This window comes from Dasypus novemcinctus, chromosome 16 (assembly GCF_030445035.2).
Source record: "Dasypus novemcinctus isolate mDasNov1 chromosome 16, mDasNov1.1.hap2, whole genome shotgun sequence".
Lineage (NCBI taxonomy): Eukaryota > Metazoa > Chordata > Mammalia > Cingulata > Dasypodidae > Dasypus > Dasypus novemcinctus.
The window spans coordinates 14,784,300-14,856,388 of NC_080688.1; the positions used below are offsets into that span (position 1 = coordinate 14,784,300).

At 41.8% G+C, this 72,089-nt stretch overlaps 1 protein-coding gene across 1 annotated transcript; it reads left to right on the forward strand.

Moving 5' to 3' along the window:
* Nucleotides 1–13,115: 13,115 nt before the first annotated feature.
* LOC101435655 (L-amino-acid oxidase-like) lies at nt 13,116–53,122 on the forward strand. The gene is made up of 5 exons (XM_071208387.1): nt 13,116–13,343; nt 18,445–18,645; nt 28,678–28,749; nt 50,520–50,653; nt 52,291–53,122. Exons 1-5 carry the CDS (start codon nt 13,116–13,118, stop codon nt 53,120–53,122), a joined length of 1,467 nt encoding a protein of 488 aa, XP_071064488.1.
* The last annotated feature ends 18,967 nt before the right edge of the window (nt 53,123–72,089 follow it).

Here is a 72,089-nt window from a genome sequence, read left to right on the forward strand (position 1 = left end):
TGTCAAGGACCTATTTATGGAATGTAAATATGAATTTCTGGAGGACAGGACTTTTACCCTGTTATTTTTTTCAGTCATTTAATAGACACTTATTATGTGTCTACTCTGTCATTTCTCCAGTGTCTCCAGGTTTGGAGAGTACTTTCTTGCCTCCTTCCTTCCTTCCTGCTTTCCTCATCCCTCCCTCCCTTCTTTTCCCTTCCTTTGTTCCTTCTTTCCCTCCTTCCTTCCCCCTTCCTTCGTTTCTTCCTTCCTTCCCTCTCCCTCCCTCCCTCTCTTCTTCCTTCTTTCCTTCCTTCCCTCCTTCCTTCCTCCTTCCCTCCCTCCCTTCTTTCCTTTCTCCTTTCCTTCTTTATTCTTTCTTTGTTTACTCCCTCCCTCTTTCCTTCCCTATTTGTTCCCTCCTTCCTTTCTTTCCACCTCCTCCTTTCCACTCCCTCCTTTCTTCCCTCCCTTCCTTCCCTCTCTTCACCCTTCCTTCCTTCCATTCTATTAGACTTCGCTCCTAAAGGCAATCAAGTTACCACAGAGCCTGGTTCTTTAGGATTTATTCAGTCAGTCCTTAACTGTGGCACGAAGGAATGAGAGAGGTTAGAGGGAGGGTTCGAGAAGGATGGAGTAGCCTCCTCAGTCCAAACATGAGGACTCCTCCAGTGTGTCCCCCACATTAATTCGTCCTTCAAGCTGCTCCAATGATGACATCGGAGAAAGAGCAGGTTGCTGACATGGAGAGACAGGGAAGAATTTGGGTCAGATCCCCACTCTTCCTCCCTCCCTTCTTCCCCTAGACCCACCTGGGTCCTTCTTTCTGAGGGTAGAAATGCCGCAGGCATTATCTCTAGGGAACTCCCTCTGCGGCCCCTTCTAGAGTCCAAGGGACCACATCTTGTCTCCCAAGAGAATATTGACCTCCTGGCCTGAGGCAACCTTGCAGGAAGGTATCTGGACAGGAGTGGCAGTTTTCCCCCTCCTCTCTGGCGATGAAGTCCTGGAGGCATTAATCCCACTCTTGAAGAAATAAGGGGAGCAAGAGAGGGACTGATTAGAAGACCAAGATCTGTGATGCAGAAACCCCCACACCCCATCATCATCCTTAAAAGCCTTAAAGGAAGGGGAAAATGCTAGATCATATTCATATCTCACAAACCAAAAACTCATATTCTTCTTATCTTAACATTAATATAGAACTTAATTGCTTTTGCAATAAAAATTACAAAGTTTTTGTTAACTACTGTCTATAAATCACATTAGTTGTATTTTCCTATATATCAGCACATTCTTAACACCCTGTAGAATATTCCTTTATTTATATTATTAATCACAATCCCCATTAACACCAAAATAATTGTTGTACATCCCTATATTGTCTTCCAGCTGTCCTCCAACTAACATTAACCTTCCTAGACTACTTGTTTCAGCCAGAATGACATCCATAAAGAAACAGTGCTTCTTATACTCATTATAATGTATTACAATCAAGTCCATCCATTATTCCATATTTACATTTGAGGGGTGGTGGAGTTGGGCCTCTAATCTCGCTTTGGGAGGGGATTAAAAAGGCACCCTGAAACAGGACCATGACATGACCTCCCTGATGTACATTGATTGCTAAACACTGAGGCAACCCTTCATGACTCTGGGTTTCAGGAAATGTAGCTGATGTGCCAGGAGCAGACACCTTGACTTCTCATTGCCAACCTTCACTTCCTATTTCCATCAAGCTCCATGCCTCTCCTAATTTCTTAGAGATGCTGCAATAAAATATTATGGCTTAAAGTGATCAGAAATGCATTGTCCCATCATTCTGTAGGCCAAAAGTCCAAAACCAAGGTCTCTCTGAAACCTGTAGATGAGTCTTTCCCACCCTTTGCTTAGCATCCAGTGTTTTGCCAGTACTCTGTGGTGGTCCACAGTTTCCAGCTGCAGCTTCTGTTGTTCCATGGCCTTCTCCCCTCAAGCTGACACTGTATCTAAATTTCCTCCCCTTATAAGCACACCAGTCATATGGGACTAGAGTTTACCTGAATCCAGTTTGGTCTCATCTAAGCTAAACACATGTTCAAAGACCCTTTATCCAAATAAGGTGACACGCCAAGACCTGGGGTTAGGAGTTGAATATCTTTTTAGGGGAAACAATTGTGTGTGTGTTGCCTTTTGATTGATTGATTGATAATCGCCATGACTATTTTTTTTAATATAGTTTTTTAAATTTTTTTAAAAGATGCTTACATTACATAAATGTTACACCAAAAATACAGGAGATTCCCACATGTCCCACTCCCATCCCAACATTCACAGCCTTCATTAGCATGGCACACTTGCCACAACTGTAAGCATGTACTGGAGCACCACCACTAAGCATAGAAAATGACCCTCACCATAGTCCCGTTCTGTAAGTGATGACCAGATGAGGGGACATGACTTAACCCATGACAATCTCCCTTCTCTCCAGGCCAGCCCATATGCCTGGACTCTGCTGCCCCCCATCACCCCTGGGTGGCAACCCCCAACACATCCCTTGATATGAGGGAGGAACATCAACCTCTACAAGGGACAAGACAGGGCCCAGAATAGGATTAGAGGGAAGAAAGCAAGACAGAGGTTTCCTGTCCCAGACAGTGGAAAAGAATGCTGAGTACAGAAATGTCCAGGGGTGTCGAAAGACAGAAAGTGCCAGCTCACACCCCAGTTGAGGACCAGATGGAGAACTGTCCCTCCTAGACAGACTGAAGGACATGATACAAGAGGGAAGTGGGATCCCTTTGAGGGGAACCATGTCTTAGTAGATATGGAGGGGAGAATAGGCTGGTGGCCATGAGTTAGGAGCAGTGGAGGCTGGATCATCCATCCCCTTGGGGGTATCATGTTAGGACTCAGCCTCACTGGTGTACATGATGCAGCCCCAAAACTTCATTGGTGCATTCTTTGGTCAAGCACTCGTCAAGCACCACTATGCTAGGTATCCTAGAGGGGAAGATGAGGAAATAAATGCCTTCAAAACAAACAGATCCCAGGTGAGGTGAACAGATCAGAGAAATGTATAATCAGTTAAAAATAGAGCCTTTGGAAGAAGGAGGGAAAAGGCTCTCAGTGTTACAGATTTGGGCCTGCAGGATATTGGGAATGAAACAAAGAGAAAGAGAATTAAACAAAGAAAAAGAAAGAGAGAGAAACCTGGGATAGGTGGTTCTGTGAGTAAAGAGTCATAAGAAAACTTTATTGTTTACAAGAGGCTTTTTATATACTGCAGTCTACGTGAGAACAAGCAGCAACATGCAGTTAACTATTAGCATTATTCATGATCTAAGGGTTTCAAAGAATCTTACCTCAAGGTACAAAGTATAAATGTTCTATCTACCTACAAATTGTATGTCCTCATCTTTTCTTTCAGCCTTTAACAGCTTCATCCTGTTTGCTCAAAACTCTTAATTGCCACATTACTTAGGGTGCTAGCGTAACCATGGACACAGCACGTGTCTCCTTGTGAGACCACTATGCCTTAGTTTCCAACATTTCCCCTTTTTTGTTTTAGTCGAGGTGACCATTCCTGTCTTAGGCTGCCCTCCTCTTGAGAGTCTTACCCATCATTAACTACCAGCCAAGCTCTTCAACTAGAGGAAGTTATTGAAGTGCTTTTGTTAGCACCAAATTATTAATGTGTCCCATGGCTGTTATGCTTTGCAATTTTCTTCTAAAGCACTGTCCAGCATAGGCAAAAATCATGAGCAACAGAACAAATATGATTAGCCCTATTCTGAAAGCTGGCGACAGAAAATGCTGTGATTTCCACCAATCAACTGGATTAAACTTTGTAATATGTGAAATCAAGTCTGAAAAAATATCCTTATCATTGGCTAAATGAATTTGATTATGAGGCCTTTCTAATATTTTTCTTTGTCATTCAATTATTTCCAGCGAGATATTACTTTTTTGGCCTAGCAAATGAGTCTTAATTTTTTCCATTCTATATCTGATGAATTATATACAAGTGGAGTTATACAGAAATTACTTTCATTCTAATTAACACACCTTGACCCCCTTAACAAATTAAACTATACAATTGATCTCCAATATGTAACACAGCTGATTCCAAATCATTAACTCAGTTATTTAACTACTCATCTATATGCTCTTGACTATGCCACAAATCACTAGCATTTTTATGCCAATCATATACATATAGTTGTGTTTGTACTGTTTCATGTAGAGCTACTGCAGCAGTAGCAGCAGCTGTAATGATTCCAGTTAGTCCCAAAATGTTTATAATACCAGTCCAATAAAGCAGCCAGTCTGTCTCAAGAATTCTTGTGCCATATGTAGCAATAACTGACTTTCAGGAGACAACTGCCAAGTCCACATCATTTTCACAGGTATCCAGATGCCTTTTCTTTTTCTGGCCCTCACTATTGTTACTCCATCTTGCAACACACTTTCTGACAGACATGTATACAACGTACACTTTTCATACAACAGTGACTCATTCTTAATAGTTATCTTACCAGTTATGAAAACAAATGGATCTCTAGCACAGGGCTTAAGATGATATCTTTAATTAAGAGTCAAATGCTATCCTGTCTTGTCTTTATTTCCCAACCATTCATAAGGATGGGCAATTCCAAGAAAAAGTTTCCACAAATTCTTTTGTAGGTTATGACTATGCGTGTCATTAGCCCAAGGGGTCAGTATCCATTTTCCATTGTAATATTAACAGTTCCTGCCACAAAAGCATAAGGAGAAAGCACACAGGCCCAAAGTCCTTAGGCAGACACAAGCTGCAAGTACACAGCTCCAGGATTTGTAAAGTTAATGCGATGTGTGGCAGCAATTGCCACAGGTCTCAGTGAAGTATTTCAACCTCTGGCTGTATCTCCACATTTCCCCCTTTTTGTTTTAGTAAAGTAATGAATACAACTCAGGTGGTTTTTTGTTGTATTACTCTCCAGAAGGTTTGTAGTATACACCTGAGGACTCATTCCTCTCAAGAGCAGGAGGAATCTGACATTACAGTCATTGGAGTAAGCACAAAAGAATTTATGGGGGCTGTATATGCACTGTTGGTGAGTAACAGGCAGCCAGAATTGCTGAGCCAGGCACCACAAGGTTTGGTACTCATGATGTTCACCTTTTCAGTGGAGCCACTTTGTCTTTTCTCAGGTTTCAGTGGTAGGGCCCTGGATCTTCAAAAAACCATCTTCATCAACAGGCCTAAAAGGGATATTGTTAGTGGAGTGGGCAGGGAGATGACAGACAGTCACCTGTTACTACTAGCAGATATCCCAGGTGTTTTTTCATAGATCTGAGAGTGATTTACAATAGTCCATCATTTCTTTCTTGCTTTTAGTATTTGCAATTCACCCCTGGATAGGGATGGCAGTCTTCTGAGTGACCAGTCACTATCAGGGTTAAATCTTTCACTTTTAGCAGGGCCTCCCATGCTGCACACAACTGTGTTTTTATATTTTGCTTTTGGCATCCTTCCAGAATTGTGATTAAAATCCAAGGGGACTTACCCCACTCCACTAAGATGGAGTTGAAGAATGTCAACCACCACACCATGGAGCCAAGAGGGCCTACAACTGAAAGCAGGAGAATTACATCCAGCATCCATGGGGAATCTAAGCCCCCTCTTGACATAGATGTGGAATGGACACAACCAATCCTAGGTCCACAGGATGGAGGAATAGAATATGGATTACAGTGGACTTACTGACATTCTATTCATGAACTATTGTGGTTAGTAATTGAAGAAAATGTGGCATTGGTGTGGAAAAAGTGGCGATGGTGGCAGCTGGGTGTGGGGAATGGGAGGGAGAGATGAGTTGTGGAGGGGTTTTTAGGACTTGGAGTTGTCCTGGGTGGTGCTGCAGAGACTATTACCGGACATTGTACGTCCTCCCATGGCCCGCTGGATGGAACGTGGGAGAGTGTGGGCTATGAAGTGGACCATTGACCATGAAGTGCAGCGATGCTCAGAGATGTATTCACCAAATGCAATGAATGTGTCATGATGATGGAGGAGAATGTTTCTATGAGGGGCGTAGTGGGGTCAGGGGGGTGGGGGGGTACATGGGGACCTCATATTTTTTGAATGTAATATTTTTAAAAATGAATTTAAAAATAAATAAATAAATGAAAAAGTTAAAAAAAAAATCCAATGGGAATTTGTTTAGAATTTTGGCTTTGCCACAAACTCCACCCAAAGCCAATATTGGTGCTTGCCACAGGCAATTCACAGGCTAAGTTAATGTCCACAATTTCCCTCCCTTATATTATCATTTAAAGCAGCTTGATGGAGTTTTTCCTACTTCCATGAAGGACCTTTCCCAATTAATTCATACAATGGTTTTAATATTTGAGTTTAATGAGGGGTGAAAGATTTCTGGTATTTTAACAATATTACAATGTCTATTAACATGAGAAAACATTGTACTTTATCAATTACAGCAGAGAGTATAGTTTTGTTTTACCTAACCAAACAACATTTAAGAATTTGATAGAGCAGCAGGGACTTTGCAGTCTCTCCCAATTGTTTGTCTAGTTCAGGCTCTTAGTTTATGATACTATTGGGAAGCGGACTTGGCCCAGAGGTTCGGGCGTCTGTTTATCACATGGGAGGTCCACAGTTCAAACCCCAGGGCCTCCTTGACCCATGTGGACCTGGCCCATAAACAGTGCTGATGCATGCAAGGAATGCCCTGCCATGCAGGGGTGTCCCATGTGTAGGGGAGCCCCACGCACACGGAGTGCACCCCATAAGGAGAGCTGCCCAGTGCAAAAGAAAGTGCAGCCTGCCCAGGAATGGTGCCATACTCACGGAGAGTTGACACAGGAAGATGATGCAACAAAAAGAAACACAAATTCCCATGCTGCTGACAACAACAGAATCAGAAGAAAAAAATGGGAACATGCAGCTAATGACACAGAGAACAGAAAACTGGAGTGGGGGGAGGGGAGAGAAATAAATAAAATAAATCTTTAAAAAAAAAGATAAGATACTATCGTCTCTGATGTTTCTTTTCATTCTGATAAAAAGGATTACTGGTTAACATAATGTCATCAGTAGCATTTTAGCCACAGATTTCTGCTACACAGCCAGCTTCTTTACCACCAGGCCAGGGCAGATGGTTGGGCTATGCGCACAGCCTTGGGGAGTCACTGCAAAAGTCCATTGTTGACTTTTCTACAGGTAGGAGAATGCAGGCTGGCTTGACTTGCCTAAGGAAATACTAAAGAAAGTCTTAGCATGTTTTAAACAAAGTGATAGTGACATAGTTGGATATTAATTTTTTACAACAAACTAGCAATATTTGGGACTACTGCATACTACAGTATTGTTACTTTAATTTATGATAAGAGGTTGTTTCTGTGACACACGCTTTTTTATAATAATTAACCATATTATACTTTTGTTTAGTATTATGTTGAAATATTGGTGAATGTATACACTCTTAAGCATTCATATGAATCTTTCACTCATACAACTTTTATTAACAGAGGGTTAAAAAAACTGTTAATTTTATAACCCTTTTAAGCACCTTCCATTCAACTTATAATATGTGAACTCAACTATTTTATTACTTTAATTTTTCTTTCAAGGTAAAAGAACAAATCTTTTGTAACCAGTTTGAAATAAAAAGCTACTTTTCAGGATTTGACTTTGAGAAAGCTGGTTTGAACATTATGTTCCTTTAAAAGAGATAAGGCCTTTTCTTCTTGGATCACTGAGCAAGTTAAAGCACAAGAAGCTATTTTGATAAAACAGACTTTCTTTGGGTACTGATTATTCAGGGTAAAAACTGTTCATAAGCTTTTACCAAAACAGACTAATGACTTGAGAGACTTTCAGAAAGAACAAAATTTTAACTTTGCGTTAATATACTATTTGATACTAAAGCTTTTAAAACCTAATAGACAGACCCATCAAATCTAACTCAACACTTTTCTTTTATTTTAAAAGAATTAAAATTTCTTTTCCATGACCCTTCCACACTTTCAGTATTCATTCAGGTTTTGTCCCACACTCTACTCCTTCCCAGTAATCAATCATTTTTTCTTAGGACAAAATCATCTCCTGTTTCCTTAACAATAAAAACACATTCCATACATCCCACATACATAAGTTACTAGGAAAAATTCTTACAGCATATAATTATCATCAACAGTAAACAAGCTTGTTCAAATAATTAACTTTTCTTCACTTTAAATACTTAGAAGCACGCAATACCAGAAACAGTCTTTTAGAAGCATGTTGGCAGGAGAGGCTGGCCACTGACAAGTTTTCCTGTTATAAAATTACCTTTTATTATTATTATTATCAATTCAGATTTTGTTTAATAATGGCTTTTTGAATTAGCCATTTAAATACCTTATTTTAACAATGTTTCATTAAACTTCTTATAATTATTTATAACTATATAGACTATAATTATATTAATATAAGAAAATTTTACCTTCAGAGAACACATTCCCTTCCTTAAAGTTACCACAATCCTTTCTACAACTTGCCACATGCATTTAAGTCCCATGAGTTTATGAAAATTAGCCATCCTATTTTAGGACAAAACACACCTTTTTGAAAAAATGTATTAAATATCAGTCAACATTCCCACAAATTTTTAACCTTCTTTAATATTCATTTAAGTTTTATATCCTTCATTTCACCCTGTGAAGAAAAATAAACTATTCATTTTAATCTAGGCAAGAACTATTTTTTATGAAAAGACTTCTAGTAATTTTGTTAATCAAGACTTACAGTTTTTATCATTGTAGAGATCTTATTAACATTTAAACTTATGTATTAATATAAGCACTTATTTAATATTTGGCCATTTGAATAGAGCTCTTTTTAAAATTTTTTATTTCTTAATTTATATCACTTTCTGGAGGTATCAAAATATACACTGACATTGAAAAAACAGACAAACACAAAACAATTACAACACACCAATAGAAACATACACTTTACAATTCACTCCTAATTCTTACTTTCTTATTTTTTTGGTATAGCTGTTTTTAAATTCTCCATCATTTCACATCTTAGATTTGACTGTTTTTAAGACTTCTTCTGGAACCCATGTTGCCTGTAACATGTAAGCTTGTTCTTGGAAACATTTTTATTAATTATCAGCAATCAGTTAAGATAACTCGAGCAGCATAAATGTAGTTAAGCTCATATTTAGCAGTTTAGACAGACCGTTACACATATTTTTTTGAATTACTAATCTTTAAGACGACACTGAGACTTGAAGTTCAGGAGTAAACTATTGATTTAAAACTGAAAGTTCCTTTTAACACCTTGATAAAAAAAATTTTGTACTAATTTTATTAATTTAGTTAAATAGGCCTAATCAGAAGTAGCATGGAAACAAAACAGAACACCAGCGTTGCCATGTTGTTCTCCTTTTCCAGTGGTTTAGTTCTGCTAACCCCTACTAGCCCACAGCTACATTATCATGTAGACAGCAGGGGGTTTGCAGAGTTGCTGCCAGAAAAGTTTCCTTAATTAGTTAACACTTTAACAGAGTTTTCTTACAAGCCTGATTTCACTAACAAGGAATTTATTTAGGATTTTTGCCTGTTTTAAATCTTTCAATAGTTTAAAAGTTATTGGCTCGGGATGAAACTCGACACCCCCTTGTGCATTATTTGCATCTGCTGGTATCGCATGTATTGTTACCCGGAAAGCAGATAATAATTGCATAGCAATAAACATTGCATCAAGAGTGTTTGTGGGGTTGGATTAGGAACAACAATCTTATTAACATAAGGCAAAGCATCAGCAACATCTGAAAAAATTTCTAATTTAGGTTTAGTAACACAAAGTAATTCAGTAGGTGCACAGGTTTGTACTGGATACATAGAAGATATTCCATTAGGACACTTCATAGAGTTTTTGTTAAGGAAAGGGTTAGTATCAGAATGAGAGAAAAAACCTGATGGTTCCCCATTCCCCTCAAGCTCCTGTTCTTCTTCCAATTTACTTTCTTTTATTTCAAATTTACTTATGGGCTCTAGAAAATATAGTAATTTCATCTTTCTCTCCTTCTTCAGACTGTAAAGGATCTAAAGCTGCTGCTATCTAGTGGCATAAGGCCCATACTGAAATGGAATGAATTCCCTTTCTTGATGTGCTTTTCATAAGCTTTTCATTGCGCATCTCCACTGTTTCAAGTTTAAAACATTATGCCCCTGCGACTGAAACCAGCAACAATACTTTTGTATTAAAGCAAACAATTCTAGTAACTTAGAATTTTTTACAGGCACCCCTGTAGCTTTCAACAAAGTTTTTAACACTTGTGAATATTCTTCCACACGTCCTGTTTGATTACCCATTACCCTGATGATTCTTGGAAATGTTACTTGCCAAGAAGACTCGAGTCAAACTTGTTTGGACATCATTCACGATGCTCGTAGGAGTCCTTTCCTTGCTTCCTGATACTGTTTTGGAAGACATTTCTTCAGGACCCATATTGGGCACCAGATGTTGGAGATTTGGGCCCGAAGCATATTGGAATTTGTTGTAGAATATGAGAGAGATTCAATTATTTGTGTATAGAGAGGCCAGGACTCAGGAATGATTTTGAAAAGGAAAAATGATTTATTGACAGCCAGCTGGACTCGGAAGTTTTCTGTTTCAATCCCGAGCCCCGAACAAAATTTTTGAGTCCCTTTTGTACAGAAAGGAAAGGCCAAATGGTCCTTTTGTTTCAGTTCTCAATAGGCATGAATTAGCATATATCTTCCACATCCTAGGTAAGCTTTTAGCATGGACTTCATACATTCTAGATAAGCTTTTAGCACATTTGGTTTGCATTTTCCCTGAATATTTAAAGTTTATAGACTTTGCATTGTTAAACTGTTTCCTGGGCCTGGAGTCTTTGCCATGGTCACCAAGGGCAGGACTGCAGCCTCTTACCATCACACCCACAAGTTAGGACAGACAGTTTAGGTTAAGTTATCTCTGAAGAGATAAAGAGCCTCCCACACATAGCACACATCAGAATGAACCAAAGAGAAAGGGAGAATGAAACAAAGAGAAAGAGAGAGAGAGTTGGGATCAGGGGGTTCTGTGAATAAAGACTCATCAGACAACATTATTGTTTACAAGGAGGCTCTGTATATACCTCAGTCTATGTGAGAAGAAGCAGCAACATGCAGTTAACTATTAGCATTATTCATGATCGAAGGAATTAAAAGAATCTTATCTCAAGGTATAAAGTGTAAATGTTCTATCTACCTACAAAGTGTATGTCCACATCTTTTCTTTCAGCCTTTAACATCTTCATCCTGTTTGCTCGAAACTCTTCATTGCCACATTCCTTAGGTTTCTAGTGTAGCCATGGACTCAGCACGTCTCTCCTTGTGAGACCACTATGCTTTAGTTCCTACATCCCAGGAGCACAGGGAGGGGGGTTAAAGCAAGGGGCTGCAATAACACAACTTGGACTCGGAGCCATTGTGATGGATGTAGCCAAGGGATACAAGGGACTCATAGACAGCTGCAAAGGCAGGGCCAGGAGGGGGAAGAGAGCACCTCCTGGCCAGGTTGGGGGAGGGAGTTTGGGAAGAAAGAGCAAGAGGCTGGAGAGAAAGTCCCTCAGACTGGTTGATCAGACTGGTTCCCTGGATGTGGATACACAGAGGGAAGGAAGGTCTCCAAAAGCACTGCAAAGTGTCTAACAAAGAAACTGCAGATGCAAAGGGCCCACTCAGCCCAGGTAGAGGGGCAGATATCTGGGCTCCTCAGCGGCTCCCCCACACACACACCTCAGGACAGGATGCAGTGCCCTTCAAGGCGGGTGGTTGAGTAACTCAGGGGAGCACAGTTGGCCAGTGGGACAGCGGGGCACTCAGAACTGTGGGTCTGGTGTCCATTTGGCTTTGCAAATAGTAATTGCCTGTGCTGTGGAGCCCCACGGCCATGACAGTCTTTCTGGATCTCATTTTTTCACCGTGAAGTAAAGGGACCATACCGGGCTTTCCTTCACCTCAAATAAAATAGGCTCTACTTTTCCCACCAGCCAGAGAGGAATCCTTTGCCCTAATGTGCTGAATCTGGTGCACCTCTTTCATGCATAGCTCTTCCTATTTCGGAGAAGACAGCGCAAAGTGCCTGCACCAAAATGAGCACGTATTTCCTAAGGCAAGTGGGAGTGAGGTCATAGCCAGCCTCCCTAGTTTTCCCACAGTGGGGAAAGAGTCAGAGGAAAATGAGGTCATGGATATTAGCTTGGAAAGGAACAGCAACAAGAAACCAAGGAAAATGAAAAAGCAGCCTTTCCTAGGGCCCACAGGGAAGGTTGTAAGGTCCTAGGAAGTACAGCATGTCCTTCCTTGAAGTCAAGTCAGGAGAAAACAAGCAAATGTCCAGAGGCAGATGGAAATACAGTCTTTCCATCTGGAATATTCTTTTCATTTCTGTCTTTGTAATTAAAGTTTTATTGGAATACTCATTCGTTTACCTGTCATCTGTGGCTGCTTTTTTGTTTCGTTTTGGTTTTTGGTTTTTGTTGTTTTGTTTCTCTTCTTCATTTTCTTTTAAAGGTTACATTCAAAACATATGAGGTTCCCACCTCACCCCACTCCTCTCACATCAACAACCTCTTTAACCTCAGCGAGGCGAGGCTTTCTGGGAAACGAGGCACAGGAACACTCACCAACCCATATCGTGGAAAACATAAGAGCCAGTGGTGCTCGGGGGCTTGGAAAGGATCTTCCTTCCATATCTCAGATCCTGTTGTATTATTAAATAAGGCCATCACACGCCCCATCTTCGCTCCTGTCCTTCCACAGCTCCAGATGAGTCAGAGTCTTCTCACTGCAATTACCAGTGGTACAGTCTGTCTACTTGGAGAGGGGAGAGGGAAAGATGGGCAGCCCCCCACTGCGCGGAGGTCCTCGTCCCCTAAGGGGAATATGCAAAGGGACAACAGAAGCTAGCAGAGAGAGGCATGGGGCAAGCAGGGCCAGCCCTGTGCCTGAAGCGCCACGGGGGAAGGAGGAAGGCGAATGGCAGTGATGCACTATTGCATCACAGGTGCAGGGATATAACCTGCGCTCCCAGCAAGTGTTCCTCTGTGGTCCCGGCCCATCTCCTGACTGCTGCCTCCACGGCCATGCACTCAGGGTGGCTGTCGCTTCTGCTTCTGTCCACGGTGACCCCAGGTGACCGGGCCTTCAGCAGTCAGCTTCTGAAATGTTTCGAGGACCCCCAGTATGAAGAGATGGTGCAGCTGGCCAAGGACGGGCTGGGGCAGACAGCAGAGAGGAAAAGCATCGTGGTGATTGGAGCGGGCATGGCCGGGCTCACTGTCGCCAAGACCCTGCAAGACGCGGGCCACCAGGTACACTAGGGGTGCAGGAGGCCTCTGGGGTGGGGTGGGGGGGAGAAGCAGGTGGGATGTCCCCCGAAGCTAGAGCAAGCGATGGGTTTAGGGGTCTAGGCAAGGGCAGGGCGAGGGGCACTGGTTGGTCTGACTACTGGGTTCTGAACTGAGTTCTAACTAGGAGAGGCAAGCAAGGGCTGTGGCAGCTGGGTGACCCTCCCAGAACCAAGTAGAGGGTTTGGGAGGGATGTGTTTGGGTTTGGTGAGGCCAGGCAAGGTCTGTCCTTCTAGGTGACTGTCCTGGAGGCCTCGGGGCATGTAGGTGGCAGAATTGAGACACACAGAGTGCCTGGAACCCAGTGGTACGTGGACCTTGGTCCCATGAGGATTCCTAGCAACCACAAGTAAGTGTCGGGAGACTGGCGGGGCAGCTGGGAAGGACAGGGCGGGGTCAGCACAGGGGCCAAGAGGCATAGGGCAGGCACAATGCTTCCACCGGAGTGCCGGTGACTGCAAAGCAGGACCACCCACCTCAGCTTCAGAATCGGTCTTAAATCATTACCGGGCCCCAGGTCACTTGCAGAGCCTCTGGGGGCACCCGGTTTTGCTTGTTTTTTTAAATGAAACTATTTTTTATTGTCTTTTTTTAAAATGATATATAGATCACACAAAATGTTACATTAAAAAATATAAGAAAGAATTTGATGATGTCGGAGGAGTGGAGGGTGTGGGGAGTAGGGTATATGGGATCCTCATATTTCTTTTTCTTTTTTTAATTTATTTTTTAAATTTCTCTTTTTAAAAAGATACATAGATCACAAAAATGTTACATTAAAATTATTTTTAATGTAACATGAGTATGATCTATGTATCTTTAAAAAAAATGTTTTTAAGCTATTAAAAACAAAAAAAAATTTATGAGGTTCCCATATACTCACACTCCACACTCCACTCATCCCACATCAACAAACTTTTTTTATTATTATGAAATTCTCTTTTTTTAAGGTACAGAAATCACAAAAAATGTTACATTAGAGGTTCCCATATACCCCAGAACCCAAACTCTCACTCCTCTGACCTCAACATATTTTGTAAATTCTTTTTTTATTAAATTGTCTTTTTTTAAAAAGATACATAGATCACAAAAAAAGTTACACTAAAAAATATAAGAGGTTCCCATACACCCCACTCCCCACCCCTCACTCCTCCCACATCCACAACTTCTTTCATCATTGTGGCACATTCACTGCATTTGGTGGATACATTTTGGAGCACTGCTGCACCACATGGATAAGAGTTTGCATCATAGTTTCACTCTCTCCCATTTCCTTCAGTAGGTTATGGCAGGATATATAATGTCCATCATGTGACCCTTCAGTATCATTTAGGACAACTCCAAGTCCCAAAAATGTCCCCACATCTCATCTCTTCTTCCCTCTTCTGCCCTCAGCAACTACCATGGCCACATTCTCAAGATCAATGCTACAGTTTCTTCCATTACTTGTCACAAAAGTTCTATAGTAGAATAAGAGTAAATACACTAATCCATATTTTATTCCTCCATCCTGTGTACACTGTGATGTTGATGTCCACTCCACCTCTATATCCAGAGGGTGCTTAGATCCCACATGGTTGATGGCTACAATTCTCCTGCTTGGAATTGTAGGTACTCTGTTTCCTGGTGTGGTGGTTGACCATCTTCAGCTCCCTGTTAGCTGACCTCTGTAAGTCCAACAAACTGGAGAGTAGGAGTTGCAACTCTGCTGAGGCTCAGGGCCCAGTGGGCACATGGCCAGTCCAGAGGTTCAAGTTTCCTGGGTATACTCCATCCCCCTCACCAATCACAGTTTCAGTAGAAGTGACACAAAAGACATATGTAGAAAGATCACCTCTGAGTCCAACTCTATGACACTCAGGAACACAAATTCCAAAGTAGGGCCCATTGACAAGGCACTGAACTCCAGAGCCAACTGCCATGACCACAGAAACTGTGTTTTTCCGTAGCCCTCAGAAGCACCAGTAACTGGAGTTGTATCTACTTTGGCTGTCTCTGGGATCCCGCTGAGGCATGCGTAAGCATGACCCCTCTGATGGCTTCCTGACTCTTTTTGAAGACTCTTAGCCATATAATCTCATTTGTCTTTACCAATCCCCCCTTTCATTCAAGGTTTTTTCTAGCTGCATCACCCATTAGTGATTGGTACTAATCCCTCAGCACTAAGGAGGCTTATTCCTGGGAGTCATGTCCCATGGTGAGGGGGAAGGTTATGCATTTACATGCTGAGTTTGGATTAGAGAGTGGCCATATGTGAGTGACATGGAGACTCCCAGGAGGTAAGTCTTAGGCACCCTGCAACTCTAGGCCTAGTTCATCTTTCAGGTACACAGGCCATAAGCATAGTCATCAGTATCGAGGGCTCATTGTTGGACCATCCACCTTCACTGGTCTTTGCTGTTGCACTTGGGGGATTGTTGTTGTTCCATTGGGGAATGTGACAGAGCTCCCCTGTCTAGGAACTCAGCACTCCCGTAGTTGTTATTTGTAACTGTAACTAGTATGAAAATATCCTACATATATCTGAATATATTTATGAACCCAATATATATGCCCCAGAGAACTCCCTCCCAGCCACATGTCCCCCATCAATAACGCCCCATGCCAGTGTTCCTCCCCTGCCGTTGTTGAACCTCTCTATGGTCTAAAACTTCAAAAATGAAGCCTAATATATTGCCAAATTCAATTAAAAGGAAAACGAAATCGTAGTGGTAGGTTTAAAGATTAGAAATAGGATACATACTAATTTAGAAAAATTAAAATAAAGTAAAAATAAATGAAAAGTATCATAAAACATTGTTTTTGACATTTTGCCTTTCATCAATGTAATAGTTGTTTCCCTGTAGGTACAGTGGTAAGACAATTTCTTTTGTTTCTTCCTTAGTGTCTACCTCCTTTTATTTTTCCTAATTTTTAATTTTGTCTTCAAAAAGGGTTTAGATCACAGTAATTCAGATATACAACATAGGGGACTCCCATATATCCAACATCCAACTCTTTTCCCCCTTCCCCAGCAATGATCTTTCTACATGTTCATGTTATATTTGCTGCAGTTGATGTAAAGATATTGAAACAGAGCTACCAATCATGGTTCCATTTGGGTTTACATTATGGCTTATATTTTAGACTCTATACTTTTCTAAATTTTCAGTTATGTTATGATTTACATTGTGGTTTACATTTTAGCCTATAGACTTTCATACAACTTTGGTGAAATTTAACATGTCCTATATCCATCATTGCATGATCTTGTGGAACACATCCATTGCCCTCCCAGTTTCCTGCTTCCATCTATTTTATTCCTCTCTCCCCTCCCCTCAGAGCCCATAGTGACAACCATTCTTCACTGTTTGAAGGCCCAGATTGACAGATACTTGCAACAATGCTGAGGGCTTGACATATTACACTCTCCCCCACTGGGAGCCACCAATTCACTTGGGAGACACAATTTCCTTTATTTCCAGAACTTCAGGCCTCCCCAGGATATTGGTATACCTTCCCACTCATTGTATGGGTCTCCACCCAATTATATAACAATGATATAACACACTATTACAAGATGAGCACTCACACACTCCCTAGAAGCCTGCCCCTCTGCCAGATGCTCCCCTTAAGCACCTTAAGCAAGTAACCCTTCTTTATTATATTTTCTAAAGAGTTTTCTCACCATTGTAGTTTCAACCACATACCTAACAATCTCCCTTGTTCAACTGTTCCCCCCAGTCCTCCCACCAATTCTTTGGACCATCTGACCCACCCTCCCAAACCGAGCCCCCTCAAGCCTGGAAAGCCCCACTCAAAAGAATCCTATGCCCCCATCCTATCCCTTCACTGAACTACTTACCTCCACTTTATCATAGATTCACCCTTGTAGGCATCAGCTCACAAACTTCCTCTCCCCCACCCCCCACCCCCAATTTCCTGTAAGCCTATCATCCAGTCTCTAGCTCTCTGAGACAGCTTGGTTTGCTTATTTCATATCAGAGAGGTAATGTCGTATCTGTCCTTCAATGCCTGGATTGCTTCACTCAACCTAAGGTCCTCAAGATTCAACCATGTCATTCCATGTGTCTGTACTGCATTCCTTCTTATAGCTGAGTAGTATTCCATTGTATGTATGTACCACATTTTGTTTATCCATTCATCTGTTCAACCTTTTTCATCATTGTAGCGCTATCATTGCATTTGGTGAACAGTTTTTGGAGCACTGCCACACCACATGGACTACAGTTTACTTGTAGTTTACACTCCCTAGCACCAGTTTTGTTGTGTTTTTTAAAAATATTTTTTGTTTTTAAAAGATACATAGATCACACAAAATGTTACATTAAAAAATATAAGATACCAAACTTCACCCCCCACTCTCCCACATCAACAATCTCTTTCATCATTGTGACACATTCATTGCATTTGGTGAATACATTTAGGAGCACTACTTCACCTCATGGATTATACTTTACATCATAGGTTACCCTCTCCCCCAGTCCATTCAGTGGGTTATGGCAGGATATTTAAGTGAGAGCAGAAGTGATTCTTCTCTGCCTCTCTAGAAGGGCACAGTTGCCGAAGTTAACTGGGATTGAAGAGGCAGAGGGCAATGTTTGCGATGGCAGGAGTAGCAAGGTGCCCTCCTGGGCAGGAAGGTCTGTGTGCCCCCTGGGTAGGCTGGGGCTCCAGGAGGGACACCTGGGCATTGGCTTGGGGTGGGCTTCCTCTACAGGAGACCCTGCCCTTCAGAGCAGAGCCGGTCAAGCACAGGACCTGTTAGAGACCAGAGGAAGATGCCTGTGGTGTCCAAGTGGCACAGCCAACAGACGGCCAGAGCTGGAGTCCCAGGAACTGTAGCCAGCAAGGAGGGGCCGGGAGGTGTGGAGAGACCAGAGAGCACTGAGGGGGGGGGGCCAGGGGCCCTGCTCCTCAGGAGCAACGCACCTGTGCATCGAGGCCTGGGGGGCCCCAGGGAATCCTTGAGGGCAAGGAAGGGGCAGGCGGCACGCTCCGCCAGCAGGAAGGAGGCCAGCAGCTTCCCAGTCCTGGCTCAGCCCTCTCTGACTCATCCCACAGGCTGTCCGTGAGTTCATCAGGAAGCTGGGGCTGAAACTCAGTAAGTTCATCATGCACAATCCGCGGACCTGGGTGCTGGTCAATGGGGTGCGGCGGCAGGTGAGGGAGGTGGAGGCCCGTCCCCACCTACTGGACTACCGCCTCAAGGCGGATGAGGAGGGCAAGACGGCGCAGCAGCTGCTCATCAAGTCTCTTCGGAAGGTGAGTGGAGGCGGGCACAGGCAGCCCTCATGCGTGGCAGGCCTCTGACCCTTCCCCGTGAACCCCGGGAACTCCTGGGTCGCCGCCTCCTCTAATTTCTCTCTCATTTGCCCAGACCCTAGGCCCAGCCATAGGGGCATCTACTGCTCTAATCTTTGTCCTCGTTCCCTCTTTCACACCCCAACTCAAACCTGTGCTCAGTAGGCTCCGACACCCCAGCATCTCCACATCCCAGCACCGACACTGAACTTGTGCAGGAAGCAAAAGTGCTTCCGTTAATCTAAGACCCCTCTCGATATAGAGATAGAGTGGACATCACCATCCCAGGGTGTACAGGATGGCAGAATAGAGTATGGATTAGAGTGGACTTACTGATATTCTACTATGGAACTATTGTGATTAGTAATGGAAGAAACTGTAGCATTGATGTGGAGCAAGTGGCCACGGTATCTGCTGAGAGTAGGGAGAGGGAAGAAGAGATATGATGTGAAGGCATTTTCAGGACTTGGAGTTGTCCTGGGTGGTACTGCAGGGACAGTTGCTGGACATTGTATGTCCTGCCATGGCCCACTGGGTGGACTGGGGGACAGTGTAAACTACAATGTAAACAACTATCCATGTGGTGCAGCAGTGCTCCAAAATGTATTCACAAAATGCAATGAATGTCCCATGATGATGAAAGAGGTTGTTAATGTGGTAGAAGTGGGGTGAGGGGGCTGGGGGGTATATGGGGACCTCTTATATTTTTTTAATGTAACATTTAAAAAAAATTTTTAATAAAATAAAATAGAAAATAAAAGAGCTTCCTTTAAAACTTTCTTCCCAATCGAGGTGTTAGGTAGGTGTGCTAGTGTTGTGGAATTTAAGAGAAGTTCAATTAATTGAGTATAGAGAGGCCAGGACTCAGGAATGATTTTGAGAAGGAAAAAATGGTTTATTGACGGCCGGCCGGACTCGGGAGCTTTCAGTTTGAATCCCGAGCCCGGAACAAGATTTTCAAACGTCTTTTATACAGAGAGGAAAGGCCAAATGGTCCCTTTGTTTCAGTTCTCAATAGGCTTCAATTAGCATATATCTCTTCCACAGCTTAGGTAAGCTTTTAGCAAGGACTCCAGACATTCTAGATAAGCCTTGGTTTTTGCATTTCCCCTAAATACTTAAAGTTTACAGCTCTTGCATTGTTAAACATTTCCTGGGACTGGAGCCTGTTTGCCATTTTCCCTAAGGGTAGGACTGCAGCCTCTTATCTTTCCACACTCACAAGTCAAACAGCTTAGTTATTTCTGAAGAGACACAAGTCAAACAGCTTAGTTATTTCTGAAGAGACAAAGAGCCTTCCACCCATAGCCCACATCATTCCCCCCTTTCTGCCAAAGATTAACTTGCTAAGCTTTGGCATAATTATTGTTGGAGCTATGAGGTGGATGGCTGTTTGTTGTTTTGATTGATTATTTATCAGTCTTTAGTACAGCATCCAGGACTGTTTTTAGAAGTTTAGAGCTTTTCATTCTGGACAGCAGAATCTTGGGCAGGGGCCTCCTGCAGTTATTCTGCTGCCACTGGCACTCACATGGATTTCCAGTCAGGTTCCAGATCCATCTATTACTTTTATTTTACTCTTAAAGAGTTTACACCTTTAATTTAAAAGGGGTGCTGAAGGGAGACGATCTCTTTTCTGTAACTGCTTCCTGCTGGCCATGGGCTGTAGTCATTGCCTAATAAGGTGTAAAAACTCTTTAATTTATTCTAACTGGAGGAAGATGGATCTGGCATTCTGTACGAAGTTGAAGTTTTCATATGGTTAATAAGATGTTTACTCTGAAAGAAACAAACTTAATTAAAAATTTGGAATACCCGTTTTTAAAAGAGGACACATTGGATTACAGAGATAGACAAGATTAGATGCCTATAAAGATGGCATTCCTTAAAAGCTGGTGGGAACAGCATATATATTCTTTTTTAAGTTATCCATCTTTAGAGAGAAATTGCAACAGACACTTAGCTTTGTCTGAAGACACATTCCAAGCTGTTCAATGATTGACACTCATTCGCTCTGTCAGATGCTCCTGGTGAACTGGCACTCCTTGGGCAACTGGCTTCACTCAGGATTAGATCACTAATTTGGAAATACTCTTAGTTTTCACCTGTGGTAGTGATCAGAACTACTGAATAAAGATTTTTACACCTTGGTTTTCATTGTACAATTTCTAGCAATTTTGACTCACCATCAGCAAGCAAGCCTCACTTTTGCTACACAGCAGAGTACAGCAGAATATAGAAGTTGACTGAGACTGGCTGAGACTGCCACCTTATTCTATAGACATGTTATTAACTGTTTAGAAAATGATTTTACCAGGAATTTAACATGTCTAATATACTTCTGCACTTGATCCAAAATAGAAAAGATAACATTACAATTATTAGGCATATATTTAGTACAGGATAAAAGTGCAGCACTTAATATTAACTAATGTATTACTTAATGCATAAGGATTCAGAGTTGCAATTATTAGTTTTGAGTTTCAGGTTTGTAATACTTTACATGTTATCTCTCCATGAGAGCAGGCCATAATGCCAATTGTGTTTAAGTTTTACTTACAGTCTCCTGGTATCATGGCTCCACTTAGCATGTTCTTCAACGCAGTGAGCAAGTTGCAGCATCCTTCCAGTATTCCAGAGATTTTCCAGTATTCTACTTAGCCTGGTGCATAGTGCTCTCTGGCACCATGGAACAGTGCCAGTCTGGAGGCGATATCCATTGTACACTTGGCTGTACCGAGTCATTATTGGCTGCAGGAGCTTGAAACTGCAATATAGTATCCATCAACTTCAGGAGCAGAACCAGAGACTGATATAGCACATATTTTTAATTGAGGGGTCAGTGACCAGCCTAGCCAATAACTCACATGGAGAGGCCACCTGTAATGTATACAAGGCCTGGTTCGAATGCACAAGAGTTTGACAATGTTAAAGTTTATTCCTTGTTTTATATATATTTTAAACAACTTAATGCAATACATATATCAAATGACTATTTACTTACACAATTTTACTATGAAGATAACAGTAGGTACTTTACTTTAGTAATAGAGGAAAAATATTATTTTTCATTGTTAGAATGAAAACAGAATATTTCCAATAGAATCAAGACAACTTTTTATTACCATTTACTTAAATGTGTATTTTGCAGTGGCCTTCAGACAGGTTTATTATCATGAAGTTATTTCTGCTACCAATACCAATCTAAGTTTCTTTAGTTAACAATGACTTCTACAACTAGCATTATTTAAACATTTTCAGTTTGGAAGATGTTTTACAAACTCTTTATAATTGACTATAACCGCATTGACTAGACACCTCATGTTTAAATAAACTTACTAAATTACAATTACCAATGAAAGAAATTTACTCTTTATTTAAGAGAGCATATCTACAATCTTTTTCCTTTAGCCTAATTTCACCAATGTGAACTTACAATTTTCATTACTCTAAAGATTTTGTACATATAATGTTAATTTAGTTTATAAATTAACTATGGGAGATTACACTCAGGTTAAATAAAATTGAAACCATAATAGTTTATGCAAGGAATGTTCTCTTTTTCCCTTACAGGAAGCTAAAAACTTCTTTTCTTTAAGTTATCAAAATTATTAAATTAAAAGCACACTGACTACCAGGTTTTAAAACACATTACACAATTACTTAATTTTTTTAAAATCATAACCCAGGAAAGATCTCTCCATAGTTTTTATGGACTTTCCTTTACTTACTGAAATTTGTTAATAGAGCCACTAATTACCTTTATTTCATTGGAAAGAAATCTTCTGGAAGAAATTAAGGCTCACCAGATTGTGGAGAAGAAAATAATTTATTCTCAATCTTGCAAGAAGGGGTGCAGAGCCAGATATGGCTGGTGCCACGAACAAAGAAAAATGACACAATTTATACCCCTAAGCCTAGCATGCAAGCTCTTCCTGTTTTTCCATAGATTGGATACTTCAGAAGTTACAGCTTATCTGAGATTTAACTTTCCCACGCAAAAGTTTGATTTAACTGCTTCTTCTATCACATTCCAACCATTTTAGTTTTTACCTGCTCCCCCCTTTTTCAAATAAGGAATAGAATTTAGTGCTGAAATGGCACCGACTTAGTTAGCTCCTTCTTGGGCATCCTTCCACTGCCCATAGGACTGGCCTAAACTGGTCTCCTCCACTGCTGTCCAACCCGGGAGTGGGAGACTGAGGCAGAAGGCTGCCAGGTTACATCAACATTTTTCTTATGTGAAAATTAACCTAATCTTTGTGTGGTTTTTTTTTTTTTTTTTTGCAATTTATGGCTGACAAAGGTTGAAACTGGGAAATTACCAGGCAAACTGATTCTCAATTCCCTAGCCTAGTAAGATAGGTTTAATCTGCCACACCTAGTCCTGCCTTAAAAGCTCTTGCAAAGAGGAGGCCCTTTCCCAATTGTTTCCATAATCAGATTTCTATGACTTTTTCATCCTGCTTAGTTCAATTTGGGCTTTAAGAATATTTATAAATATAACTGCATATTTAATTTTTAACAATTTGAATAGACCTCTTTTAAGAATTTTTATTTGTTAATTTGATATTATCCTGATGTATGAAGACATACATTGAGCTTTTTTTTAAAAAATGGGCAGACACAAAGAGTTAGACACAAACACAACTCATTGCTATTACTTGTAATTTGCATTATTTTATATACTGTTTAGCTTAATTAATTAGGGGTCCAGAAATACATATTACTTATATAACTGCATATTTAACCTCAACAATTTGAGCAAATAGGCAGACATGAATAGTTTGACACAACAACATGACTTTAGTTACTTTAAACTTTTCAAAGACTTTTGAAACTCTTCTTAATTTGCACTATGACCATGCAGTTTACCACAAGAATTTTCTTTCTTACTTAATGGATTGTAATAACCAAAATGTTCTCAATGCCTTAGCACCATTTTGTTTTAGAACTTTATATTTTACTTTGAAATTAGCAGAATTTTGGATAAGCAACAAGATTAACTTTATATATATTTACTGAGGCTATTTGAAGCCTCAGGGAGACAGACTGCTTTCTCTCATGAATTGCCACTCTTAGGGACACTGACCGTCAAGGCAGGAGACTTCTCCCCCTCCACCCCCCTTTTTGATTTTGGAGATAATAAAACTCCAGTGGCCATTTAACCTTATTCTTTCAGGCAGCAATTTATTTAGTTTACACTTGAATTCATGAGAGAAAGGGTTACTAATACCAGGAGAGGAGACAGTGATGTCCCAGCTCTTCTCAATTATGAAATAACCATAGGCAAAGGCAAAGGGTGAGGTTAGGCTTGAAGTAACCATAAACAAAGGAAAGGTTAGTGTAGAATTTACACTTAAATAATAGTTTCAGGCTAAATTCACCCAGCTATAATCTCAGTTATTGTCTTTCCACTGTTTTATAATATAAATGCATTTATAAATGATTTTAACTCTTAGTTACAGTTTTTATTAATTTTTTTAAAAACCTATTAATTTTATAACACCTTTAAATACCTTTCATTCAACTTATAACATATTAAATGAAGTTAACCATTACTTTAATTTTCCTTTAAAGTAAAAGAATAAATCTCTTGCAGTTAGTTTGAAATAAAAGGCTACTTTTCAGGATTTGATTTCTAGAACATAAAATGTTCTTTTAAAAGAGGTAAGACTCTTCTTCAAACATTGAGGATATGATGAGGTTAAAGCACAAGAAGCTATTGATAAAAGATTTTCTTTATATATTGATCTTACTCAATTTAATCATAAAAATTTCCCTTCCACAAACCTTCTACACTTTCAGTATTCATTCAGGTTCTGTCCCACACTCTACTCTTTCCAATAATCAATCATTTTATCTTAGGACAAAATCATCTTCTGTTTCCTTAACAATAAAAACACACTCCATATATCCCACATACTAAATTACCAGGCAAACTTCTTACAACATATAATTCCCATTAATACTAAACAAGTTTGTTAAAACAATGAACTTTTCTTCACTTTAAATACTTAGTAGCATGTAATAACAGAAACAGTTTTTTTGGAAGTAAGTTGGCAGGGGAGATTGGCTGCCGAATAAGTTTGTTATAAAATTGCCTTTTATTATTATTATCAATTCAGTTTTGTTAAATAATGACTTTCTGCAATTAGCCACTTAAATACCTTAAACAATGCTTTGTAAAACCTTTATATTTATACCCTTAAGACAAATTTTACCTTCACAGAACACATTCTCTTACTTAAGGTTACTACAATACCTTCTAAGAACCTGAGCAGAATGCAAACGTATTTTGGCTTTGACACCCTAAGGAGGGAACTTTACTGCATTTATTCTGATTCTGCTTTTCACCCCCTTCACTTCCCCCCCTTCCAGGCAGTCGGGTGCACAACAAACAGGAATGCAGCTTATGAATAGAAGGGTGGACTCACTGGAAAGGGGCAAGCCGCTCCCCCCTTTCCAGCTTTCAGCCAAAATGGGCAGACAGAACCTACTCAAATTTGGCAACTCTCCCAGGGACCCAGCCACCCTGACTGGGACATCCCCAACAAACTTGGGTGTGTGGCGCGGACACAGATGGCCTCCAAGCCCCAGCAAAGGGCCAGACCAGAGACAAGACAGCAGAGCATGCACAAACATCTAGACTCCGCAAACATCCAGACTCCTCAGCTTTTGCCCCAGAATCATTTCACCCCCTTGCCAATGGCAAGGGAGGGCTCCAGCTCAGCTGTAATTCCACTCTACATAAGGACACAACTCCAACACTAGCCTTGAGCTGACACAGACAGAAGCACAAAGGTCACTAATCTGACCCACAAGTTTATATATTTATTTTCACCATGGCTGCCCCCACAGCCATCACAAACCTCAGAACACTTAACATTTGGTATAAAGTGAATTCATTCACAAATTAGCACCATAACAAAAGATTTCAGCTAGACTTTTCCACTGTTTAAACTTTACACCCAGACCAAGCTCCACCAGAAAAGCCGATCCATTTTCCTGTAACCAAGTTTTGTTTTCCTTAATCTAGACCAATTTCCAGGACATTAGGACTTGAACCTATAAATAGCCCTTCCTATTAAAATCGAGACTCCACTCCTTTAGTGGATATAAGACCAGTACCAGATTCTAACATGCAGTTAGACAAACCCAAAACACCAGGGCTTTTCCCCGGTTTTCCTCCTTTTCCCAAGCCTAGAGAGAACGGCTTCCCCCCAGCCTTCTGGGGCTACTAGGGTTCTCTCGGGAGGTGATCAGCCTCCCCTTCCTAGCAATTAAAGCTAGGGCCTTCCAGACTGTGCTCACCCGGGGAGTCTCACCTTCTTCCATGTTCGGAGTTCTTTTTCGTTCCCAGAATCTTTCTCTTCAGACCTTCCATTGCCCCTCGATTTTGTCGGGAAGATTCTGGTGGAGCCCACATCTTTTCTGGATTAAATTTAATCCAGGGGCGCCCAGATTTGGGGTTCACCCGAGTCCTCCCGGCTTCCTCGGGGATTTGGAAGGGGCAGCAAAATGCTACCGTCTCTGGCCTTCATTTTTATCCCTCCGTGGTTGCCAAAAATGTTGTGGAATTTAAGAGAAGTTCAATTAATTGAGTATAGAGAGGCCAGGACTCAGGAATGATTTTGAGAAGGAAAAAATGGTTTATTGACGGCCGGCCGGACTCGGGAGCTTTCAGTTTGAATCCCGAGCCCGGAACAAGATTTTCAAACATCTTTTATACAGAGAGGAAAGGCCAAATGGTCCCTTTGTTTCAGTTCTCAATAGGCTTCAATTAGCATATATCTCATCCACATCTTAGGTAAGCTTTTAGCAAGGACTCCAGACATTCTAGATAAGCCTTGGTTTTTGCATTTCCCCTAACTACTTAAAGTTTACAGCTCTTGCATTGTTAAACAGTTCCTGGGACTGGAGCCTGTTTGCCATTTTCCCTAAGGGCAGGACTGCAGCCTCTTATCTTTCCACACTCACAAGTCAAACAGCTTAGTTATTTCTGAAGAGAAACAAGTCAAACAGCTTAGTTATTTCTGAAGAGACAAAGAGTCTTCCACCCATAGCCCACATCACTAGAACCCAGACTCTTCAAGCACTGCCCCAGCTGCTTCTGCCTGTGGCCTCATTTGTCAGGGCTGCTACAGGCTGGGGTGATTCAAAAGCACAGAAACACATTGTCAGTTCTTGAAGCCAGAATCCAAAATCAGTGTGTCCCCAGGGTCGTGCTGGTGCTGAAGTCTGCAGGAATCTGCCAGGGGCTTGAGGTCTAACTCTACCTTGCCTTCCATCATATGGCTATCTTCTCTCTGTCCGTGCCTAAATTTCTTCTTCTTATAAGGACACCAGTCACATTGGTTTAAGGCCCACACTAACCTGGGTATTACCTCATCTTAACTAAAGAGCCTCTTCATATATCTAGGAGAGGGACGTGGACTCTTCTTTTGGGGGGACACAGTTGAACTTACAGTAGGCCATTGATCCTGCCTGGTTTCTGTAGAATGACCACAGGTTGGTGGTGGGGATGAAACGAGTGAGCATGGGAATGTCAAAGTCCTGGAAATGTGGTGAGGGCCGGGGTGATAAGAATCATCAAGTCAGATGAGTGCTAGAGAGGAGGAGCAATGCCAGACTCTGCCTGTGGTAGCTGCTCACCTTTCTCTGTTGAGCTGGGATTCCCTCCGCTTTGAAAACCCCTTGAACTCCCTGCAGAGGAGCCAGGCTCTTTCACAGGAATGCACTCCTGCGAGGCCTTGCCCACAGCCTGGGTTTGCCAAGACGGTGCAGAGGCTCTGCAGGGACACGCCCAGACCTTGGACAGCTCAACTGGAGCCTTACTCAGCAGCTCAGGGGCGCCAACATTTTCATTTCCTAGGTTGTGCAAAGCACCTGCCATGAAATGAGTTCGACTTAAGCAAGGGAAATTTATGAGCTTACGGTTCGGGGTCAGGAAAATATCCACATCAAGGCCTCATCAAGGCGATGCTTTCTTCCTGGAGCTTGGCTGCTGGCGATCCTTGGCTTCTCTGAAATGCGGCAGGGCGCATGGTGGCACCTGCTGGTTTCTCCCTTCTCCCTGGGTTTCCTCGCTGCTTTGGCTTTCTCTCTGTGTTTATCCTCTTGTAAAGGCCTTCAGAAACAAGATGAAGACTTGTCCTGAATAAGGCGGGTCACACATTAACTAGACAGCCTCATCAAAAGAGAAAGTGGTCACAGGAGTTGCTGAGGCCAGGGAGAGGGAAGAAGAGATGTGATATGCAGGCGTTTTCGGGGCTTGGAGTTGTCAGAAATGATATTTCAGGGACAGGTGCTGGACATTATCTATCCTGCCATAACTCACTGAATGGAGAGGGGGAGGGTGTCAAACTACAATGTGAGCTATAATCCATGTGGTGCAGCAGTGCCGCAAAATGTATTCACCAAATGAATTGAATGTGCCACAGTGATAAAAGAAGTTGTTGATGTGGGAGGAGTGCGGGTGGGAGGTGGGGTATGTGGGAACCTAATATTTTTTAATGTAACATTTTTTTGTGATTTATGTATCTTCAAAAACATACTGTTAAAAAATTAAATGCTCAAGAAAAAAAGACCCATCCTGAATGAGAGTGGTGGGTCACGCCTTAACTGAACAGCCTCATCAAAAGCCCTGCTTCCAACGGCTTTACAACCACAACCGGGTGCCCCAGCCATTCCTGTACCATTCACCATGACCTGGTTAAGACTAAAGAAGTGTGCCCCACACAGCAAGAGGGTGGTAGACTTTCCTCCTCCAGAACTCCAGTATAATGGCCTGGCCCTCACCTCCACAATCCTCATCGTCTGTCCAGAACCAGAGGTTCGGTTTTCACCACCTGAACTCATCTAGCAAGTCTCACGTGCCTGCACAATTAGAAGGGAGTGGATGGGGATGGGCCAAGGGGCATGCACAGAGCCTTCAGATCTGATGGGCACCAGTCCCCAGCATCTCTCCTTCTCTCTTTTCCCCACGCCCAGGTGGAGGAAGAGCTGAAGCAAGGTACCACCTGCAGCCAGCTGCTGGCGAAATATGACTCCTTCCCCACCAAGGTCAGTCCCCCTGGAACCTCCCTTCCTGCAGCCCACACCCCATCAAGCAGGGCTCAGTCCCCTCCCCAGGCTCAAGGCAGAAGTTAGGGATGTTCAGCATTGAGGTAGTCCCAGATCTTAGAGGGAACCTGTGCCCAGAAATCACCCTCCCATTGGTCAGGGATCCCCAAGAGTGAAAGCCACATCCTTCCTCTCTGCCCTTTACCTGTGGCAGTCACAATGGCCCCTGCAATTTCCTAAGTACACCAAGCCGACCCTTCCTTCAGGACATCTTCCCTCTGCCTGGAGTCACTCACATGTCCCCTTTGAGTTGAGCTTTCCCTCTCCACTCTGGCAGTCCATTATTGACTGCCCTTCCCTGCTTTGTCTCCCTCCACAACACTGTTCACACTTTTCACCATGCGTACTTTACTTAACTTGTGTGTGAGCTGTATCGCACGATAGAAGGTGAGTTCTATGAGGGCAGGAACAGGCTTTCTTCTTTATTATAGAAGTGGTGCATTTAGAGAAAAATCGTGTAGAGCATACAGGGTTCCCATATACCACGCCATGATTAACACCTTATACGGGTGTGTTACATCTGTTACAATTGATCAAAGCACATTTTTATACTTGTACTATTAACTGTAGTCCCATGGTATAACTTAGGGTTCACTGTGTTGTGCATTCCTTGGATTTTTAAAAAAATTTGATTCTAGTAACCTATATAAACCCAACATTCCCCCTTTTAACTACACACAAATATATAATCCAGTATTACTGATTACATTCACAATGTTGTGCTACCACCACCATCCATTACCAAAACGTTTTGATCATCCCAAATTAAAAATTCTGTACATTTTAGCCTTAACTCCTTATTCCCTACCCTCTCGCTATCAGTGCCCTTGTGTTACCAGATTCTATCTAGGTTCTTGGCTATGCTGCAGAAGTGAATTTCAAAAGCATGCCGGGTGAGTAGGCCAGTAATTTATTCAGGTAGGGAGGGAAGAGAAATGGGAGAAAATAACAGAAAACAACAGAGCAGGGTCCCAGGTAGAGAGAAAAGGGGTGAAAGGGATGAAGAGGGCTGATTTAAAAACCACAATTCCCCATTATAGATTATAAAACGTCCCCAGGTTTACTTGTGTGGCCATATAGTGGAGGAAAAATGGCAAAAATGACACAAAGAGGGCAGGATGGATCTGTAGACAAAAAGAGCAAGGCAAGCACCTCCACTTTGTGCCTGGCTTTTAAACTGTTAATTATTTTGTCCCTTTGCTAATGGCAGGGGAGGGGGTTCCAGCTGTTTGCTGTTTGGATGGATTACCCCACCCACCAATACCTTAGTGAAGACACAATGATAAAGTATCTAGGGAACATCCGGGGTTTTCCTTGTTGTCAGAGGGAGACTTTGTTCTGGGTGGCAAAATCCGGGGGTGGGGTTCCTACAGCAGCCATCGTGGGAGTTTCTGATGTCCACGTGGACTCTCTGTCAGGATCCAGATCCGTCTATTCCCTATCTTACTAGCCTGCTTCATTGCCCCCTCAGCGAGTTCTACACCTTTAATCTTAAAGCGGTGCTGAAGGAAGATGATCTTTCTTCTGTAGCTGCTTCCTGCCAGTTACGGGCTCACAGACCCTGCCTGAGAAGGCATAGAACTCCCTTGCTACTCTATCTCAACTGGGAGAAGATGGATCTGGCATCCTGTATGAAGCTGGATGAAGTCCCCATATGGTTAACAAGATGTTGATCCTGGAAGAAATAAATTTAATTAGAATTTTAAGAATACACGGATCCACTAAGAGGACACTGGACCATAAGAATAGAAAAGGCCAGGTGTTTATAAAGGCTACATTTTCTTGACATTGGTGGGTTTTATTTTGCTGGTTTTGATTACGATCTAGGACTGTTTTAGAGTAATTTAAGTAGAGATGACATTTTTCCTTAAGGAAAGGACATACCCTTCCCTGTGCTGCAGTTAGAATGTCAAGTTCCCTGTGATTTTGCATTACCATAGCAGCAAGAGAGTCTGCCTGCTGTTTCGGAGCGTTTAAGGCACAGTTGGTTTTATCCATGCTGTTAGTTGTAGGGAGCAATTGAAATAGACAAGGAGTTTTAGTATAGACTGCCAACCCCAATTTTCAATACTGCTGGTTATGCTGAAAGCAGCTAAGAGGGGGATGAGAAGGGACACTGCCTTTTTTAAAAGAAAAAAGGACAAGGGGTTTTTAAGGCAATGGGTTAGAGATTTAGATGATACGTAGCTTCATTTCTTGAAGAGATATTTTAGGCCATCCAATGCCTGGCACTCGTATGACCTGTCAGTTGCTTCTGCTGAGTTGATCCCTCCTTGGACAGCTGGCTTCACTCGGGATAAATACACCCAGATGGCAATTCCTTATGCCCCCGGGCTGCTTCTCAAATGCCCCGCTTTTCTTCAGGGGTGCAACACGAGACTAGGTAACATGCACGTCTCCCCGTGTTAGCTCAAAATTTAGGGTTAACTTTTGGAATTCCTCAGTAAACTTTTCTGGGTCTTCTGAAAATTGCCCCGAATGTTCCTTACACTGAGTTAAATCTGTCATGGAGAAGGGAACATGGACTCTAATTGTTCTTGCTTCTCCATTTGCTCCTTTCCTTACTGGGTAGAGGCCGTCTTTGTGTTTCCTATTAGGGTGGAAAGATGCTCCACTTCTTGTGACTCCTGCTTGGGTAGCATAGGCACAGGAGGCATGGAAGCAGAGGCTGGAGGGAGGCGGGACCGAGGAGGGGATCATCTAAGATACCACCCACCCCTTCAGGGAGTGGTTTCATTTCTTGAGCATAACATGACTTGCAAGATCCACTGAACCTTGTATCCTGATATAGAGCCAAAAAGAGCTGAACATATGAAAGCTCTGACTGATTTCTTTCCTTCTTACAGAGGAAGTATATTTGCAAAATGCTGTCATAATTTACAGTACCATTTACAGGCCAATTTTGGCCACCTTCAAGGCTATACTGTGGTTATGCAGTGTTGCAGAAGAAGATCAGTTTCTGCTTCTTCAACCCTTCAGTTGGTAGGGTTGTCCAGTTCATGAGAATACATCCAAATGGGGAGCCTGCTGGTATGTTAGAGGTTGCACTCATTATTCTAGGAATAATGAGAAGCACTTTTTAGTCGACCTTTCTGGCATCCCAGGATTCTAGTCTGACTAAATTCACCAGTCCACATAATTTGGAGCTGAAGCCCTGTCTCAGCATCCTGAGAATATTTATTTTCAGGGCGTAAGTGGGCCACAAGCATCCTTGTGGGCAGGTCTTGGGGGTATCTGATTCTGGATATCAGATAAATGAGCCCAAGCTGACTGGGAGGCCTGAGCAGTGACCCCAAATCAAAGCACCTGAGATGTTTGTCCCAGGGGATATTTGGCTGCTCTCTGAATGGATGGGCCCAAGGAATGGGGGCCATTCAGTTTCCTGCTCTGGTTCTCGGCACCCCTACTTTCCAGGGTCCGAGACCAACCCAAATAGAAGTTACTGAGTCAAATCTCAGGAAATGTTTGGCTGCTCTCTGATTGCCACCACCCCAGGAAATCAGAGAGCCCCTGCCGCAGGGATACCCGGGGCAGGCTGGACTTGGGAGACAGGCTGAAGTGATTTCTAACCTGAAGCTGCCAAGCCGAATTGTGCTTCTTCCACCTATCCTTTCAGAATTATTAAGTGCAGCCTTAGTTCTTATTTTACTGTGATACTTTTCCAGTTAAACCAGTTATTAAAAGACCATTAAGTAATTAGTGCTTAATTGTACAAAGTTAATAGGCTCTGGGGTCCTGAGGCAATAGCTTCCCTGCTAAACAAAGGCACTTTCCACGAGAACTTTATTTTCCCGGTTTTTAAAACAGACCAAAGCATCCTAACAAACCTGCAAAGAGAGATTCAGTAAAAAATTAAAATATGGGTAAAGGTTAGAAATTGCAAGGGTGTTCTGGCAACGTGGCCACCCTGAGGAGAACGCCCATGGCATTCGTTTAGACTCTGCCCATGGTCTTTGGGCTTCCTTCCTCCAGGTGGGTGTGGTCAGTAGGAAAGCCGCTTGCAGAGGCCTGGGCCCAGTGGAGGGGTAAGCCCTCAGGCCTCCACTATTGCCCTTTGCCCTCTTGAAAGGGCTGCGGGGAAGGAAGGCAGAGGTCTCCAGCGTTGAGGGCAAAGTCTTGCTTGAAAGACCAGCCTCATAGTGAACTCCCCTGCTGTGCCCCAGCCTCCCGAGTGGGGTTAGATCTAACAAGATGGGGTGGGTGGTGCAGACACAAAGAATTTCCAGACCTCAGCCCCTTCCCTCCCAGTATCACAACCTTTGGAGATTCAGACGCAAACCCGTTTAAAATAGAGAAGCAAAGGAAGGCATTAAGCAGGCTGTAGCCCATAGTTTCACTTACCAATAAACACCTCGACCTGGCTAGCCAAATATGTTACCAGATTCTATCTGGATTCTCAGGTGTGCTGCAGAAATTAATTTTGAAAGCATGCCAGGTGAGTAAGGCCAGTAATTTGTTCAGGTAGGGAGGGAAGAGAAATGGGAGAAAATAACAGAGCAGGGGACCCAGGGAGAGGAAAAAGGGGTGAAAGGGATGAAGAGGGCTGATTTACAAGCTACAATTCCCCATTATAGATTATAAATCCCTAGGTTACTTGCGTGGCCATGAGGCAGAAGAAAAATGACAAAAACAACACAAAGATGGCAGGATGGATGCCTAGGCGAAAAGAGCAAGGCAAGAGCCCGTGCTTGCACCTAGCTTTTAAACTGTTAATTATTTTGTCCATTTTGCAAATGGCAGGGGAGGGGGTTCCAGTTGTTTGCTATTTGGATTGGTTACCCCACCCGTAATTCCTTAGTGAGGACCCAATGATAAAGTTTCTAGGGAACATTTGGGCTTTTCGTTGTTCTCAGGAGGGAGTCTTTGTTCTGGATAGCAGAATCCGTAGGTGGGGTTCCTCCAGCAGCCACCTTGTGGGTTTCTGATGTCCACGTGGACTCTCTGTCAGGTTCCAGATCAGTCTATTCCCTATCTTTTTAGCCTGCTTCACTTGTAATGTGTATTCTAGATTCTGGTTCTTTGCTTGCTTATTCTAATTCTGTCATACTAGTGTGACCTTACATATTTGTCCTTTTGTGTCTGACTTCTTTCACTCAACCTGATGTCTTCAGGGTTCTTTCATGTTGTCATATGTATCAGAATGTTACACCTTTTTATGGCTGGATAATATTCCATTGTGGGCATTTACCACATTTTGTTTATCCATTCATTGATTGATTGGCTCTTGGATTGCATCCATCTTTCAACAGATGTGAATAACACAAATGTACATGTTTGTTTGAAACACTGCTTTCAATTATTTTGGGTATATACCTAAAGTGGAATTGCCAGGTCATATGGTAAATACATACTTAACTCTCTGAGAAACTGCCAAACTGTCTTCCCACCAGCATTGAATGACTCTTCCTGCATCTTCATAACTTCTTTAATACTCGTATTTTTCTGTTTAACAGTAGCTTCTAGATGATATAAAATGGTATAATATTGTAGTTTTGATTTGCATTTCTCTAATGGTTAATAATGTTCAGGATCTTCTCGTGTGCTTTATGGCCATTTGTATATCATCTTTGGAAAAATGTCTATTCAACTATTTACCCATTTTCAATTGGGTTGCTTTTCTTTGTTGATAATTTAAAGGATTTTTTTATATATTCTAAATATTAAACACATGAGATATGTGATTTCCAAACATTTTCTCCCATTGTATAAGTTGTCATTGTACTTTCATTATAAAGTCCACTGAGATGCAAAACTGTTAAATTTTGATGCGGTCCCATTTATCTATTTTTTTTCTTTTGTTATTTGGACTTTAGATGTAAAGTCTATGAAACCGTTGACTAACACAAGGTCCTGAAGATGCTTCCCTATGTTTTCTTCTAGGAGTTTTATAGTCCTCATTCTTATATTTAGGTATTTGGTCAATTTTAAGTTGACTTTTATATATGCATGTGGTAGTGTTGTTGAATTTGAGAGAGGTTTAATTATTTGCATATAGAGAGGCCAGGAATCAGGAATGATTTTGAGAAGGAAAAATGGTTTATTGATGGCTGGCCGGATCGGGAGTTTTTTGTTTTAATCCAGAGCCTGGAACAAAATTTTTGAGTTCTTTTTATACAGAGGAAAGGCTAAAAGGTCTTTTGTTTCTGTTTTTAATAGGCTTGAATTAGCATATATATCTTCTACATCTTAGGTAGGCTTTTAGCATGGACTTCAGGCATTCTAGATAAGCTTTTAGCATATTTGTTTTGCATTTCCCCTGAATACTTCAAGTTTATAGACGTTGCATTGTTAAACTGTTTCCTGGGACTGGAGTCCTTGCCATGGTTACTAAGGGCAGGACTGCAGCCTTTTATCCCTGCACACTCTCAAGTTACAGATAGTTTAGGTTATTTTTGAAGAGACAAAGAGCCTTCCACCCATAGCCCACATTATTTCCCACTTTTGCCAAAGTTTAACTTGTTAAGCTTTGGCATAATTATTGTTGGAGCTATGATGTGGATGGCTGTTTGTTGCTTTGATTGATTATTAATCTTTACTGTAGCCCTCAGGACTGTTTTTAGAAGTTTAGAAGTTTTTATTTTGGACAGCAGAATTTTGGCGCGGGGGCCCCCTGCAGTTATTCTGGGCCTACAGGTGTCATGTGGATTTTTAGGCAGGTTTTAGATCTATGTATTAATTTGTTTTATCTTTAAATAAGAGTTTACACTTTTAAATTAAAAGGGATGCTGAAGGGAGATGATTTTTTTTTTTTTTTGTAACTGCTTTCTGCTGGATAAGGGCTGTAATTATTGCTTAATAAGGTGTAAAATTCTTATTTTATTTTAACTGGAGGAAGATGGATTCGGCATTTTGTAGGAAGTTGGATGAAGTTTTTATATGGTTAATAAGATGTTTACTCTGAAAGAAATGAACTTAATTAAAAATTTGGAATACCTGTTTTTAAAACAGGACATTGGATTACAGAGGTAGACAAGGTTAGGTGCTTATAAAGATGGCACTCTTTTTTAAAAGCTGGTGGGAATAGCATATGTATATATTTTTTTAAGTTATTTATTTTTAGAGAGAAATTGCAGCAGACACTTACCTTTGTCTGAAGATACATTTTAATCTGTTTAATGATTGGCATTTATTTACTTCGTTAGATGCTCTTGGTGAGCTAGCACTTCTTGGGCAGCTGGCTTTATTTAGGATTAGAATACTAAGTTGGAAATTCTTTTAGTTTTTAGCTGTGGGAGTGATTAGAACTACAGAAAAAGGTTTTTTACACTTTGGTTTTAATTGTACAATTTTTAGCAATTTTGACTTGTTTAATAGGTGACTTACTATTAGCAAGGAAGCTTTACTTTTGCTACACAGTAGAGACAGTAGAATATAGTAAGTTGACTGAGCTTGGCTGAGACTGCTACCTCACTTTACAGACATGTTTATTAACTGTTTAGAAAATGAATTTACTAGGAATTTAACATGTTTAATATATTCTGGCACTTGATTTAAAATAGAAAAGATAACGTTATAATTACTAAGCATATATTTAGTACAGGATAACAGTACAGCACTTAATATTAATTAATGTATTACTTAATGCATAAAGATTTAGAGTTGCAATTATTAGTTTTAAGTTTCAGGTTTGTAATACTTTCCATGTTATTTTTTCATGAGAGCAGGCTATAATGACAATTGTGTTTAAGTTTTATTTACAGTATTTTGGTATTATGGCTTTACTTATCATGTTTTTTACACAGTGAGCAAGTGGCAGCATTGTTGATTCTAGAGAGATTTTTTAGTATTTTACTAGTTTGGTGCATAGTGCTTTTTGGCACTATGGAATAGTGCCAGTTTGGAGGTGATGTCTATTGTATACTTGGTTGTACCGAGTTATTATTGGCTGCTGCAGGAGCTTGAAACTGCAACGTAGTTTCCATTGACTTTAGGAGCAGAACTAGAGGCTGATACAGCAAATATTTTAATTGAGGGGTTAGTGACTAACTTAGGCAATAACTCACATGGAGAGGCAAAATGCAATGTATACAAGGCCTGGTTTGAATGCACAAAAGTGTTTGATAATGTTAAAGTTTATTTCTTGTTTTTATATACATTTTTTAAACAATTTAATGCCACACATTATATATTAAATGACTGTTTACTTACACAATTTTACTATGAAGATAATGGTAGGTATTTTACTTTAGTAACAGGGAAAAAATTATTTTTTATTGTTAAAATGAAAACAGAATATTTCTAATAGAATTAAGACAACTTTTTATTACTATTTACTTACATATGTACTTTGTGGTGGCCTTTAGACAGATTTTATTATTACGCCAAAGTTATTTTTTTGCAACTAATACTAATTTAAGTTTTAGTTAACAATGACTTTTAGAACTAGAACTATTTGAACATTTTTAGTTTGGAAGATGTTTTATAAACTCTTTATAATTGATTATAACTACATTGACTAGCTACTTTATGTTTAAATAAATTTATTTAATTTCAATTACTAACTAAAGAAATTTACTCTATTTAAGAGAGCATATTTACAATTTTTTCTTTGGCTTAATTTTACTAATGTGAACTTATAATTTTTATTACTTTAAAGATTTTGTACATATAGTGTTAATTTAGTTTCTAAATTAGCTATGGGAGATTATACTCAAGTTAAATAAAATTGAAACGATTATAGTTTATTTCAGGAATGTTTTTCTTTTTTCTTACAGGAAGCTAAAAACTTTTTTCCTTTCTTTAAGTTATGAAAAAGAATAATTTAAAGCATACTGATTATCAGGTTTTAAAACACATTACACAATTACTTAATTTGTTTAATTATAACCTAGGAAAGATTTTTCTGTAGTTTTTATGGACTTTTCTTTACTTACTGAAATTTGTTAATAGAGCCACTAATTACTTTTATTTTGTTGGGAAGAAATTTTTTGGAAGAAAATAAGGCTCACCAGATTGTGGAGAAGAAGAAAATAATTTATTCTTAATTGTGCAATAAGAGGCGCAGAGCCAGATATGGCTGGCGCCTCGAACAAAGAAAAATGACACAATTTACACTCTTAGGCCTAGCATTCAAGCTCTTCCTCTGTTTTTTTTTTTTTAATAGATTGGATACGTTAGAAGTTATAGCTTATTTGAGAAGATTTAACATTCTCTTGCAAAAGTTTGTGATTTAACTGCTTCCTTTATTACATTTCAATCATTTTAGCTTTTACTTGCTCTCTTTTGTTAAATAAGGAATAGAATTTAGTGCTGAAATGGCACTGACCTAGCTACTTTTTGGTCATTCTTTTATTGCCCATAGGATTGGCTTAAGCTGGTTTTTTCTACTGCTGTTCAACTCGGGAGTGGGAGACTGAGGCAGCAGGCTGCCAGGTTACACTAATTAACTTTTTTTTTCTTTATGTGAAAATTAATTTTTGTTTTTTACATTTTATGGTTGACAAAAGGTTTACACTGGGAAATTACAGGGCAAACTGATTTTTAATTTCCTAGCCTAGTAGATAGGTTTAATTTGCTACACCTAGTTTTGCCTTTAAAGCTCTTGCAAAGAGGAGGCCCTTTTTTAATTGTTTTTATGATTAGATTTTTATATGATTTTTTCATCTTGCTTAGTTTAATTTGGGCTTTAAGAATATTTATTTACATATATAACTGCGTATTTAATTTTCAAATTATTAAAAATTAAATATGTTTTTAATAATTTGAATTGAGCTTCTTTAAGAATTTTTATTTGTTAATTTGATATTAATCTGATGTATGAAGATACGCACTGAGCAAATGGGCAGATACAAAGAGACAAATAACTTGTTGATGTTACTTATAATTTGCATTATTTTATATACTATTTAGCTTAATTTGGGGTTTAGAAATATATATTACTTCTATAACAGCATATTTAACAATTTGAGCAAATAGGCAGACATGAATATTTTGACACAAAAATGTAACTTTAGTTACTTTAAAAAACAAGTGTGACTGCAAAACATTTTAAAGACTTTTGAAACTTTTTTTAATTTGCACTATGACTGCAGTTTTATACAAGATTTTTTTTTATTTAATGGATTGTAACTTGTGCGCAAGTCCAGTTTATTGAGGAAGTACAGTGGGTTATATAGGAGATGCGGGGGGGGAAGGGGGAAGCGACTAGGCAGGAGCCTGCTATCTGAGCTTCTAGGACAGCTGTTTGAGGGGATAGGCCAACATTTGCCCCTTCTAATTTATTGATTTGAAGGAACGAAAGAATGAGGGCTTTGGATTCTTTGGTTTTGGCGGTGGTGTTGGCGCCGGCTGGGGAGGGGAACGGGGTTGGCTGTTAAGGTGGGAAACGCGCGGGCCGGGGGTGCAATGGGATGTGTCGCAGGGTTTTTAGGTGTTGGGTTGTTCTTGATTTCTTCTTGGGGCGGGCTGAGCAGGGCTCGTTGGGGGGGCCGTCTTCGGTAGCGAGCTGATGGTACTGGACGCGCACGAAGGACGTGAGGATTGCGTTGGTTTGGTCCTTGGCGAGCTGGATGATCTTTTTGACAGCCCAGGGCCCTACGGTAAGAGCTAGGAAAATCATTATTAGTGGGCCTAGGAAGGGGAGGAGGTATGGGAGAAGGGTGTGGAATACTCCGGAAGCATAGTTTGCTGCTTCACGCTCTTTTTGGCGCTGCTCTAGTCCTTCTCGGACCTTTCTTAGGCTGTCCTCAGCGAGGCCAGTAGAGTTGGCATATATACAGCACTCTTCTCCAAGGGCGGCACAGAGGCCTCCCTCTTTGAGGAGGAGAAGGCCAAGGCCCCGGTGGTTTTGGAGAACTACTTCAGAAAGGGAATTGAGAGAGTTTTTAAGATGAGAGATGGCGGTTTGGAGGTGGGAGATATCACTGTCGACAGCTTGCCTGAGGGAGGAAAGGGAAGAGGATTGTGTGGAAAGAGCGGCGATCCCCGTGCCTGCTCCGGCGAGACTTAGAAGGGTAGCAACTGTGAGGATGGTGAGGGGTTCTCTTCTCTGGAGGTGAGCAGGGAATTTTTGACTCTGAAGGGCGGAGAAGAATCCTTCATCGCTGTGGAAAAGGACTCGAGGGGCTAGAAGAATGAGCAGACAGGTTTCATTGGTAGCGTTGAGGGTGGCGACATTGAGGCAGGGGGTTAGTCCGGTGGAGGTATAAAGCCATTGGGAGGTGTTATGGGGGATTAAGAATTTGGTGGAAGCACTGGGAGAAGAGTAGTTGGAGCAAGCATCTAGGAGGGGATGGGAACCTTGGCGAGAATGAACACAGCGCCCTGTGGAGGAAACAGATTGAAAGGTTAAGGGGATAGAAGAGGTGTTCCAAATGCATTCAGCAGGATTATGTTCAGAGGATTCGCTGAAGGCGAGGTTGGTGGCGACAGGCTCGTATAGAGGAAGAGAGGGGGAGAGACAGAGCCAACAATTCGCAGTGAGGTTGGGGTGGGAGATATTCAGAGAGGTGTATGAGGCTTTGATTAGGTTGATGAGAGGGCTGGAGTACCGAGTAGGCGATAAGCGAGGCTTGGAGTAGTGGGAGCCAAGAGGGGTAGCTGTGAGGGAGGTGCTGGACGAGGGAGAGGGCGAGGCGGAGTGGGGCGGAGAGGGAGGCCGTGCCTGTGGAGGATTGGGAACTTGATTTGGGCCCACTGGGGTGGAAAGGGTGGGAATTGAACATTTTTGTACAATGAAGAAGGCACCGTAGTGGCAGCCGCTCATGTAAAGTCGGGCTCCCCAGGTGCGACCGTCTAGCCAGGCTTCATCTTCAGGGTTTTTGACAGTGAGCGTAATGCTGCTCCAGTAGGGTTTGCTGTTCTTCTCACGCTTAAAGGAAAGGGAGAGGTAGGGGTCCCTATTGGGAGCTCCCGGCCACCCGTAGGCCATGGTTTCGCACCCCCAGGAGGGGCAGTAATAGTGTGCAGGGTCATAGCAGCCTTTGGCCGAGGAAGGGCAAATGTAGAAGCCTGAGACTGCTTTATTATAGGGGCCGTTAAGGCCTGTAAGTGAGCTGTACCAGCACCAGTGAGTCGTGTGTGTGATGTCTCAAAGGGAGCCACCACCGGTGACAGGAAGATTGGCGAGGTTGCATATGTGCACTGTGAAGGAAGGCGCACTTGCAGTGATATTTTCAGTGAGGAGCTCTTCCTGCTGCCAGAGGTACAACGTCCAGTTGAAGGGTTGGTGCGAGGGGTTGGAGAAGGTAGGCGGGAGAAGAGGAATGAGGAGGAGAAGGACTGGATACAGGCGAGCTTCAGCCTTCTGCTCTATTGCCATTGCTTTCTTCTTGTACAGGTGGAGTAGGTTCGTCCGCTGGGGGTGGGCTCTCTGGTGTTTGATCAATGACCGGCCGGACGAGGGGTCCTGGGATCCAAAGAGGCTGTGGCTCGGAATCTGGAAAGACACAAGCAAAACCTCTCCCTTGGGCAAGGAGGGGGGCTGGCCCCTGCCAAGTGTTAGTTTTGGGGTCTTTCCAGCGAACTAGAGGGGCTTGGGTGGGGCGGTATGAGGGGCCCCAGTGCTTATGGACGGGAGATAGCCCCTTCTCATCAAAAGAGAGGAGATTAAGATGGATAAGGCAGGAAGTGATGACGTCTCCTGGTGTCTTTAAGGGATTTTCCTGTCTTTCTTTGTGGATCAAGAGCTTGAGTTGCTGGTTGACATGCTCGACGATGCCTTGTCCTTGCGGGTTGTGTGGGATGCCGAAGTGATGGGTGATCTTGTAGAGCTGCAGGAAGGCCACGAAGGCAGCACTTCGGTAGGCAGGGCCATTGTCTGTTTTGAGGTCCCAGGGCACTCCCATGAAGAGAATGGCTTGGCGCAGAGCTCGGATGGCGTGCTTTGCTGTTTCTCCAGGCAAGGGCACGGCGTAGCACATGTGCGAGAATGTGTCAACAGCGACGTGCACGAATTTGAGCCGTCTGAAGGAATTGACATGCGTGACATCCATTTGCCATCTGGAGTTGGGGCGGAGGCCGCGGGGGTTGACTCCTTGCGGCTGAAGAGGCCCGAGGGGCAGGAGAGGAGCACAGGTGCGGCAGGAGCGTACTAGATGCTTACAAGTCTCTATAGGCAGGTCTGGAAAGAGCCGGTGAATGGAGTGCGCAGAGAAGTGGAACTGCGCATGCAGAAGTTTGGCTTGGTTGATAGTATCTCCAGGGTTGGGAGGCTGAGGCGCCGTGTGGCTGGCGAGAGCGGCAGCGGTGGAAGGTTTTACGGCTTAGTCGGCCGCTTCATTTCCGGCGGTCAGTGGGCCTGGGAGGCCAGAGTGGCTTCTGATGTGTGAGATGAACCAAGGATGACATCTAGATTCTAGTTGACACTGAAGGAACTCAAGCGCCTTGTCGATGGGCGAGTCTGTTGGGAAAAAGGTGGCGAGAGGCAGGGCGCGACATACTTGTAGGGTGTACAAACTGTCTGTGAAGATGTTCAAGGGTTGGTCCGCATACGCGTGTAATGCAACAGCAACAGCGAGCAATTCTCTTACTTGGAGAATGCATTGGCGAACAGAAGAGTCTGTGGCTTCCCAGATGAGGGAGTGTAAATGATGGCAGCGTAGCTGGTCTTGGAGGCGTCAGTGAAGATGGTGACAGCATGAGGAATAGGCTTCCGTGCAGGAAGCGGATGGAAGCAAGGGGAGAAGGGCAGTTGAGTGATGTCCTGCAGGAGCCGGTGATGCGGGTAATGGTTGTCAAAGGAACCTCTGAACACTTCTGCGAGGACTTGCATGTCTGCATCATGCTGGAGCAAGTTGGTGGTGGCCCTGGCTTTGAAGGGCCAGATTATTCGAGCGGGTTGGACGCCATAGGTATGCATACTTTGGTAGACCAGGTCGGTGGCAAGAGTGATCCATGCTCGAGTAACTGGGCAGATCTTTGGAAGCTTGCTCTTCGCCCTGTGAAACCAAAGTAATGGCCCGTCTTGCCAGAGGAGTCCGGTGGCTGTTCCTCGCGTGGGAAGGACAAGAGCTTGAATGGATTTGCTAGGATCATGGCGCTCGAGTCTACAGGTTTTGAGCGCTTCATTAACAGCTTGTACAGCTGCTCGGGCCGCCAGGGTGATGACGATTTTCTGGGCAATGGCTTCTGGAGGCTGGCCCTTACTCTGCAGGAGCGAGAAGAGGGGTTGGAGCTGGGCGGTGGTGATGGGGAGCGCAGACCGCAGCCAGTTGATTTGCCCGCAGTAACTAAAATGTTTTTAATGCTTTAGCACTATTTTTTATTTTAGAACTTTATATTTTACTTTGAATTTAGCAGAATTTTGGATAAGAAACAAGATTAATCTTATATATATTTATTGAGGCTATTCGAAGCCTCAAGGAGGCAGACTGGTTTTTCTCATGAATTGCCACTCTTAGGAGCACTGACTGTTAGGGCAGAAGACTTTTTCCTCCTTTTTTTTTTTTTTTTTTTGATTTTGGAGATAATAAAACTTTAGTGGTTGTTTAACTTTATTTTATCAGGCAGCAAGTTATTTAGTTTATACTTGAATTCATGAGAGAAAGGGTTACTAATACTAGGACAGGAGACAGTGATGTTTTAGTTTTTTTTTGGCTTGTAGGGGCAGAAGCTATTATGAAAAAAACTATAGGCAAAGGCAAGGGGTGAGGTTAGGCTTGAAGTAACCATAAACAAAGGAAAGATTAGTTTAGAATTTATACTTAAATAATAGTTTTAGGCTAAATTCACTTAGCTATAATTTTAGTTATTATTTTTCTGCTGTTTTATAATATATATGCATTTATAAATGATTTTAACTCTTAGTTACAGTTTTTATTAAATTTTAAAAACTTGTTAATTTTATAACACTTTTAAACACTTTTTATGTGACTTATAATATATTAAATGAATTTAACTATCATTTTAATTTTTCTTTTAAGGTAAAAGAATAAACTCGCAGTTAGTTTGAAATAAAAAGCTACTTTTCAGGATTTATTTTTAGAACATAATGTTTTTTAAAAGAGATAAGACTTTGTTTTTAAACACTGAGGAAATGATGAGGTTAAAGCACAAGAAGCTATTTTGATAAAACAGATTTTTTTTGTATATTGATTTTATTTAATTTTAATTATAAAAATTTTTTTCCACAAACCTACACTTTTAGTATTCATTTAGGTTTTGTTCCACACTTGACTCTTTCCAATAATCAATTATTTTATCTTAGGACAAAATCATTTTCTGTTTCCTTAACAATAAAAACATATTTTATATATCCTATATACTAAGTTACCAGGCAAATTTTTTACAATATATAATTCCCATTAATACTAAACAAGCTTGTTAAAATAATGAACTTTTTTTTACTTTAAATACTTAGTAGCATGTAATATTAGAAATAGTTTTTTGGAAGCAATTTCGCAGGGGAGGCTGGCTGCTAAAGAAAAGTTTTTTTGTTATAAAATTACTTTTTATTATTGTTATTAATTCAGTTTTTGTTTAATAATGACTTTTTGCAATTAGCCATTTAAATACCTTAATTTAAACAATGCTTTGTTAAACTTTTATAATTATTTATACTTTTAAGACAAATTTTACTTTCACAGAACATATTCTCTTACTTAAAGTTACTACAATATCTTTTAAGAACCTGGGCAGAATGCAAACATATTTTGGCTTTGACACTCTAGGGAGGGAACTTTACTGCATTTATTTTGATTCTGCTTTTTACTCCCCTCACTTCCACCCCACCCCCGCCCCTTCCAGGCAGTTGGGTGCACAACAATCAAATAGGAAAGTGGCTTATGAATAGAAGGGGCAAGCTGCTCTTTTTTTTCTAGCTTTTGGTTAAAATGGGCAGACAGAACCTACTTAAATTCGGCAGCTCTTTTAGGGACTCAGCCACTCTGACTGGGACAGCCCTAACAAATTTGGGTGTGTGGCGAGGACACAGATGGCCTCCAAGCCCCGGCAAAGGGCCAGACCAGAGACAAGACAGCAGAGTATGCACAAACATCTAGACTCTGCAAACATCCAGGCTTTTCAGTTTTGCTCCGTAATTATTTCATCTCTTTGCTAATGGCAAGGGAGGGCTCCAGCTTTACTCAATTCTACTTTACATAAAGACACAACTCTAACACTAGCACTGAGCTGACACAGACAGAAGCACAAAGGTTACTAATTTGACCCACAAGTTTTATATATATTTTTTCAGCATGGCTGCCCCTACAGCCATCACAAACCTTAGAACACTTAACATTTGGTATAAAGCGAATTCATTTATAATTTAGCACCATAACAAAAGATTTCAGCTAGACTTTTTTTACTGTTTAACTTTATACCCAGACCAAGCTCCACTAGAAAAGCTGATTCATTTTCCTGTAACTAAGTTGGTTTTTTTTTTTTTAATATTAGACTAATTTCTAGGACATTAGGACTTGAACCTATAAACAACCCTTTTTATTAAAATCAAGCCTCCACTCCTTTAGTGGATATAAGACCAGTACCAGATTTTAACATACAGTTAGACAAACCTAAAACACCAGGGCTTTTTCCTGGTTTTTCTCCTGGATATTAGGACTCAAACCTATTAATAGCCTTTCCTATTAAAATTAAGCCTCCACTCCTTTACTGGGTATAAGACTAGTACTAGATTCTAACATGCAGTTAGACAAACCTAAAACACCAGGGGATTTTCCTGGTTTTTCTCCTTATTCCAGACTTAAGAGAGAACGGCTTTCCCCCAATTTTCTGTGGCTGCTAGGGTTCTCTCGGGAGGTGATCTGCCTCTCCTTCCTACCAATTAAAGCTAGGGCTTTCCAGACTGTGCTCACCCAGGGAGTTTTACATTCTTTCATGTTTGGAGTTCTTTTTCGTTTCCAGAATCTTTTTCTTCAGACCTTCCATTACCCTCGATTTTGTCGGGAAGATTCTGGTAGAGCTCACATCTTTTCTGGATTAAATTTAATCGAGGGACACCCAGATTTGGGGTTCACCCGAGTCCTCTCGACTTCCTCGGGGATTTGGAAGGGGCAGCAAAATGCTATTGTCTCTGGCCTTCATTTGCGATCCCTTCATGGACTGAAAATGTTGTAGAATTTGAGAGAGGTTTAATTATTTGCATATAGAGAGGCCAGGAATCAGGAATGATTTTGAGAAGGAAAAATGGTTTATTGATGGCTGGCTGGACTCTGGAGTTTTTTGTTTTAATCCCAAGCCTGGAACAAGATTTTTGAGTTCTTTTTATACAGAGGAAAGGCTAAAAGGTCCTTTTGTTTCCGTTTTTAATAGGCTTGAATTAGCATATATACCTTCTACATCTTAGGTAAGCTTTTAGCATGGACTTCAGGCATTCTAGATAAGCTTTCAGCATATTTTGTTTACATTTCCCCTGAATATTTAAAGTTTATAGACGTTGAATTGTTAAACTGTATCCTGGGACTGGAGTCCTTGCCATGGTTACTAAGGGCAGGACTGCAGCCTTTTATCACTGCACACTCACAAGTTACAGATAGTTTAGGTTATCTCTGAAGAGACAAAGAGCCTTCCACCCATAGCCCACATTAGTAGGAGTCCACTTTCATTCTTTTGCAAATGAGTGGAGATCCAGTTTTCCTAGCACATTTTTTAAAGATACTACTCTTTCCCAGTTGAGTGGTTTTTGCCCCCTTGTCAAAATTCAATAAGTGAAAGGATTGATTTCTGAACCCTCATTTTGATACCAGGGTCAGTCTATTCTTGTGCCAGTACCAGGCTATTTTAATTGCAGTGGCTTTGTAATAAGTTTTATAACTGGAAAATGTTCATCCTCCAACTTTGTTCCTCTTTTTCAGGATGGCTTTGGCTATTTAGGGCCCCTCACCCTACCATATAAATATGATGATTGGCTTTTCCATTTCTGTAAAGAAGGTTGTTGGAATTTTTAGTGGGATTGGTTTGAGTATATTGCTTTCAGTAGAATTGCCATCTTAACAATATTTAGACTTCCATTCCATGAGCATGGCATGTCCTTCCATTTGTTTAGGTTATATTTAACTCATTTTAGCAATGCATTTCAGATTTCTGTATACAAGTTCTTTACATCTCTGGTTAGATTTATTCCTTCATATTTGATTCTTTTAGTTGCTATTGTAAATGGAATTTTTTCTTGATTTATTCTTCCAATTGTTCATTAATACGGTGTGGAAACACCACTGAGTTTTATGTGTTCATCTTATACCCCGCCACTTTGCTGAATTTGTTTATTAACTCTAATAGCTTTGTTGTGGATTTTTCAGAATTTTCTGGATGTAGAATCATGCCATCTACAAATAGGGAAACTTTTATTTCTTTCTTTCCAATTTGGATGTGCTCTGTTTCTTTTTCTTGCTTAATTTTTCTAGTTAGAACTTCCAGTACAATGTTGAATAAGAGTAGTGAAAGTGAGCATCCTTGTCTTGCTCCTGGTCTTAGAGCAAATCTCTCAGTTTTTCACCATTAAATATAATCTTAGCAGTGGGTTTTTTTGCATATCCCCTTTATCATGATGAGCAAGGTTACTTCTATTCCTAATTTTATAAGTGTTTTAATCAAGAAGGGTGGTGAATTTTCTCAAGTGACTTTTCTACATCAATTGAGATGACCATGTGTGTGGATTGTTTTGGGGGTTTTTTCCTTTATTCTGTTAAAGTGGTATATTACATTAATTGACTTTCTTATGTTGAACCACCCTTGCAGACCTGGGATAAATCCCACTTAATTATGGTGTATGACTCTTTTTTTTTAAGAGTTTTTCTCCCCTTCCCCTCCCCCACCATTGTCTGCTCTCTGTGTTCATTGGCTGTATGTTCTGTGTCCACTTGCATTGTCAGGTGGCACCGGGAAATGGCATCTCTTTTTTGTGTGTCATCTTGCCATGCCAGCTCTCTGTATGCGCAATGCCACTCCTGAATGGGCTGTGCTTTTTTCATGCAGGGTGGCTCTCCTTGTGCAGCACACTCCTTGCACATGGGGCACCCCTACGCGGAGGCACCCCTGTGTGGCACAGCACTCCTTGCGTGGCAGTGCTGTGCGTGGGCCCACTTACCATATGGATCAGGAGGCCCTGGGAATCAAACCCTGCACCCTCCATATGACAGGCGGATGCTTATCAGTTGAGCCATGTCTACTTCCCTCTGACTCTTTTAAAGTACATTCAATTTGCTGGTATTTGTTGAGGATTTTTGCATCTATAGTCATTAGTGTTATTGATCAGTCATTTCATTCCTTGTGGTATCTTTATCTGGTCTTGACATGAAGATTTGGTTGGCCTTGGGGGATGAATTAAGAGGTCACATTGTCAACCAGTCTGGGGGCTCTTAATGCCCAGCACAGTCATTCCAAAAAGGGGATCTATCTGGTTGGGTGTATCTAATGTTTCCTGTCAGTGCCAAGACTGCAAGTGAAAGGGATATGGCTACTACAGGAATACCTGTTTGGGAACAAAGTGGGGGGTGGGCATGGACCCAGAATTTATTCTGATTGGTTTCCTTTGCTCTGTGGTGGTATACAAAGGAATTGTGTTCAAGATAGGAGTACATAGTGCAAAATAGGGTAAATAGGAGATAAAAGGAAATCATGGAAAAAATAAAATAAAAATTTAAAAATTTATAAAAAGGAAATCATGATGAAGATAGGATATTTTGGGGGTGGAGATTGGGAGTTGGAAGGGGTATAGGATGAATAAGAGAATAGACTGAAAATAAGATAAGGAAATTCAGGCATGTCTTCAAAGGATATCCCTTAGTGTTTGATTCTGAGAATGCAAATATGTCAGGGAGATCCTAAATAGGATTATAGGTCCCTGATAAACAGTAGTTGTTTACCAACTTAAGGAAAGTGATAATAAAAGATTTTAAAATTAAATATAGGAGGTAAAATTTTTGTTTTTTAAAAAGGAAATAAAAACTTAGTTCTTTTTAAAGTGAGACGACATCCTCTTAAACAAAAAAAGGATGATAAAGTCAATATAAGAATCAATGAAGCTGTTCTGATATGACATAGAATCTTTGCCTTCTAGGAATGTTACTCAGATAGTTAAGCAAAAGCTTTTATAACCTCTCACTAAAAGCAGCCAATAATCCAAAAAAAAATTTTACAATTTTAATAGAGAGAAATGCAAATTCTAATTTTACATGAAAATATTGTCTTATACGAAATCCCTTTAAAAAAATCTTATAAATAAGCCTTTCAAATCTTACCATTGAACATGACAAATAAAATTCCCTTCTCCACATCCTCTACAACTTTTTATATTCCTTTGTGTTTTTCCTACACTTTTCCTATTTCTCATTCTGCAACATCCAGTCCATTTACTTTAGGACAAAACTACACTTTTTCCTTAACAAAACTCATCCTGTAATCCTTACATACTTAAATTACGAAAATGACCTTAGAAATCGTCTTCAAGTCAACATTGTACAAAACACAATAATTCTTGAAATAAAGCTTGTCAGAATAATATCTCAATTTGGTTAAACACAGATTTATATTTTTCATCATTTTAAACTTCTAATAGATACATTGCTAGTTTATTTCATCAGCAAATCTGTATAAATTTAGGAAGAACATACCCAAGTATATTGCGACCTATTACCATGTGAAATTGGTTATATTGCACTTAATGTTGATAACTCAGAAGACATAGTTACTTTTTATTTGATTAACAATAGTCAGCTAGTCCTGTTTGACAAAGGTTTACCTAGATTAAGTATGCCTGAATTTTTAAAACATTTGGATTTAGTTATCAGAATTTTAGTTCTTGGCAGATGGGACAAGTTGAACTTCTTTGTTTAATATGAGATGTAAAGCTTTTCCATTTTAATCTGTAGAGGAGACTTTTAAGGTTTTCTTTGCCCTGACATGTAATCTTGTAAAAACTTTGCCCTGTTTCCCAGCCTTATTTGACTTTCAGATTTATCATGGAAAGAGATTTTTTGTAGGTCCCTTTCCAGGTCTGACCAGCTTTTGCCATCCAGGATTTAGCATCAGAATTCTGACCAACACATGCACAAGCTGATAAAGGTCAGATAAACCTGGATCATAGGCACCCAAAAGAATTCTAAATTCTCCCATGAATATTTGGGGAATTCTTTAATTATACCTCTTCATTTAGTTTAGGCCCAAGGTTTAAGTGCTCTGGTGGATGGCAGGTTTCCCTAGAAGTCTTAATCTTTTTGGAGCCAGGACTAAATCATCTTTCCTCGGGGCACCAAGAGGAATCAGTTAGACACCAGTGGGGAAGGGCTGGGTAAAGAAGATGAAGGTGCAGCAGCTTTGGCTTGCTATGCAGTTCAGTACCCTTTGTTCTGTTTTTGCTGTTCTTATGTCCCGCTCCCTCCCCTCCCACATTTTCCCACAATAACAACATCCTCCATTAGTGTGGTCCATGTGTCACAACTGATGAACACGCCTTGGAGCATTGCCACTAAGCGATGATTGTGGTGTACATGCAGTTTATGCTCTCTCCCGCACATTTCTTACCAGATGTACAGTGACGTGTATCTGTCATTGCAATGTCATTCAGGACAATTCCCGAGTCCTGAAAATGCCCGAAAATTACCCCTCTTCCTCCCTCTCCCCCCTCAGAGCCTCCAGTGGTCATGGCCTCCACAGCCCTGATAACAGCTCTGAGCACAGTTCTCAGAGCTCTGTGCCCAGCTGAGTGTGCCCTTGTCCTGCCATTCCACCCTGATCCTTTCTGGTGCTTGCGGTCTCTGGCCCTCAGCTCCACAGACACCCTGACCCTCCTTCTCTCCCTTTGCATGCGGCTGTAGGAGTTCCTGATCAAGGTGGGGAACCTGAGCCGCGGGGCCGTGCAGATGATTGGAGACCTGATGAATGTCGATCTTGGCTACTGCGAGGCCTTCATGGAGAGCCTGCGTAGGATCATCTCCTTCTACAACGAAATGTAGGGATTGGGGTGGGGAGTGGGAGAATGGGCATGGGTGTGTGGGTTACTAACCAGAAGAGTGGTGGAAGAACTTGTTAGAGCAGGTGAGGATCCCCAACGGAACAGATAAGGGAGCAAGGGGTGAAAGCAGGTGTTTTAAAGCTCTGGAAGTCCCATCCCTCAGAGTTTCTGACTCTGGAGATCTGGACTGGGCCTGAGGTTCCCAAGTGATGCACATAGTACTGGTCTAGGAACCCCACTTTAAGAACCACTGGCTAAGGAGCAATCGTGCCAGAAGGTTACAGATGTTGTAGGATGATGTCCACAGCTCAAGCTTGAGGCTTTCAGCACAGAAAGATGCACTAGGGAGGCTGGATCTGGACCCACAGCCACCAGCCTACTGGCATCTAGCCATCCACTCTGAGGCTGCAAAGGTGAAATAAAATGGAGTATGTGCTCTCTGGTTCCGTGAGACCCCACTCAGACTAACAAGGCTGTGGATATCGACAGGAGGGCAGGCTGTGGTTGCTGGAGAGCCAAGCAGACTCAGATATTTGAGCTTCCAAACCTCTTCTTTCCCCAGTAGTGTCTTCTCTGCCAACCCCCCAACTTAGGTAGTCTGGGCAAATCAGTTTAAATTCAAGCCAAGGCCTGCTTGAAGGAAGGATGGAAGGGCAGGGGACTCCCTAGACAGACCAGGGCTGGGGGCTAACCCTGGACCTCGTAAGTGGGAAGCTGGTACTCAACTACTAACCACACCGGCTCCCCTGAGTCAACTGCTGAGCCATGTCGGCTCCAAATAGGTTACCCGGAGTCAACTACCAAGCCACATAGGTTACCATGAATCAACTACTGAGCCACATCAGCTCCCCTGAGTCAACTAACAGGCCACATAGCTTACCCTGAGTCAACTGTTAGCCACATCGGCTCCCCTGCATCAACTGCTGAACCACATCAGCTCTCCTGAGTCAACTATTAGCCGCATAGGCTCCGCTGATTCAACTTCTGAGCCACACAGGTTACTCTGAGTCAACTACTGAGCCACATCGGCTCCCCTGACATTTTTTACTGTGTTGTTTTTGTTGTTTTTGGGAAGCATGGGGAATCAAACCTGGGACCTCCTGTGAGAGAAGCAGGCGCTCAACTTCTTGAGCCACATCTGCTCCTGAATGGGGAATTTTAGTGGCTCTACACCTTCATGCATAGAGAGCCCACCCTGTGCTGGGCTCATACAAAGGGCATTGTGTAGAAGGGGCTGAGAGTGACTGCAAGGGTCGTATGTCTTTGTCAGCCCTGTGACTAAGAATCCTGGCCATGACATGGGGCTTTGGAGCACTGTGTGGAGATGGCCACCCAAAGGGGCAAGAGGGAAGTGGCTGGATGCCAGACCACTGTGCATCCTCTAAATCTTATACCCAGCCGGGGCCAGACCTGCCCACAGGGGAGGCCTTTGTCTGACCTGTCAGCCTGAAGGTGCCCCTTTCACTAGCTCCTTGTAGCTAATGGTCATTTGGCCTTGCCTGTTTTCCTTCTTCCAACTGCTCATCTCTCTAGCCCTGGGCCCAAGCAAGTCCTTTAAAGGACTCAGCCCATGTCCAGCCCAAATGGCCTTGCCAATCAGCTCACTTCCCTCTTTCTTGCCTATTCATCCTCAGCTTTGATGAAATTACCGGAGGCTTTGACCAGCTCCCCATTGCCCTGCACGACTCCCTCTTGCCAAGGTCTGTCCAGCTCCACTCACCAGTCGAGGAGGTGGAGGTGTCAGGTGACCACGTTCGTATCAGTTACCGGACACCCAACCCTCCGCGGCCAAGAGCACTGCTGACTGCGGACTATGTCGTCGTGGCCACCACGAGCAGGGCGGCCCGGTTGCTCCGCTTCCAGCCACCCCTCTCCCCAAGCAAAGAGGATGCACTGCGTATTGTCCACTACCACAGTGCTGCCAAGGTGGCCCTGGCCTGCACACAGAGATTCTGGGAGCATGATGGCATCTTTGGTGGCTACTCCACCACAGACCGGCCTTCCCGCTTCATCATCTATCCCAGCCACATCTTCCCTAATGGCACAGGGGTCCTCTTGGCCTCTTTCACCCTGGACGATGACAGCTCAATCTTCACTGCCATGGACCCTGCCCGAGTGGTGGATGTCGTCCTGGATGACCTGGCTGCCATCCACAACCGGCCCAAGGAGGAGCTCCGGGCCCTGTGCCCCTACTCCAAGGTCAAGGACTGGAGCCAGGACCCCTATTCCATTGGCGCCTTTGTCTCCTTCACCCCCTACCAATACGTGGACTATGTTCCGGAACTCTGCCAACCTCAAGGGCGGATCTACTTCGACGGCGAGCACACGTCCCTGCCCCTCGGCTGGATTGACACAGCCATCAAGTCAGGCCTCAGGGCCGCCCAGGACATCCAGGAGGCTGTGAACTTGGCTTCCTCAAAGGGCCCCAGAGACCCAGAAGGGTCCCACCCCAAAACTGAGCTGTAGGCAGCATCAGGGCGCACAGGAATTGGTCTACTGGGAGAAGTCTAAAAACCTAGTACCTTGTGATAAAATAAAAACGCTTTATGCAAGAGGCTGTATTGGCTCTTCATCTCGTGGCTATATTGAACGATTCATGCACACAGCAGAATCTCATTGAGAAAGCAGAATGGAGCTCCTCTGAGGGAGTGGGAACATGGAGACTAGTGAGGAGATGTTCCAACTGACTGACGTTAAGTTCCCCTTTTACATGGGAGAGTCTTACAAAGTTGGGGGGGGAGGGGCAGATATAAGCTGATTACTATGGTGTGCTTGTCCCATCTGATGAGCTATCTCTATTGACCCCAAAACAGTTTATTAGCAGGTGTTGCTTATCACCAACCCTGTACCATGTGTTCCTTTTCTTAGGCAAGCCCTTCTAAAGAGGGTGTGTTAGCCAAAAGGGGTGCCAATGCAAAGTACCAGGACTCTGTTGGCTGTTATAAAGGGTATTTATTTGGGGTGGAAGCTTACAGTCACAAGGCCTAAAGAGTCCAGCTCAAGATTAGTTCCTCACCAAACTCTGTTGCTACAATGCCAGATGGCGTGCCATGTCTGTGAGGGTTCAGCCTTCCTCTTTCCCCTAAGACTCAATGGGCCCAGCTTCTTCTGATCTGAGCTGCAGGCTGGAAGGCTTATTTCTTCCTAGGCTTAGCTGCTCTGGTCCCTTCACAAGGTCAGCTATAGACTGTCGTGCTCATCCCGGCACCACAGGATCAAAGTTCATTCCTCTTCTGTGTTTGTGGTGCTCTTTCTATTCCTCTGTGTGTCTTTTTTTTTTCTTCTTTTTATTTCTTCCCCTCTCCCCCATTGTCTGCTCTGTGTCCATTCACTGTGTGTTCTTCTTTCTCTGTGGTATTTTCATTAGGCCGCTCCAGGAACCCATCCTGGGAACTTCTAGAGTGGGAGGAGGTGATCATTCACTTGCTCCACCTCACCTCCCTAGTTCACTGCATCTCATGTTGTCTCTTCTCTGTGTCTTTTTTTCATTGTGTCAGTTTGCAGCATCAGCTCTTCTTGTGGAAGGCAGCACCACTCCTGGGTGGTCTAACCTCCTGCACCGGGGGGCACTCCTTGTGTGGGGGGCCATTCCTTGCATGGGGGGCACCCAGTGCAGGGTGACACTCCTTGCATGTGGCAGCACTCCACATGGGCCAGCTCACCACATGGGCCAGGAGGCCCTGGATATTGAACCCTGGACCTTCTACATGATAGGTGTAAGCTCTATCCGTTGAACCACATCCAATTCCCCCTCTGTGTGTATCTTATTCTGGGTTCTCCTTGAATGACTGTCTGTCTATATAGCTCTCAAGTGGGGAGTGGAACACACTGAGTCACCCTAATCACGTGGAAGAATCAAAACCCTACTCTTGATTCAATAAAGTAAGTGAAACTTCTGAATTTAATACACTCAAAGGGCTATCACACCCAGAGGAACAGACCTGTTTACAAACATAATGAATATCTCTTTTGGGAATTCATAAATAATATAAAACTCCCCCAGAGGGTTTCCCCCGGCAAGGGCCCATGCAGGTGGCCATTTTGTTTTCCTTAACACCAGCTGTATCTCCACCTGTGCCCAAAGATTGGACTAGAAGAAGCTAAATAAGTAACAGAGTAACTCTACTGTTTGGCTAAGTGGCTATTAAATCCTACCCCTGGCACTGTAGACAGTCTTAACAAGAACCACAATGCATGACGTAGGCATTATTTTTTTTTTAAAGATTTATTTATTTCTCTCCCCCCCACCCCACCCTAGTTGTCTGTTCTCTGTGTTTATTTGCTGCATCTTGTTTTGTCCGCTTCTGTTGTTGTCAGCAGCACAGGAATCCGTATTTCTTTTTGCTGCATCATCTTGTGTCATTTCTCCATGTGGGAGATGCCATTCTTAGGCAGGCTGCACTTTCTTTCTCGCTGGGAAGCTCTGCTTACGCGGCACACTCTTTGCGCGTGGGGCTCCGCTACGCGGGGGACACCCCTGTGTGACAGAGTACTCTGTGCGCGCATGAGCACTGGCATGGGCCAGCTCCAAACGGGTCAAGGAGACCCTGGGTTTGAACCATGGGCCTCCCGTGTGGTAGACGGATGCCCTAACCACTGGCCCAAGTCCGCCGCCTGATGTAGTCATTAAAGCAATAAAGCATTCATGATTTAAGGCCATCACTCAGTACTGTATCTGCCTTCTGGGAAGCATGCAGATAACCACAGAGCTGAGTGCTGAGGCCTAAAGAGGAAGGGCCCTGACTTCAAGAGCCTTATCTTGGGCCCTCCACTCCTCTGTTATTTCATCTGAGTCTAACCCTAGCATTCCTCTCCCCCTCCACCTCCCTTGACTGTGAATTCTAAGAGAAGTTGGGGATTTAGGTACTTCAAGAGAGGCAAGTGTGTATGTGTGAGCAGCAAGGCAAGACGCTGGATGCTGTTGCATGTTATCACAACAACCCAGATATACACATTCTAGTAGGAAAGACTCCATTTTACAGGGGAGAAAAACTGATTCTCAAAGAGGTTAAAATAACTTGCCTGAGATAGAGGGATTGAGAGGTGATAGCTAAGGTGTGGGGAGTTTTTTTGTTGGAGTAATGAAAATGCTATAATATTGATCATGGTGATGAACACACAATTCTATAATTATACCAAAAGCCACTGAATGTCCACTGCAGGTTGATGCTCTGAGAATATACCTCAATAAAATTTCTTAAAAAAAAAAATTAATGGGGAACAGTTATGGTTCAAGCTGTGAGTGCCTGCTTCCCACATGGGAGGTCCCCAATTCAGTTCCCAGTGTCTCCTAATTAATAAAAAAAAACTAACAAACAACAAGTAAACAAACAATAAAACCAATTTAGGGGAGCCTATGTGGCTTGGGGATTGAGCACTGGCTTCCCACATAGGAGGTCCAGGCCTTAATCCCTGGTTCTGGTATTTCAAAAAAAAAAAAAAAAATCCTCTTACTTCTTGTATGCCCAATGGCTCTGTTGTATTATTTTCTATGTTCCTCAAACAATCAACAATTAACTTCGGAGACATTCAGCAATGGATATATGTAATGCTCGTATAAATAAAAGTCGCCAGAATGCACAAGGCCAAGGCCACATGGCTGCCCCTAACTTTTTCCCTGTATCTTTCTTGCCTGGCAACCCTGAGGTTAAAGAAGCAGAGAGATGGAGTAGATATTGATGAGATCTTTCAAGAGACAGACAGAGAGATGGCAGGGCATATAGATAGATGAGTTCTAGAGGGGTCCATTATTTGGCATTCACCTAGCCTGAATTTTGTCCCTATGGGACTCCTTTGGGTTTGAGCAATCACCCAAGGGCCACTGGAAGGGGCCAATGGGCTCTACGTTGAGCAGACAGTTTACTACCATGGGGTAACAAGAGCCCAAAGGAAGTCCCTCTCAATTAGAAGCAGAGTGAGCATCAACATCCCAAAATCCTCAAGATTGGGGAAAGAACAATGGACTAAAGTAGACTTGTTGTTAGTCTACTATAGACTCATTCTATATTATTCTAGCAATGGAAGAACTTTTATCTTTGATATAAAAGCAGGGACCACCAGAGGTTCTGAGGGTAGGGAGAGGGAAGAATAAGTGTAATATGGGAGCATTTTGGGGACACTGGAGTTGTCCTTCATGACACTGCAGTGACGGATACAGGTAATTGTATATTTTGTCATAACTTACAAAATTGTGGGGGATAGAGTGTAAATTATGAACTGTTACCCATGGTTAGTAACGAAGCTACAAATATATGTGTTCATCAATTTCAACAAATGTACCACACTAATGAGGGATGTTGTTGTGGGAATATGCAGGGGAAGGAATGGGGCATATGGGAATCCCTTATATTTTTGATGTAACATTTATGTAATCTAAAGCGTCTTTTAAAATTAAAAACAAAAAACAAAAAACCAGCTCAGTCGGTGTCATTCTCTTCAGATCCTGAAGACTGGACAAAACAACATACTATCCAGGAACTGCACTCTGTCAAGGTCTGGAATTTCATCCTATTGCAAATGAACAAGCTCGCCTGGTACAGTTTCATGGACGTGGGCAGAAGACAGACACGAGGCCCCTGCATTAGAGACAAAAGTCTTTATTACTCATAACTAGCAATCAGCATGAGCACCCATGCCCCTAAGTCCACAGGTGGCAGCACAGAGAGGCTCAGATAGACACTATGCATGCAATGGACTTCCATTACAGCTGAAGAACACTAAGCCTGCTCCTTCTTTAGGGGTTAAGGGTCAAAAATTACCTTCCCTTCAAGGTTGCCTGCTGAAAAAACAACTCTGAGAAATGGTTCATGCAAAGAGCCATCAAGCCTTGCATTTGAGGCATACCCAGCAGAAATGTGCAGGGATGTGCTCAGGCCACATGGCAGATGGCCAGCGCAGCACTGACCCATCAAAACCCCAACTACCTCCCTATGAAGTGTAGTTATCTGTCTCCTCCCTCACTGTCAACTCAGCCCACAGGGACCACTGGCTACCACAGTCTCATAAGGGCCCCACTCTTCCACACTGCTTGCATAAGGTTCAATTGTATTAAACAAATACCCAGACAACTGCCTTGAAATTCAGTGAATCAGGCCCAAGTCTTGCCCTCAGTGATCTGGGGGACAGGCGTAGGGACATATTTGGTCATATGTCCAAATCCGTGTGAAAAGTGACAGATGATGGTGAGTGTCACTACTAAAACAGGAACCCTGGGATGCCATGGGTGAGGCTAATGCCACCCATTTCGTAGGGGGCAGGTTTATTTTTCTTTATTCTTCTGAAATAATTATAGATTCATAGGAAGTTGCAACGATAGTAGAGATAATCCTGTATATCGTTCACCCAGTTTTCCCCAATGATTTCATCTTATGTAACCATCATACAGTATCAGAACTGGGAAATTGACATCAATATGAAGTGTGTGGATAGTTCTGTCATTTTCGCACATGGGTAAATTTGCGTAACCACCATCACAATCAAGATATAAGACCATTCCATCACCTCACAGATGTCCCTCATGCTACCCCTCTACAGTCAAACCCACTGTCCCTAACCTCCCTGGCAACCATTACCTCCTCCCACCATCGCTACCCTTGGCAACCACTAATCTGTTTTCCATCTCTATAAGCTTTCATTTTACGAATGTTAGGTAAAGGGTGTCATACAGTATGTGGCCTTTTGAGATTGATTTTTACACTCATCGTAATGCCCGAGATCCATCTAAGTATGCATGTATCAATAGTCGATTCCTTTTTATAGCTGGGTAGTATTCCATTGTATGGATGCACCACTGATTATTTAACCATTCATTTGTTAAAGGATATTTGGTTATTTCCAGTTTATGGCTATTACAAATAGCGTTGCTAGGAATACTCATATACAGGTTTTTGGTCCCCGACCCTTCCACTCTCAGCTGTAGGCTGGCATAAGGCTTGTCTCTCTCCCAGGGGCTCATTTCTTTCCAGGCCCAGCTACATCTGTTCTCTTCACAGGGTCAGCTGTAGACTAGATGGTTCACCTCTCTTCCCAGGGTCTTTGCCATGCCTAATGAGCTGTCTTTCCTCCTCTGTGTTCTTCTTCTCCTTTGTTTACTGCCATGTGAAAGTCAGTTTAATCAGCTCACCAAAGGGAAAGGAACTCAATGCAGAGATGCACTGTAATGATGTGGTTGAAGCAAAGTCCTAATCTTTTTTTTCTTTTCTTTTTTTTCTTTATTTATTTTTTTAATGTTGCATTAAAAAAATATGAGGTACCCCATTCACCCCTCTCCTCCCCCTGTAACAACAACCTCCTCCATCATCATGAGACATTCATTGAATTTGGTGAATACATCTCTGAGTACCGCTGAACCTTCATGGTCAATGGTCCACATCATATCCCACACTCTCCCACAGTCCACCCAGTGGGCCATATGAGGACATACAATGTCCGGTAACTGTCCCTGCATTACCACCCAGGACAAATCCAAGTCCCGAAAATGCCCCCACATCTCACCTCTTCCTCCCACTCCCTACCCCCAGTAGCCACCATGGCCGCTTTCTCCACACCAATGCCACATTTTCTTCGATGACTAATCACAATAGTTCATGAATAGAATATCAGTAAGTCCACTCTAATCCATACTTTATTCCTCCATCCTGTGCACCTTAGAATGGTTAATGAGATGTCTCAGCTGAATCTAATACAATCACAAGGTTATCATGCCCAGAGGAACAGACCAGTTTACAAACATAATCTCTCTTTCTGGAATTCATAAATATCAAATTGCCACAGTTTAGGAAACATAGGTCAATGAGGTATAGTATCAGTGTCCTACTGCTGCTAAGACAAATGAACACAAACTGAGTGACTTAAAACAACACAAATATGTTATCTTACCATTCTGTAGACCAGAAACCTGACACAGTCTTGCTGTGCTAAAACCAATGCACTGCAGGGTCATGTGCCTTCTGAAGTCTCTGTGGGGGAATCAGTTTCCTTGCCTTTTCCAACTCCTACAAACTGTCATGTTTCTTGGCTTATAGCTCCTTCCTCCTCCTCAGGTCAGCAATGAATGGCCAGCCAAGTCCTTCTCACAGGACATCACTCTGACCTGCTCTCCTGCTCCTTCATCACATTGCCTTCCTGGGCAAAGCCACCTGGGAGCCTGCAGAGCCCAGCATTGCACCAGCTGACATCTAACAGTTCCAAATTTTACCCACCTCCCTGTTGACCAGTTTTCTAGAGATCCAACCTGGGACACAGCTGGACCAGATTAAAAAAAACATGATAGCATAGTATATAAGAATGATACATATATGTGCTATTACTTTGACATAAAAGTATGAAAATAGGTATTTATTTCAAATTATATTTCATTCTGCTTTACTTTTCTGTTATATAAATGTACTAATTTTAAAAAACAACAATAGGGCTATTTAACAATGGCAACTAATAATAATTAATAGTATGGATAATTAAACAAATGATACATGTGAAAATAGATAGCAAAGCAGCTTTTAGCTTTTTAACTCTTTATTGGATATTTAAATTTTTAGACTATTTTATTGTACATTCTTAAGAGACATGGATGTAAGCCTTTTTAAAAGGATACCAAAAGCACAATAGGATTAACTAAAAACTATTACCTGTATTTGATTAAAAATAACTATGACATGTTCCTTTCTGTCTTGTGATACAGTCATAAATTTTTCTTCTTTCTGTTTCCACTAAACTTCTCTGACCTGCCTGCAGACTTTCAGGACATGCTTCTTTTCTTTTATGCGTTGGTAAAATGGAACACAAACATAACATTCACTTTGACTGTTACACTTCACTTTGATGGATTTAATATCTGCAAATATTGTGAGATTTTATAAAATCTGTCTCACACATTGTGGAGAAGCATGATTTGAAATTCTGTAGGGCAGGCCACAGGCTGGGAACTCCGATGAAGGCTTTCAATGAATCCACCAAGAGAAGCTGGTTCTCTGAAGAAAATGGAAATGGTCTCTTCTGACTTTTGAAATCATCACTTCTCCTTTTAAAGCCTTCAACTGACTGGATGAGACCTCACTCGTTGTAAGACAATCTCTTAAATTTGTTGTAGATGTAATCAGCCATAGATGAAATCATTTACTGATGATTTAAGTCCATGAAATGTCCTCACAGTAACAATCAGGCAGTGCTTGCTTAACCAAACAACTGGGCACCTTCAGCCTGGCTCATTTGACACATGAATGTAACCATCCCAGAGCCCAATTCTTTAAATGGTCAAAAGACTTGAATAGACATCTTTCCAAAGGAGTTATGCAAATGGCCAATAAGCACATGAAAAGATGCCCACCATCATTAGCCATCAGGAATATGCGAATCAAAATTCCAAGGAGACCACTTCACCCCCACTAGAAAGGCTACTGTTTAAAATGGAATGTGGGGGAATAAGAACACCACTCAGTCGTTGCTGGTATGGATGTAAAGTGCTGCGGCCATTGTTGAAGACAGTTTGGCAGTTTCTCAGGAAGATAAGTATAGAATTGCCATATGGTCTAGCAATGCCGCTACAAGACACATACTGAATAGAATTGAAAGCAGGGATATGAACTGATATTTGAACACCAATGTTCAAATATTGTTCAAAATTGCCAAAAGATGGAAGCAATGCAATTGTCCATCAACCGATGAATGGATGAAAAAATCTGATATATACATCCAATGGAATATTAATCTGTCATAAAATGGAATGAAGTTCTCATGGATGGGACAATATGATGAACCTTGATGACATTGTTTCGAGCAAAATAAGCTGAACTCAAAAGGAAAGTATTTTATAATCATACTTTTAAAAATAATTAGAATAAGCAAGTTCATAGAGTCTGAAACTAGAATGCAGGTTACCAGGGGTCATGGTAGAGAAAGTAAATGGGAACTTAATGCTTAATTGGTACAGTTTCTACTTGGGGTGACGGTAAAGGTTTGTAAATGGGTGGTGGTGATGGTAGCTCAACATTGTTAATGTAATTAACAGCACAGAAACATTTATTTGAATGTGGTTCTAAATAATGTTACCAGAGTAAAAGTATTTTAAAAAACATGTAATTGTATGACACAAACAGTGAATCCTAATCAAACTGTGGGCTATAGTTAATAATGTAATTATGACAATATTGTTTCATTACTTGTAGTATTAGGTGCTACACAAATGCCAAGTGTTAATCATAACAACTGTATGTATTGGGTGGGGGTGGGGTTATGAGGACTGTACTTTCTGTGTGATTTTTCTGTATAATTACAGCTTCTCTAATAAAAAAGTGAAAAAGTGTCTGATAATGCAACACTTGGGATTTTACTTACTAGCAACATCAGGTTTTTAGACTTTTGTGAATTCATCTCCATTACTCCAAAAATGTCCATCCATTTTGTATCTTTAATCTTGTTTTATAGGCCAACGGTTTGTCAATCATATAGGCTATTCATGTCTAAAATGCCCATCATTTTTAAACACCCTGAAGCACATTGAACATAATCATAAGTTAAACCACTCTTTCTAAGCAAAATTATTTTAAAGTATAGAGATTATTTGGATTTCTGAAATTAAAGTTGGATTCCAAACATGTCACAGTTTTATTGAAGAAATTCACAAAGTCCTGTTGACCTCAACTGCCATTTTCTTGCAGCATTTTTTAGTACTGAATCAGTCTTATTTTCTAATTTTTTTTCTATATGAGCTTTTATTGCAACCTCCACAAAACCTTAAACAATTGAAATGCAGTCAGTTCTTCCTTTTTCCTGTTCAATCAGTTTTAGAGAAATAGCATATGAATTTCTGTTTAACTATAATCCTTTTCTTCATTCTCATCCTCAATGAATTTACAAGTTAAAGGATATTCTTCTTGTCCCACACTTTGAAAATATGATTTTACTTCCGGCAGACATTTTAACATATAGCCAACAATAAATGATAGCCATCTTGTAGACTAATGTCAGGGAAGCTATCTCCTTCTGTTGCAGCAAAGCCAGGAGTTCTGAACCACAGAAAAACAAATCTGGTGCTCAGGAGATGTGGAGGAACAGATTTATTATGCACGGCATAGAGGAGAGTTGATCTCCAAATTCTGAGCCCCGCTTTTCAGTTTTCATAGGTTTATATAGGATTTTATGTGGGATCAGCATGACTTTTGCTCACTGGTTAATGCGTTGATAGACAAAATTTTTCAAGTGGGGTTACAGCAGCAGAAGGCAGGTGCAAGGCCATGGGCTGATTTACGGAAGTGGGGGGCAGGAGAGGTTTGTTAGATTGCAGATGCAGGGGACAGGAGTTGTTCTGTGTTATTCTCCTGCAAGTCCATGTTCTCACAGGCTGATTTACAGAAGCTGGGGCAGGAGTGACTCATTAGGTATTTTTTCTGCAAAGTTATGCTTTTTCTTCCTCAACACTTCCATTTTTATAAAAATCAACAACCCCTCCAAATATTTCTGCAGGTTTGGAGGAAATTGAAAAGTGATCAAAACATTCATTAGGAAAGCCTCCCTGTCACTGGTAAGCAAAACACGTCCTTTGACAGCAGTGCCATGTACAGGACTTGGAGTGAAAAATATATAACACTTTACTTTTTTCAGTGCCTGCCAATCGTGCAGATAGATAAGCAAAGTCTAGTTTATATTTGGAGAAGATGTCAACATCCTTTTGTTCTACAATTTTTGCAGTTCCATTAAAATCTCCACAGAAATGAAAACAGTTTGAAATTCCCTTTTTCAGATTAAAGTCTTTAAGAGCTACGGGAATATATTTTTTATGCCATGATTTGAAGCATAACTTGATATACTGCAGAAAGCACAGTCATTGATAAGAACTGACAGAATCATCTCTTCATATAAGGGGCCAAGACATGCTATCCAAATTGACCCTTTTTTTTACCCACAGGACATTATAGTTTCAACCTCTCAATTAAGAAGTGTTTCTTTATTGAGTTTCAAAGAGCAGTAAGAGATTGGTATGCTTGTGTGTCTTAATTTGTGTGTTATACCCAAGCTACTTCAGCAGTTACTATTTTCAATTGAGCATTGGTGTCTTGGGGGGAGACAAAAAAAACACAAAAACTATTGATTAATTTAAAAATACTTGCGCTGTCTCTTCCTGTACTTGTGAGTTTTCTTCTCCATGTGTGCTTTGATCCCGTCCTCCACCACACCCAATCGTGAATTCTTCCCAGCCTATCTTGCAGGATCTCTGGTTTTGTTTATTTACTTGCCTAACCCAGGTATATGTGTCCCTCCACCTGTCATTAAAATAACATAGTCATTTAGCCTTCTTTTTCGGTGATGCATGGGGCATGCTGGCATTAGTGTAGTAGTTGTTCTCATTTTCATTATCTGAACTCTTGGAAAGCATGGCCACAATATACATGGTGTTAAAAATTAAACTAAGGAAGTGGATTTGGCTCAATGGATAAAGCATTTGCCTACCACATGGGAGGTCTAGGGTTCAAACCCCTGCAGGGGTGTCCCACACATAAGGGAACCTCATGTGCAAGGAGTGCACCCCATAAGGAAAGCCACCCAGGTTGAAAAAATAGTGCATCCTGCCCAGGAGTGGCACTGCCCACACTGAGAACTGATGCAGCAAGATGATGCAACAAAAAGAGACACTGATTCCTGGTGCCACTGAGAAGAATACAAGCGGGCATAGAAGAACACACCATGAATGGACACAAAGAGCAGACAACTAGGGGGAGTGGGGAAGGGTAGAGAAATAAATAAAAAATAATTTTTTTAAAATAAAAAAATAATAAAGATTAAACTAGCACTATCTCAATACAAATCACAACAGTTCATTCACAGACAAAGTCAAAGATATATTCTAAATGTCCACAATTACAAGGCACTTAAGTTCCATCACTCTGATGATGAAACAATGGATGATCTATTACTGCAAACTGCAAATCATGCTGGACAACATCAGTGCTCAGGGGGACAGGCAGTGGCAGAAACTTTGGAAGGCATATTTTCAAAGTCAAACCCATTTGACACTAAAAATACTGTTTCTTTCAGCCTCTAACATTGAAGGCCAAAGTATGGTAGGGTAGATTGAAATACATAACTCAGTACAGACATGTTCTCAGTCTACATTCCTGTGGTTGTGAGCCTATTTTAAATGGGATCCCTTGAAGATATTCTTTTTAAGTCTCCTCACTCCTTTTAAATTGTGCAGATTTGGGCCTATTAGAAATAACAAGCTGACCAATTGCTATTTCCTTTTAATCATCACTCTTTTAACTACATTGACAAAATGGAAGTTTTGAAGAGACTCTTTTGCAGGGCTTGATTAAATTATTCAGGAAGAGCTCTTTCTCTCAGTCTCTGCTGGATAAGTAGAGGTCAGGAGTGAGGCAGTGCGAACAGGCAGGGACCTGCTTCCTACATATATGTGTAGTACAAATCTTATATAATTCTCATTTTAGAATACAAATGCATATACTCATTTATTTTCTTTTAGATTTTTTTTTTATTTATTTCTCTCCCCTGCCCCACCCCCCCGCCATTTGTCTGCTCTCTGTGTCCATTTGCTGTGTGTTCTTCTGTGACCGCTTCTATCCTAATCAGTGGTACCGGGTATCTGTGTTCCTTTTTGTTGCATCATCTTGTGTCAGCTCTCCCTGTGTGTGCCACCATTCTTGGGCAGGCTGCACTTTCTTTTCCTCTGGGCAGTTCTCCTTATGGGGTACACTCCTTGCTCGTAGGGCTCTCCTACATGGGGGACACCCCGGCATGGCATGGCACTCCTTGAGTGCATCAGCACTGCGCATGGGCCAGCTCTACATGGGTCAAGGAGGCCCGGGGTTTGAATTGCGGACCTCCCATGTGGTACGCGGATTCCCTAACCAGTGGGCCAAGTCCACTTCCCCTCACTTATTTTTAATAAACTGTTTTATACTCTCATGAAGTCCTCCACATGCATTGGTACATATAGATGGCTAAACAAAAGGATGAAGATATTTTTAAGAAGGATGGTCCAGTGATGGGCCTTTGATAATTTTGCTTATGCTTATGAGCCTGTTGCCCCTGAAATTTCAACTAGGCCTAGAGCTGCAGGGTGCCTAAGAGTTACCTCATGAGAGCCTCCATGTTGATCAAATGTGGTGACTCTCTAAGCTAAACTCAGCATATAAATGCATTACCTTCCCCCTAGCATGGGGCATGACTCCTGGGGATGAGCCTCCCTGACACTGAGGGATTACTACCAAGCACCGTCTGGTCATGCAACAAAACCTTGAATACAAAGGGGAAATGGTAAAGACAAATGACTTTAAATGGCTAAGAGACTTCAAAATGAGTCAGGAGCCCATCAGAGGGTTGTGGTTATGCATGTCTTAGTAGGATCTCAGAGACAGCCAAAATAGATAAAACTCCAGATAGTGGTGCTCCTGAGGGCAATGGGACAACCATGGCTTGTAACCAACAGAATCTGGTAAAGGTGATGGAAGGCCACTCTCTGGATTGCATAGCACCATGGAGGAGTCCACCTTAGCAGACTGGAGTGAGATAGCACCCCTTGATGGTGCTAAGGAAGTAAGCTGCCATGTTGTGGAGGGCCCATGTGGCAAAAGCTGATGACTGACTCTAGGATCTGAATGTGGCTGCAGCACAGTCGACAAAACTGGAATCACAGCCCCCTGCAACCTCTGGGGAGATTACAGCCCTTGCTGGCACCTTGTATTAATCGCATTTTCTACCCTCTGTAAACTGAGGCTTTATATCCATAGGCATCACCAGGTGGCCAAGCCTTCCTTGTAGCCCTGTCACTCCTACCCCAGTTGAGGGGTGCCATTTTCAAATGTGGCCATGCTGGTGTGTGCCTGTCCTTCATTTGCATGCTTCTCACAGAAATCATGTAAGAAACTTTCTCACTTCCACTTGCTGTCCTTGCCTTTGTGGCTGATCCTGGTGCTTTCCAGTGTAGACATGTGTTATATGCTGTGTACTTCTCTGGGAACTGTGAGTAGCCAAAAGAAAAAACACCTAACTTGTTCAACACCACTCCCTTCCTCATCTCTGTACACAATTTTATCAGACCTGAATAATTTAAGTCCTAACATTGTAAGACATACCTGAACTATAACCTGGTGAGATTCCAGAAAATACAACCCAGACTTCTGACCTTCTGAAAGGGTGAGATAATAAACATACATGTACTGGTTAAAGTCCTTAAATTTGTGATGATATATTATACAACAATAGAAAAGGAATATACAAACCAACACCCAATCAGCAATTTGCAGGCCTCCTGTGACTTTGAAATTTTTGCTTCAAGAATTAGTCATCCATTTACAAATTCTAAAAAATAAGGAACAGAATTGGCAGTGGCAGTAGGATGAGAGCAATAACAGACAGGACAGAGAGAAAGTAGACACGGCTCCAGGGCTCAAACATGAAACAAAGCAGAGAGGGAGGTGGAGAATCCTGTTTCCCCTTTCCTAAAGCCTTCCTAAGCATTCCAGCCATGGGGATTCTCCTGGCTCTGAGTTTCTGCATTGCAGGATGGGTAGAACTGTCCCCACACTGATTTGGAATTTTGCCCCCTCTTTTTTTTTTGAAAAAGAAGCTTTAGATTACATAAAGGTTACGTTAAAAATATAGGGGATTCCCAGAAGCCCCACCATTAACAACATCCTTTATTAGTGTGGTACATTTGTTAAAGTTGATGAACACATGTTGAATCATTGCTACTAACCATGGACTATATTTACTTTATAGTTCACACTCTGCCCCTCACAATTTTATAGATTTTGACAAAATGAATAATGGCTTGTATCCATCATTGCAATGTCATGCAAGACAATTGCAATGTCCCAAAAACTTGGTCTCAATTTGTGTGTTTGTGTCATTTTTTGAAATTTATTGAAGTATGTCACTCAGACATAAACATACATAAACAATAAGTGTATAGTAATAGTTGTGAACTTACAAAACAAACATACATAACATCACACAGGGCTCTCATACCTCACCCTACCACCAATACCTGGCATTGTTGTGAAACATTTTAATTAATGATTAAAGAGCATACTGAAAATATTACTACTAACCAAAGTACCTTACATTTGGTGTATATTTCCCCCAACCCACCTTATTATTTTTTAAATATATTTTTATGACAGAAGTTGTAAACTTACAAAAGAGCCACACATGTGGATAATTCCCATACAACACCCCTCTATGAATACATCATACCATGGTTTAGCAATTGTTACAGATTATGAGAAAATATCATCAGATTATTACCAGGTCCATAACGTACATTTGGCACACTTTTTCTTTTTTTTTAAATTAATTTATTGTTTTATTTATTTCTCTCCCTTCTTCCCCCCCCCACCCCCACCCTCCAGTTGTCTGCCCTGTGTTCATTTGCTGTGCGTTCTTCTGGCTGCTTCTATCTTTACCAGCAGCACCAGAAATCTGTATTTCTTTTTATTGCATCATCTTCCTGTGTCAGCTCTCTGTGTGGGAGGCGCCAGTCTTGGGCAGGCGGCTCTTTCTTTTGCGCTGGACAGGTCTCCTTATGGGGTGCACTCCTTGTGCATGGGACTCCCCTATGTGGGGGGACACCCATGCATGGCACAGTGCTCCTTGCGTGCAACAGCACCGTATGTGGGCCAGCTCCACATGGGTCAAGGAGGCCCTCAGACCTCCCATGTGGTAGGCGGACGCCCTATCCATCGGGCCAAGTCTGCTTCCAATGGCACACTTTTTCCATACGCCCGCATTATCAACACATTACATTTTTGACATAGATGCATGAATATTACCTTATTACTGCTAACCACAATCAATAGGTCACTCAAGTTGTGTTTTTCCCCTGCTTCTCCACATTCCCACCCTCTGCAATAGTGATATACATTTGTTCTAGCTCACAAAGGACACTCTTGCATCAGTACCATCAACCACAAGTCTCATCCAACTCTGAGTTTACTGTGTTAGTCAGTCCCTAGATTATTCTCTAGCTTCCTTTCAATTGACATTTACATCCCCAGACTACCCTTAATAACCACATTCGCATATATAAACTACCTGTTACCATAATTTGTTACCATCCACTCTATACATTTCCATAGTTAGACAGTAAAGTTAATTAAAACTTCTGCATATATTAAATATCAGTAGTCCATCTCAGTCCTCCTCTTGTCTCCTTTAAAAATCCACCACCTACCAGCGGGTCTTGAAGATATTTTACTACATTTTCTTCTATAAGTTTTAGAGTTCTTGCTTTTATATTTAGGTTTTTGATCCATTTTGAATTAATTTTTGTATAAGTGTGAGATAGGGATCCTCTTTCCTTCTTTTGGCTATGGATAACCAGTTCTCTGAGCACCATTTGTAGAATGGACTATTCTGCCTTATCTGAGTGTGATTGACAGGCTTGTCAAAAATCACTTATCCATAGATGTGAAGGTCTGTTTCTGAGCCATTAAATCAGTTCCATTTATCTGTGTGTCTGTCTTTATGCCAGTACCATACTGTTTTTACCACTGTAGCTAGGTAATATGATTTAAAGTCTGGAAGTGAGAGTCCTCCAAATTTGCTTTTCCTTTTGAAGATCTTTCTGGCTGTTCAGGCCACCTTACCCTTCCAAATAAATTTGATAATTGTGTTTTTTATTTCTTTAAAAAAGTGCTGGTGGAATGTTTATCAGGATTGCATTTAATCTGTATATCAATTTGAGTAGAATTGACATCTTAACAATATTTAGTCTTCCAAACTGTGAGCATGGAATGTTCTTCCAAATATTTAGGCCTTCTTAAAATTTCTTTTAACAGTGAGTTGCAGTTTTCTGAATACAAGTGCTTTACATCTTTGGTTAAATTTATTCCTGAATATTTGGGTTTCATCTACCATATTTTAGTTTCACCACTCTTTTGACACTTTTACTTACTCTTATTGATATAATCTTCATTTCTAGACTCTCTTCCAAGACTCTATCTCCTGTCTTTTCTTTTCAAACTAGGACACCCTCTAGCATTTCCTGAAAAACTGCTCTCTTGGTTACAAACTCCTTCAGTTTCTGTTTATCTGTGAATATTCTGAACTTGCACTTGTTTTTGAAAGGCACTCTTCCTGGATATAAGATTCTTGACTGGAACTTTTTCTCTTGCAGTATCTTAAATATATCATATCACTGTCTTCCTGCCTCCATGGTTTCTGGTGAGAAGTCAGCACTTACTCTTATTGGGTATTCCTTCTATGTTATGCATTGCTTTTCTCTTGCTGTTTTCAGAATTCTCTCTTTGTCTTTGGCATTTGACATTCTGATTAGTATGTGTCTTGGAGTTGCTCTGTTTGGATTTATTCAAATGGAAGTATGTTGTGCTTCCTGGACATTAATATCTATGCCCTTCAATAGGGTTGGGAAATTCTCTACCATTATTTCTTTAAATATTCCTTCTGCCCCTTTCCCCTTCTCTCCTTCTGGGATACCCATGACACATATGATTGCACATCTTTTGCTGTCATTTAGCTCCGTGAAAACTTTTTCCATTTTTTCCCCCAACTTCATCTGTTCTTTTGTATGTTAGCTTTCAGAGGCTATTTCTTCAAGCTCATCAATCCTTCTTCTACCTCCTCAAATCTCCTATTCTATGATTCCAATGTTTTTTTAATTTCATTTATTGCACCTTTCATTCCCATAAGATCTGCTGTTTTTCTCTGTATGCTTTCACATTCTTCTTTGTGCTCATCCAATGACTTCTTAATATCCTTCATCTCTTTAGCCATCTCATTGAATTTATCAAGGAAACTTTTTAAACATCTATCATTAGTCTCAACTCCTTTATGTCATCTGGAGGGTTATCTTGTTCCTTTAACTGGGCCATATCTTCCTGTTTCTTGATGTGGATTGTAATTTTTTGTTGATGTCTTGGCGTCTGGCTTACTAGAATTATTTTTTCTGGGTGCAGTTTTTCTCCTTAATTTAGGCTTCCCTGCCTTTTCACCCTTGCTGGCTGTGCAGTAGGAACCAAAGTTGTAATTGATGCTATCAGCTTTGGAGGCTCAACCTGCCCTCATTGCCCCAGGGACCAATGAAGCTTCTCCCAACTTTCTCCTTTGCCAAGAGTAGGGACAGTGTCACAGATGTATGAAGTAATCCAAGTCATGCAGGCCTAAAATGTAGTTGTCTAGACAAACTGAGGAAGCTTCACATTCTTTCCTCCACTGCCTGGGGCACGGATAGAGCTGCAGGTGTGGGCAGCAGTTTATGCCATTCAGGTTCAAAATGACTGCAGTTGTCCAGGTAAATTTCTAACTCTTCAGTCTGTGCCAGCCAAATGTCCTGCAGTTACCCAGACAAGCTGGTGCAGATCCTGCCAGCCTCCTCCCTACCAAAGGTGGGGTGAAGCCTAAGATAGGGCTAAGATAGGGCTGCAGGTGAAAGAAATAGGTCTCTACCATCACTGTGATTTTCCATCAGCCCAACTTCCCCTTATCCTGCTAGCAGAGTCAAAATGCTGGTTACTGGTGTAAATCTGATTCGGACAGGTTCAAACTTGAGCTGTTTTTAGGGTTATACTTTAGCCAGCCAAACTTACTAACCAGAAGTTAAGGTCAGTGGCCAACTGTCTCTTCCTTCCCTGTGTTTAGGATACAAAGCTTCCAATTCCATTCACCGGATAGCTCCCAGGGTAGCTTATGCCACCAGAGTAAGAAGATCAAAGGCCTCTGCAGCGGGCCCTCTATTTTCCAGAGAGGCTGCCACAGGTGCCCCCAGCTTCCTCCCTGCCAGATGTGGGGCCAGGGCTTGTGTTAGATCTGCAATCTGATCTGGATGGAAAGAAGCTGGTCCCTACCAGCACTGGGATTTTCAGTCTGTCCCACTTCCCCTTTTGCCAAGGAAGGAGTTAAGATGGGGCTATTGGCCTCTTTCTGACTTGGACAGGTTCAAACCATAGCTGTTCTTAGGCTTATACTTTAGCCTGCTGAATTTACTAATCACTAGCTGAAGTTGGTTCCCATCGTCTTTTCCTCCCCTATTTTTGGGAAGTGGAGCTTCCAATTCCAGCCATGGAATAGCTCCTGAAGCATCAAGGATAGACACCAGCCTTTGGGGTAGAGAGTGCTCTACTTATGAATCTTCTCCTCAGATAGGCAGTCCTCTGCTTCCATTCTTTCAAGGATGTTGCAGGCCTCCTGGAACACTCAAACAGGTGCTTTAGATAGTTCTCGGTGATTACTAACTGCCTGGTAGAACGAGCTGCCTCTAGGAGCTTTTTATTCTTCCACCATCTTGCTGGTTGTCTCTTGGCCCAAATTTTTGAACTATCAAAGCTTCAGATGTACAGCCTCTCTCTTCACTCATCTATCCAACATGTTTCACGTGCATCTTCCAAGTCAGGCACCAGGAAAGGGGCTGGAGATTCAACAATGCATGTGAGCTTCATCCTCAATCATCAGCTGTATGATGAGG

What these genes read in the sequence shown, in the direction of transcription:
- LOC101435655 (XM_071208387.1), top strand. Translation starts at nt 13,116, where the DNA reads ATGCACTCAGGGTGGCTGTCGCTTCTGCTTCTGTCCACGGTGACCCCA. An exon ending in ATGACTCCTTCCCCACCAAG is followed by an intron (nt 28,750 to 50,519) that starts GTCAGTCCCCCT and finishes ATGCGGCTGTAG; the next exon opens with GAGTTCCTGATCAAGGTGGG. An exon ending in ATCTCCTTCTACAACGAAAT is followed by an intron (nt 50,654 to 52,290) that starts GTAGGGATTGGG and finishes ATTCATCCTCAG; the next exon opens with CTTTGATGAAATTACCGGAG.